The sequence below is a fragment of the Polypterus senegalus genome, chromosome 10 (assembly GCF_016835505.1).
Source record: "Polypterus senegalus isolate Bchr_013 chromosome 10, ASM1683550v1, whole genome shotgun sequence".
In the NCBI taxonomy this organism is placed as follows: Eukaryota; Metazoa; Chordata; class Cladistia; order Polypteriformes; family Polypteridae; genus Polypterus; species Polypterus senegalus.
Genome location: NC_053163.1, coordinates 91,950,678 through 92,022,766, shown reverse-complemented (window position 1 = coordinate 92,022,766; position 72,089 = coordinate 91,950,678). Strand labels below are relative to the sequence as shown.

The following is a 72,089-nucleotide window of genomic DNA, read 5'->3' as shown; positions in this document are numbered from 1 at the left end:
ACCATTTCAGCCTCTGTTTCTCTCTCTCCTTCCCTTTTTATTTCTGGAACAGCAACATCTATTGTCACAGCCACAGAGCCTGGCATTATCACTAGAGCTCTATAGTGTGTTCACTAACCATTTAGTTTGCCATTTTCCTTGAGCTATGTCAAACTTTCTCCCTACATTTCAGACCTCACTTACACATACTAAACACGATCAGATCTCTCATTTCCTGTCCAGCATACCGCCTCCTCTTCAGTCACCTGTCCATCCTATTGTTTAATGCTGCTGTCCAGCCTGTCAGTCACTTCTGCGTCATCTGTTGTTTGCATAAAGCACACTCCTAGAAGCAGCGCTGAGTATGTACATTAACATAAAATTAATAAACACAAGTTAGCTATTTTTTTTCTGTTAACGTCACCAAATTTCAATCAAAATCAAAGACTTTTTGAGATTCTAAGCTATTGAAGTGTCCAGTTGGTCGTGGCAGATGAGTTGTTACCCCTAAATACTGATATATTAAAATGTCCTTTCTTAGTGGATACCTACTGACCTAGCTGTACCATCTTTCCAAATTTCAGCATTTTAACTAAATGGGAAATATTGTTTTTGTGATGACCGAGCAAGTCATTCAATCAAACGAGTTTATGTATATAGTTGTTTTGTAAGTAATGTAAAAGTTACTTTTAAAAGTAAATGTTCCCCACACTCCTCAGGAGACAGACTCCAACTTATCTATCTATCTTCATGCGTATTTTTGGATTCAGAGCAGCCAACAACAACAACATTTATATAGCACATTTTCATACTAATAATGTAGCTCACAGTGCTTTACGTGATGAAAGAGAAAAAAGACAAAGTAAGAATTAAAAAAAAGATAAAACTCATTAACATACAATAAAAGTAAGGTCCGATGGCCAGGGAGGACAGAAAAAAAAAAAACAACTCCAGACAGCTGGAGAAAAAATAAAATCTGCAGGGGTTCCAGACCATGAGACCACTCAGCCCCCTCTGGGCATTCTACCTAACAAACGATCCGTCCTCATTGTTTTAGGGTTCTCATGGAAGGACTTGATGATGATGGTCATGTGGACTTCTGGCCTTTAATCCATCAATGTAGGAACATCATGGTGCTTTGATTAGGTGGACAATAATGAGGACAATTAACTAGTTGTTGTGCAGTTCAATGAAATCGCAAAGTTTTGCCAAAGGAGAACTCAATAACTGGACTTGCACATCTAAATGGGGATATTTAAGAAACAAGGTTTCTGCCCTAACCCGGTTACTCGCCTTTTCCCAGTTTTGTGTGCACATGTAATTGAACTCATTAATGGGCTAGTTTTAACTTTGTTGTTGTACTCTCCAATTGCATATTTAGTTTTATATCAGTTAACTGGCAGGCTTTTCTCTTGATTATGTGTTATTGTGTTTCAATTTCATTCTTTTAACTTCTCATGTTTCTGCTGTGTTTCTAATCTGTTGTTAGTCTTAATGTTGTACAGCACTTTGGTCAACTTTTAGATGTTTTCAATGTGCTACATAAATAAAAAAAAACTTTTTGATATTAACTTAAACAGAAGCGTACATTAAATTTAAAATCAGTGTTTATTCAATTAAACTATGTAATATTTGCATATTTACATTTTTATATAGAGACATGGCTTCACTCGATCTATTGCAGAACAATCACAAAAACTGTCCGACATACAAGAAATTTCATGTTGGGTTTATACAAGGTTTGTATGCTAATTTGCAATTTATATAGGGATGTCAACAATTTGTTTGCTGAAACAAGAAAATATTATGGGACATAATTGCTTTGCTACTTTCTGAATTGTATAAAATGAAAGTATGCATACAATGTTAGATATCAGCATTTTGAGAATAGGATTTTTAATTAATTATACAATATTAATGCAAGGATCAGTTGAAAGTTTTTATTTATACGGAAACTGCTACTAAACTTAATAACAATGAGCTAAGTTTGCCACATATGTTCTAATATATTATTAAAAGGCTCAAATCAACACATATAAAAATAAATCTCACTTTATAATTCAAAGTTCCATTAAGATTTAAAATTTAAAAACATATGCTTATCTCCTTTTATAATTTTTGCTGTTACTTGATAATTTGACTGACACCTTTATCGAAAGCAACTTATAACATTTGAAATAAAATTGTTTACATTTCTTCAGTGTTTCCAATTGGACCAAAGGCAGGTGTAGCAATTGGCAGCAATAACAGTATTTGATCCCACAACCTTGGGGTCTGAAGTCTAAAGCCTTAACCACTATGCCTTCCTATTTATATGCAGGGTGGTCCAGATCTAATTATGCAGATCCAGATCGTCTGGATGACTTTCACTTATGCAGGGACGATTCCACTTTGGCGCGAAGATGATTCTTCATGTCATAAGTTCGCACACTTCTCGATGGTCCGGGATTTTTTGGGTGATTTTCTATGTAATAAACTTAATTATTAAGTTACAGTGATCCCTCGCTATATCACGCTTCAACTTTCGCGGCTTCACTCTATCGCGATTTTTTTTCTCATACACGCTTACGTCACTACGCATGTGCTTTCTGAGAACTTTTATCTAAGCCCTATGATGGCTCCTAAACGTGCTGCTTTTTCTAAGCCTTCTGACAATAAAACTAAGTGCCGGAGGAAGATGCTTACTATCCAGGAGAAGGTGAAAATCTTGGATATGATTAAAGATGGCAATACCCTACAAAAGCCTCATCGCGCATATGAAAAGACAGCGCCAGCAACTGCATATCAAGATGTTCTTCAGCCGCGCACCCAGACACCCACTGCCTACTCTTAGTACTTCTTCGCTGAAGACAACAACGCACCTGCTGAAGATACTGCACCACCTCTGAAGATTCTCCTACTGAGGTCGTGCCTTCATAGGTTAGTGGTTTTGTGTAATTAAATGTACAGTAAAATAATCTACTATATAAAAGCGTTTGGGATTGTTCTTCCGTCCCGTGAGTGCAAAGCGTAGCGGTATTCTGCTTATTACAGACTTACTACTTGCAGCTTGAGGTACGAAGCAACACGATGTGAGCAGAGTTCTGGTGCTCTCATCGTTCCCTTGCTTTTGTGCACGATGCGCTGGAAAAATAGACAAAATTATGTCTCTGGAAATAATTCATGTTGATGGAGTACAAATGCCTCACCGCGTAGTAAACATCAGGGGAGATGGTGCTTGCTTATTCTCATCTATAGCTTATTTAGTGCATGAAACTCAGTCTTTAGCGGTACAGATTCGGGCTGACATTGTACGACTTTGGACAGGCACTTGAGGGGATAAAAAAAAACTTTCGGGAGATGTTATGAATGGGCACTTTGATGTTCTCATTTCCTACACTTACACGCCTGATGTACACATGGAGCGCACAAAAATTGAGGATAAAAGTCGGTCGCCTTAAAAGGCGTGTGCGCCTAGTAATATGATATTTGTAACGTCTAATATGTCTTATTTTCTCTTATTTTGTCTAATATATTGGGTAATACGAGTGTAATGGTGACTAAAGGGTGTTATTTCATGTCTAGATGGCTCTAATAATGTTAAAAAACGTATTTAGAAGGTCGTAAACAGGTTTTCTATACTCTAACTGCGAAAATATTCCGATATATAAATAAAGAATCCTACTTTGCGAAAATTCATTTATCACGGTAGAGTCTGGAACAGATTAACCGTGATAACCGAGGGTTCACTGTATAGCGTAATAAAAATTGCATAATTAGATCTGGACCACCCTATACTGCATGACTTACTTACAGATATATTCTGCTGTATTTTTCAAGATCTAAGCCATGATATAAAAATCAATTCATTCATTTTCTAACCCCACTCACCCAGTTCAAAGTTGTTGGTCAAAATCGTGGCAGAATATAGCACAAGACAGTAACAGTTTAGTAAAGCACACATCCAAAATTATTAATTCTAGACCAATTTACAGCATTACCATAACTTGCATCATTTTGATATTTAATAGATTGCAGAGACAATCTGTCATCATATACTGTATAAAGTATCATCACAAATTTAGTTGACTGGCTAACAATGTGGTCAATTTTCTCAGGGGCTTGTCTTCAAAAGTTAAACCTGAAATCACAAAGCAATTGTAGACTCAAACCTTGTTCAGGTTTACTGTGTGACCTATCCATAGCAAAAACAACAATTCTGCTTTACCTTTTGTAGGTTTATGTATCCACATGTTTACATCCATGTAATTTTTCTTCTGTGTCGATTAGCCTAATCCTTTGGTTTGCATTTGTTTCTACTTCAGTAAAAGCCTTGTGACATACTCTAGTAAGGATTCTACACAAAAATAATTTAAGCCACACAAAATGCTTTTGCACTTTTTGCCAAAAATAAAATTAAATACAACACTAAATGAAAGCTGCTATACAAAATAACTAATAAACAACATTCCTTAAACTTTTAAAAGCAACTAGCAAGAAAACGAAGATGCTCAGCAACAGACCTAAATTTCAAATAAATGGTTATGCTGAAGGTCTTATTTTTTTACCTTTCTGTCTAGATATTCTATGCATGGCTATTACAAACAAATACATAAAATGTATATTTATGTAGTTTTTAAAAATGCAGGTTATGTCTAGTTTTTTTTTAACAACATATCTGATTATACAAGTTGTCGTTAAATGTGGTTTAGTAGCCTAGATCCAACATTATATACTTTATATTACTATAACCAGAAGGTAAGGAACTCACCGATGCACCTTCTTTTAACCTGTTTCACACAGCTTCAAACGATGTGTATGCCAGCCTATGACATTTGTTCTATTTTTGATTAAACGTAGTTTAGTCTGAAATTAATCGTATTATATAATTAGATTCTTTTAATTCCTCTTCTTTATGCCTGAGTCACCAAAGCCAAATCCCTGTGTTTGAGTTGCATCAGCAATCACAAAAACGGTTGGAAGGATTTGCAGCTGACGACCACTTTTTCAAATCATTTCGTGCTCGCCGCTGCCCAGATTTATGACAAACGTATACAGCAAATCTCTGCTCAGGAGAAAATTATGCGGCGCGCAGAGCCGGCTGTCAACTGCCACCTCAAAACATCATCATCACGTACAGTAAACGTAATCTTCCACAATAAAATGCAGTCAATTTCACTAACTCCATTTTCCATTTGTGGGTTTTATGAATCCGTTGACAATCACAGCAACAGCTAAAAAAGTTAAAAAGACGTTTTTATGGTCGACAAAAACTTTTGGGCCGCTTTCCGGCATTTCTAACAACAAATGCAACGCCTCCTATCCAACTATTCGCTGCCTCGACACATAAACATGTTGGTCTATTTTTAAAAAATATCTCGTTGTTTTACTGAAAATGTGTACATCAGTTTTATTGCGAACACACACGTAGCAACTTGTTTTCCCATTTTTTTCTTTAAAAATGCTAAAGTCTTACCCAACTGCGTCCGTGGGCACTTCATAGACGTTGCACCTTCCGCCATTTTCAGCTGACTGTGCGCCAGGGCGGAATCTCGGCAACGCGCTTTGCGCGAACCCGGCAGAGAAGTGCGCAATGGGGAAGGAGGCGGACGGAGGGCGGGGAGAGTGGCGCGCCACCTTTAGACAGAGGGGGAAGTGTGGTGTTAAAGTTGGCAAATTCTAATGCAACATTTCATATGATTTATTTATTATTACATCCACTATTTTGTATAATCTTCCGCCAAACCTGCACACACTGAATTTTTTTTTGTTGTTCTTACTTCTTATAGCTAGGCTTTCGTGTTCTTCACGCGAGACATGGAAATATAGGCGGTTTTGATAGGACACTTAATTACAGAATACCGACTATCTGCTCCACGGTAAAGTAAATACGTGTTCACTGTGAAAACGATAAAAGATGGATAGCTGAAACAACAGCCTTGCTACCAATCTAGGTTTTCTGCATATTCAAATATACGGGAGGTTTGTTTATATTTGCATAGCCAGCAGGTAAGACGTATGAAATAGATCCAAGTAAAAAATGCTGTAATTACAAAGCAGTTTGGTGATGTTTTGAGAGAATGAAAGGCCTAATTAACAATACATTTGTGTGACTAAAGAATGGCCGCGTCAACTCCAGGGTGCACCAGGGGTCATTTGAGAAAAGTGTATTTGCTGATTTTTACTGAACTATTTCTCCATTTATTATCAAACCAGCATCATCCTGCCACACTGAGGGAAAAGTCATGAATCAGTCTTGGATGGGATACCAGACCATTACAGTTGTTATTCGGTCATGCTGCTGACAATTACACTGACATAAATAGGTTTGGGCTATGAAAGTAAAACTACGGTTGTTAAAGAAATAGTCACACAGACACTGGGAAATCATTCTGGATTTACACAAATACTGTTCTGGCCATGGCTTCACTCCAAGACTAAAGACATGAGGCAGTAATCCTGGGCCACTCTATGATTCTTGTATGTAACTACCCAAACCTATCAGTAATAGAATTTTGTGTAAGCTATATGAGTTCTTATTGGGTAGTTTTCCCATTCCCTGTCCACATACCCCAAAGATTATGCCATGCCCTTGACTTGAGAGTTGGACATAATTTGCTTGAGTGTTCTTCAAAACACTCCTGCATGAAATATAAATGTTTTGAGCATGTGTTAACATGTAACTAGTTCCCAAATACTTGCTATTAATTTGAAATGTAATTGCCCTAGTTAGTTTGATATGAGTGGGTGGTCATTTTTTGTAGCAACCCCTATAGTGGTTTGCTCCTGTCGTGTGGTGTAGCCTAAGGTATGGACTTTTGCATCCTATGATCATGGCATTGAAAGACTTTGTGTGATGGATGGGTAGCTCTCTGTCAGTTTCATGGTGGTAATCAGAGCCTGAACTTGCTTTAGTTTGGCTGCAAGCAGAGTTATTTTGAAGTTTTCATTTTTCTTTTGGGGCCTATGTTGTCCTTCCATACGGTCCAACAGACAGTCAGTCAGTCATCCTCCAACCCACTATATCCTAACACAGGGTCACGGGGGTCTGCTGGAGCCAATCAAAGCCAACACAGGGCGCAAGGCAGGAACAAATCCCGGGAAGGGTGCCAGCCCACCACAGTCCAACAGACATGTTATTAAATTATGCCACATACTGGTATGAGTTCCTTCTTTTTGGTAGTTGCTGATGAGGTTTTGTCTCTCTGTGTCACTGTCTAAAAATAAGTAGGTATAGGAAATCAATAGATGATTACCATTAGTCTGGTGATAATGCCATTTGGAACTTAGTTTGATTTGCAGTATGTGTTCTTTGTGAAGTTTGCCTATTCTACCTACTGTTGCTTGTTCTCAACATAGTTGATTTGCAGCTCTTAATGAATGCTTGATTATATCCATCCATCCATCCTCTTCCCCTTATCCGAGGCCAGGTCGCAGGGGCAGCAGCTTGAGCAGGGATGCCCAGACTTCCCTCTCCCTGGCCACTTCTTCTATCTCTTCCAGGGGAATCCCGAGGCGTTCCCAGGCCAGCCGGGAGACATAGTCCCTCCAGCATGTCCTGGGTCTTCCCCGGGGCCTTCTCCCGGTTGGGGTTGGATGTGCCTGGAACACCTCGCCAGGGAGGCATCCAGGAGGCATCCTGATCAGATAGATGCCCGAGTCACCTCATCTGACTTCTCTCGATGTGGAGGAGCAGCGGCTCTACTCTGAGCCCCTCCCGGATGACTGAGCTTCTCACCCTATCTTTAAGGGAAAGCCCAGACACCCTGCGGGGGAAACTCATTTCAGCCACTTGTATTCGTGATCTCGTTCTTTCGGTCACTACCCATAGCTCATGACCATAGGTGATGGTAGGAACGTAGATTGACTGGTAAATTGAGAGCTTTACCTTACAGCTCAGCTCCTTTTTCACCATGACAGACCGATGCAGAGCCCGCATCACTGCGGACGCCGCAACAATCCGCCTGTCGATCTCATGCTCCATTCTTCCCTCACTCGTGAACAAGACCCCAAAATACTTGAACTCCTTGAATGGCAAGCGCCTGGTGGCCAGGCCTGCACCCATGGGGCTCAGCCAGGCACAGCCCGAAGAGACAACGTGGGTCCCCCTTCCCATGGGCTTACCACCTGTAGGAGGGGCCAAGGAGGTCAGGTGCAGTGTGAGTTGGGTGGTTGCCGAAGGCGGGGACCCTGGCAGTCCGATCTTCAGCTACAGAAGCTGGCTCTTGGGACATGGAATGTCACCTCTCTGAAGGGGAAGGAGCCTGAGCTAGTGCGCAAGGTCGAGAGGTTCCGGCTAGATATAGTCGGGCTCACCTCTACGCACAGCTTGGACTCTGGAACCAATCTCCTTGAGATGGGCTGGACTCTCTGCTTCATTATATTAAAGTGTATATTGTAATAACATGGAATCCTTTCCCAGGAGGACCCCTGGCTTACATCCATTACTGCAAGATCCTACATAGGACTTTCTGATAAGAAAATGGTTGACACAATTCTATAATCAAAGTGACAGCACTACACAATGACAAAATATCAAAGAAACAAAGTGTATCCATCTATAGATATAGAGTTGTAGATCCAGTTCATTTGCATGGTTAAGAGAGAAGACATTTCTGCTAGGAAAAAGATTGCGTGGGGAAAGGAAAAAAATTATAGGATAGCATTTAAGTAAAACTCAAATATCAACCTTTAGCTATAGAAAAGCAGCAGTTCACATTGATAATTATTTAGCCATACTCATGTATTTATCTGCTTTGGAAGGCACTTGCTGTTGTTGTAGATATGACTGAAAAGGGTGTAGGCAATGCTTAACCTGCCCATTATTTGCTCACTCAGTTTGCATGTTGTACTTGTGTAAAGGAGGAAGACAGTCAGATGAATGAAAGAGATGGCCTTTTATTCTTTTATAATTAGATGCCTGTTTGTGTCAGCTGCAGATGAAGAGACTGTGTTTCTACAGCGACAGTGGAGAGCTAGAGTGGGACTCCTGAGAAAACACTGAGGCCTTGTGAGCATTCCCTCAGTGTTTTTATTAAGGCTGTAGATGTTTTTTTAACCCTAATCTTGTCTAGAGCTGTAAAAGAGTGTGATGTACTAGAATTACTGAGGCAAATATGAATTCCCAAACCTTCTTAGATGAACCTTCTCTTTTTCTTGCAGAGTATAGGATCCACATGCTGCTAGTAGCGAAGTCTTTGGCCAATAAATCACAAGTTTCCCAGTTCAATTCCCTGCACCAATTCACTGTCTGGTCATCTGCCTGTCTCTAGAGCTCCCTGTTATCAAAATATGTAAAGAGCAGGTTTATAATTGACTTTGCTAGAACATTTAACATTTATATAAATACAATGTTATCACTAACCTATGATTTTATCATTATTAATATTGACAATATATATGAAGAAAACTATATACTAAGAATTCTTCTTTTTTTGCCTGCTCGCATTAGGGGTTGCCACAGCAGATCATCTTGTTTCATATCTTCCTGTCCTCTACATCTTGCTCTGTCACACCCATCACCTGCATGTCCTCTCTCACCACATCCATAAACTTCCTCTTAGGCCTTTCTCTTTTCCTCTTGCCTGGCAGCTGTAGTATAATAATAATAATAATAATAATAATTAATTCTTTATATTGCACTTTTCTACAAAAATGTTACAAAAGTGCTTCAAGGCAAGGCAAGGGGATAAAAACGTGGAATTGCAGAAGTGCGGGATAGTACCACCATTAGGTAAAAGTAACATTACATACAGTTTTAAGATTCTTTTAAAAACTGCTATTGTTATCATCGTAGTCCTAAGAGTAACCAGCTAGGCGCTATTCAACAATCTAAACTGCCCAGTAGAAGTGTACCTAAAAATCATAACCCTAAGATAGGGTGGAGCCAAGCCAGGAAAAACATTTAAAACCACTGAAGGAATTTTAAAATCGACCCTAGGTGAAACAGACTAACAGGGAAGTTTTTTTAGAAGGGGAGAAATGTGGTCTCTAATTCTACTGAGGGTAAGGATTCTAGCATTGGCATTCTGGACCCCTGAGTGGTATAATAGTGAACTTGGGAAAACTGACATAAAGGGCATTATAATAATCTAGCCAACTAGACACAAGGAACACAAAGGCATAAACGAGTGGCATGCTGTCAGCCATAGTAGTAAAACTGCATACTTTATAGAAATGTTGTGTTAATGGAATACAAATACATTGCTAATATGATGGTTAAAGCCAAAGTTCCATTCAAAGATGACTTATAGATTCTTGGTTGTGGTTTTTACATCCAGAGAGAATGTATCAAAATAAGCATTTATGTTTTGCCTCTGGGCCTTATTGCCAGCTATAACAAACTCATTCTTATTAGTGTTTCAATGTCAAATGATTTTGGACACCTAGCCTTTAATGGCAAGAATATAGTCAAACATAAAGTTAAGTAAGTGATTACCAGACATCATGAACCAACATACAGTAATTGAGGGTCATCAGTTTCAGAAAATTTTGAATTATATCAATTTATGAATAATGACAGCTAATAGTAGCATATATAGATTAAATAATGATCCTGTAGACACCGCCTAATGTTTAGTCATATCGCTGTCCAATGCAACAAAATATTCACAACTGCAAAATTATGTCCTGATTCTTAAAATGACAGGACTAGAGAGACCAACAAAGTGTGTCCATTCAAGTAAAATATTGTGACAATAGTTTCAAAAGCTGCTGTGAGGACTGCAATGACTACAGGTACTTATGCATTCTTTTCCAAACAAGACAAAACTTCTTCCTGGAGGGGTTGCCTGTCCAAATCAGTGTTTTTAAATACACATTGAGTAAAAGGAGGCAGTGTAGTCTAGTGGCTAAGTTGCTGAATTGTAAACAACAAGGTTTCTCGTTTAATGCTCACTTATTCACTGTGCATCACTCATATGATTAAAATCTATCAATTAATGACATTTAGCTTTTGTCATTTGCGTGGAACTTTTGGTTAAAACATTCTTTTAATCAGCAATGTAAGGGAGGCTTATGATTCAGCAGCAAGTATTTTTTCCAAAGTCATGCTTTTTGGTCTGATTAACGCTATTTTTAATAACAATTCAAGTTTTCAGTGGAGGCTGATATTCAAAACTGAAACTAAAGTTCAGATGAATTGTTGCTTATTGTATTTCTTGGAAATTAACAGGAAGAATGGCCACTCAATTAACCATAGCACAACTGATAATATTAGCTTTAAATATTAAATTGAAGGTGTCTGCAATAGAATGAAACTTGGCATACACATAGAGGAAAAGAGTGTGTTCAGAGTAATTTTTTGCTGAGACTATGCACAAAAACACCTTGCTGTCTTGCTAACAATGTTGCACAGCTTCTAGTTACCAGCTAAGAATTGGTGTATTATTAGTATCAGGGCAGGAAAAAAAGCACAATTCATTTGCGAATAGGAGGCCATTTGTTTGATTCCACTCTTTGTCCTGTGGATATTCCTGGAGTGGGGACTCTGAACTGGTTAGTTGCTTTAACATTTGCTGCATGCTATCAATAAAACATCTTCCTGCTGACCATATTATATTTGCCTGATAGCTTTATGTAAGATAGCCTACAAGATTAGGATATAGAGCAATAGTATATATACATTTGTTTGCATTTGGAGTATAGACAAGTTAAATTAATTGCTCTCAGGATTGTAGCACACAGGGAGTTGGGGTGGGTTTTGAACCAGCAACCTTGTGATTTTTAATTCCAGTTTTCAGGTAATACACTACATTGTTAATGTACATGAACTTTCCTTTACCTAAAGATGAGGGAACAAATCTGCCATAAATCCAATGAGCAAAAATATCCTTTGTTCTTACTGACCCCCCAAAAAATTTGGAGGTTAAGGCACAGGTCTGCATGCCACAGCTAAAGCTCCACAAACACCAGCTTTGTTTTTTGCTGTTGCTTCGTAAACTTGGTAAACTTGGTTGCTTTTTCTTATGATATAGTGCATATGCCATATGTATAGAAAGTAAATCAGCCAAAATTGGCATTGTCTCTGTTCTTGACATGTTTCTGTTACTAAACCTATTTCTCCTGAGTGCAGCATTAGCTGCTAAAATTTAATGACGCATAATTAAGTATAAGGGGTAATCCAAAGCGAGTGCTGAACTTGAAGGAGGATTATTCTCACTGGTGAGCCTCATAGATGTTTGGTTGAGCTGGCTTACAGCAATACGATAGGCGTGACATCATAAGGTATATTAATCTTTTTTTTAAATATAGCAAAATGCGAGCAGCAGTCAATGGCATTTTAAATCACATCACATTTCTGGACCAGCCTTTTACATTGGGTTTTAAGCCCAGCAGCAGCCTAGGGCAAGTACAAATCCTAGTTGTAACAACATCTCAATTAAGTAGCCACACATACACCCACCCATCCTTGTTTAGACTGGGCTACTTACAGTGGTCGATTAAAGGTACGTGCATGTGTTGGGAATTTAGAAGGATAGAGGAGTTAATCACAGAAAATCCATACAGACATGTATTTGTGGAGCTGCAGTGGCACCCAGGTCTCTGGAATTCAGAGTCAACATCACTTAACCACAGTACCACAATACCACACACTTTATAAAGTTACAGGATTATTTAACTACACTTATAATCTAAATTGTATTACGATTGTGCCACACAAAAATTATTTCTTTTGTTCTAGGTGAAAATATTCCTCTAATAAAAATTGAATAGTTAATATCACTGCAGTTTTTTCTACAAATTAACAAATCAGTGTTGTACTTTGTTATATAAAAAAGTCAGTCCTCAAAAAGTCAATGCAAATTCAGTATATGTTTTAACACCTCCACCTTTGGCAAAACAGTTTGTTGAAGCCATAGAAAATAGCCTCAAAGAAGACGACAGCATTGCCAAAAATAGCACTTTTTGATGACACAGTACTGTATATGTAACACCATCTCAAGGTTCACTTTGACAAGGTTTGCATTCTCTTAGCCTCTTGATGAAATGATTGATGAAGCAGCAAATCTTGATCTCCCAGTGTTTTCTTTGTCTTTTCTGCCTATAGAGTATTATATGTAAAATTGCACTGGCCTTGCTTTTTTCAGTGTACTGTTTCTGTGAATTACCTTTTCTATGCCAATCAGTAATTTCTGTGTTTTTCTGAGTGCAAGGCAACATGGTAAAGCAGTAGGCGTGTTGACTCACATCTTTTCTGAGGTGCCTTCTGTTTCAGGCTTATACACTCTTGCTTTTTTGTATTTTCTTTTTAATTTTCCTGATGCATGCTAGTGGAACTTGTATTTTTATTTGCTCTTAGCAAACAGTGATATATTGATAATGAGTATGAAAAATGTATTTCTGCATGTGCAGGGTACCAGAGATTAATTTAAGTTGCATTCAAGAGAAGAACCAGGAAATATGTCTTTATTAAAACCTTAGAAACTCATAAAAAAATTACTAAACCATTCATGTCAAGCTGAGACCCTGGTAATGTTTATAAACTTGCTAGCTAATTAGCCAGCCATATGAGCTTAATGGAGTAAGTGATCATTTTCTTTCATAAAAGCCTGCTCTTTATGCTGTTTGGAGACATTGCATGTATCAATTTAGATTAAGATCAATGTTTTTATGGTGATGCAGTGGCTAGTGCTGCTGCCTCATAGATTTGGAATCCTGTATTCCAATCCCAAGCCTGCTCACTTCTTGTGAGGGGTTTGCATGGTCGCTGCATGTGCATGGGTTTTGCGTCAGGTACTCTGATTTACCTCCCTCATCCAAAAATTGCATGCCATATTAATTTATTACTCTGAACTACCCTAGTAGATTTGTGTGTGGGTGTGTGTATGGGTAAGCCTTGCAAATGGATAAGCACCCTTACCAACTTTGGTTCCCACTCTGTGACCTTGACATGGATAGGTAGAGGAATAACAAAAAGATGGGGCACTGTTTCTTTTTCATTGGCAGATGTCCAACATAAAAGCAATTGACAACAGTATAAAGATTTTAAAAGTATATTTTTCCTTTTTTCCTTGCAACTAGATATTTTCTAGATTTGTGTTTCTCCATACTTGGAGATAGAAATACATATTATGTGAAAGAGACTGAATGAAAAATCGTCTTAAATAAAGGAAAATCCAGTAGCAATAAAAATGAGTGGCACTGCCAGTCCTGTAATTTTAAACTGAAGAGTTGTTATGGTGCATAAATCTGTTCATCGTTAATGGGGTATCTATGGATACTGCCTTGCTCTTGTGTTAATTTGTCTGCCTCACTCTTAAAATTCAGTTGCAGTTAACAGTAAGCGAGTGAGTACTTAATGCAGCCTAGATTCAAAAAACTGATCACTGATTCTCTCTCTCTTCATTTTATCTGTTTAAAAGAAATTGCTCTAAAGACTAGATTTTAAGACAAATTAAGTAATCCAGGATACTGAGAAATAGCCATCTTAATAGGCCAGCTACAACTGCCAGTATCATGTCATTACTGTAACTTCATAGTAATTTGACATAGTTGCTTTGTGGTTAACTTTCCCTAGAAGAAAGGTTACATAGAGGTTGCATTGATCTGGAATACCAGTACATCCCCTGTGAAAATGACTGCAATGCACCAGATCCAGTTGTCACCCTCAACACCCCCACCCCCTGTACTGTTTCTTTCTCATTCATTTTTCATGTGAAACAAGATAATAATTAGCAAAGCAGAGGGATCAGTTACCTCTGGCCTGAAATATTCAAGAGGCATGCATGTTACAGAAAATGTGTTTAACAGAAGGGCAGGTTGGAAATTGTTAGATAGACAGAGGGAGAGAGTGATTGTGAAAATCACAATAATTAAAAGAAGTATATAAATGTATAGATTAGGTTAAATGGCAACTGTAAATTGGTTCCAGTATGAATACATGTGTAGGTAGTCCCCTCAATGGACAGTTCTATGTCCAGGGCTATATTAAATTATTTACATTCATGAACTGTAGTAGATTAAAAAAAAAAAAAATTAAATAAGTTTATATGGGTTATGTCTTGTGAAAGTGTATTCTGTGAATGGAGCTATATCAAACAAAGTTTGGTTTAATTGGCTGAACCAAACACTTGAGAAACTCTCCTTTCAATCAACTGCTTTAATCAAATATGTACTTACAGTATCTATTTTCTAATGATCCTTTACTCTAACTCACCTTCTGACTAAACTCAGCAAACTGTAGATTTGAAAGAAAGGGTATAAGAATGAGTTCCATCATTAAACATCTAATGTGTTATAGTAAACAAAATAATCTGATTTTACATTTATTGACCCTAAAATACCAGACTGAAATAAACAGAAGGATAATGAATAATGCAAAAGCAGAGCAAGGATGTGAAAGTAAGTTGTTGTTTAACAAGTAGATTAGCGAGATGGGGAAACAACTGAAAATGTGTGAGTCAGAGATGAGACAGGCAAAAGTGTAGTGCAGACAAATATGAACACCATGATGAAACAGAATGAGAGCTAGAGAGGAAGGAAACAGTGAAGAGGGGAAATTAAATGCTTCAAGAGATGGAAACAATGATGAGAGAAAATACATGTTCCCAAATGAAATGTAAGGAAAAAGCAAAACAGCAAACCTATGCTGAACAGAGTATAAATGTATATATCCCAGACTCCACTGTATCTGTTCAAAATCACTTATTCAGGTCAGGGCCTTGAATTCAGTTGAATTGTGTCTGTGTCAATCAATCAATCAATCAACATTTATTTATATAGCACATATTCATACAAAAAAATGTAGCTCAAAGTGCTTTACAAAATGAATAGAAAAATAGAAGACACAATAAAAAATAAACTTAAGTCAACATTAATTAACATTGAATAAGTAAGGTCCGATGGCCAGGGTGGACAGAAAAAACAAAAAAAAACTCTGGAACTCTGGAGAAAAAAAATAAAATCTGTAGGGGTTCCAGACCACGAGACCACCCAGTCCCCTCCGGGCAATCTACCTAACATAAATCAAACAGTCCTCTTTGTATTTAGGGTTCTCATGGAAGGACCTGATGATGATGGTCACGTAGACTTCTGGCTTTCAGTCCATCAATGCTGGTGCATCATGATGCTTTGAGTAGGTGGTGGTGGCGCAGGCCGCCACCACAAAGAAACCGGAAAAAGAAACAGAACAGAGAGTTGGGGTCAGTACGGATTTTAGAGCCACTATGAATAGTTATTGTGATGAATTGAACATACAGAGTATCAGCATTAAGTTAAAGTGAAGTTATGAGAAGGCCATGTTAAAGTAATGTGTTTTCAGCAGTTTTTTAAAGTGCTCCCATGTATTTGCCTGGCGAATTCCTATTGGCAGGCTATTCCAGATTTTAGGTGCATAACAGCAGAAGGCCGCCTCACCACTTCTTTTAAGTTTAGCTTTTGGAATTATAAGGAGACACTCATTTGAAGATCTGAGGTTACGATTTGGAATATAACATGTTAGGCATTCCGATATATAAGATGGAGCGCGATTATTTAAGGCTTTATAAACCATAAGCAGTATTTTAAAGTCAACCCTGAATGACACAGGCAACCAGTGTAGTGACATCAAAACTGGAGAAATGTGTTCGGATTTTCTTTTCCCAGTTAGGATTCTAGCAGCTGCATTCTGCACTCGTTGCAAGTGATTTATGTCTTTTTTGGGTAGTCCTGAGAGGAGTGCGTTACAGTAATCTAGTCTACTGAAAACAAAAGCGTGAATTAATTTCTCAGCATCTTTCAATGATAAAAGAGGTCTAACTTTTGCTATGTTTCTTAAGTGAAAAAATGCTGTCCTAGTGGTCTGATGAATATGCAATTTAAAATTCAGATTACAGTCAACAGTTACCCCTAAGTTTTTTACTTCCGTCTTAACTTTTAATCCTAGTGCATCAAGTTTATTTCTGATAACCTCATTGTATCCATTATTGCCAATTACTAAGATTTCAGTTTTCTCTTTATTTAACTTGAGAAAGTTACTATTCATCCATTCTGAGATACAAGTCAGACATTGTGTTAGTGAATCAAGAGAGTCGGGATCATCAGGTGCTATTGATAAGTACAGCTGTGTGTCATCAGCATAGCTGTGGTAGCTCACGTTGTAAACTGAGATAATCTGACCTAACGGAAGCATGTAGATTGAGAAGTCTGTGTGAGACTTTTCTTCAGCTACTGCCTGCATATGAGTGAGTGTGGGTATGTTTTTGTGTGTGAGTGAATGTGTTCTGTAATGGTCCCCTAATTTAACATAACCACATTCTCCAACTTAATCCAATTCAATACTATGAGGAGAAGCAGCTGGTGCCTTTCCTTACAGTAAAGGGCTCAAGGCAGTGGCTAATTTTGGATAGGATGCCAGTGCATTGCAGAGCCCTTTTAAACAGCAAATTTAGAAAATTCAACATTTAAAATGAATGTCTTTAGGATATATAAGAAAAGCTTAAGTAGCCAGAGAAGAAAACAGTGGTAATATAGGGATAATATGGCAACTCCACACAGATGGTGACAGAATATAGAATTCAAAACAGGTTCCTGGACTTAAGAGGCAGATGTAGTAATCTACTGCTATTTTAGCAAATGAAAAATGAAGTATGTTAGAAAATATGTTTTTGATCAAATATATAAACAAGCTTTGACTGAATGTAATAAATGCATTGTATGTGTAAAGAAGGGTATCTTGAGTTCAGTGGCAGTTTACAAAATACAGAGCTTTAAGATGTTTAAAGAGTTTATCAGCCAATAAAAAAAAACCTCCAATAAAACACAGAAGACAAATATAGAAGAGATGAAAAAAAGTGATAGAATTTAGACAAAATGGTCAAATTTCCTGGGATTTTTAGGGTTCCCAAATGATGAGTGCAGGGCAGACAGCCTGTCTGACTGTGTATTCATCCATATTAAGGAGCCCCGTCCTCAAAGTCAGCAAAATGTATGAGGCCATTCTTGGCATGCCCTGAAGTGAAAGCAGCTAAAGCCTGTACAATTCTGCATTTATATCAGAAAGACAGAAGGCAGTTACCAACAGGAAGGATATGAGGCCTTCTAGGCATTATCTATTTAAAGAAACACATCACATTTGTGTGTGTGTGCACTGGTTGGCAGCTTCTGTTTGATTAATTTTAGCTAAATGCCCAAAAGGACAGTGGGAAAAAACTCAGTCTAGAATGTGGCTATGAGCTAAAAATGTGTTTGCACCAGTGAGGTAAACTATATTGATGAAACACTATTAACCATGTCTGTAGCAGACTAATAATTGACATCTGTCTGGATTTTGTCCCAGAGTTTCCTTGCACAATTCAAAGGGACACAGTTAGGCTGTAGGCTGAGTGGTTACACTAAATTGGATGGATGTGGGTGTCTGCATGCTCTGTGAGAGACTGATGTTATCATGTCTTCATTGGCATAGGTGTCAAGACTAATTTCATCTTTTTGTATAAACATCAAAGATTGAGTATATATTCTGTGAGTTAGGTAGTGCCACAGAGTCAATAGAGGCTCTGATTGGGGCTCTTAAGAGACTGACTGAGCGAGGAGTCTGAGTGTCTGGGCTTGTGAATGTCCTGGAAAAAAACCAAGATCCAGACCTTTAATGACCTCTAGCAGTGTGTCAGTTTGTGGAGAGAATGTCGACCTCATTGAGATGCTAACTTATCTTGGCAGTGACATTTACATCTCTGGTAACTCTTCCTATGAAGTTAATAGATGGATTGGGAGGGCTTGGGGTGTCATGAGGTTGTTAGAATGTGTGAGTGAGACTCCCAATATCTCTGCAAAAGGACGAAGGTCCAAGTCTTTAGAGTCCTGGTGCTTCCTGTTTTGCTATATGGCTGCGAGACATGGACGCTATCTAGTGACCTGAGACAAAGACCGTCCTTCGATAATGTGTCTCTACAGAGAATCCTTGGGTACTGCCGGTTTGACTTTGTGGTGAACAAGCAGTTGCTCACAGAGTCCTGAATGAGGCATCTTACCTGCATTGTGAGGGAGTGTCAGTTATAGCAGTACGGCCACGTGATGTGATTCCCCGAGGGTGATCTGGCACACAGAGTCCTTATTGTTGACGACCTGAGCAGCTGAACCAGGCCAAGGGGACACCCACATGACACCTGGCTGAGGCAAATAGATGGTCATTTCCGGAGGGTGGGACTGGTCCATGTGTCTGCCTGGGGTTTGGCAACTGGGATCCCGAGCTGTTTTCGGTGTGTGGTGGTTGCAACGCTGTACCAGTGCATGCTCCCCAACCTGACCTGAGCTAGAGATTGCTTTTGAAGGGCAAAAACAGAGTAGTAAGGATATAAGACAAGAAATGTTGGCCTACAAACCAAAATAACAAGTCCGATAGCATTTGATAACTGCAAAATGAAAGTGAAGCTTAATCACATACAACACCTCAGAAAAAATACAAAACCTTTAAATAAATTATAGAGACTCAGAACTTCATAATATTAGATTCTTTAAGTTGAATGCAATGGCCGGAACAGTCAGACAGTGATCAGTGGCTAAGTGCCAAAATAAGGCAAAACTTTATTTGTACTGATTTGTTTTTTATTGGGGGACAGACAGCCCTTATGGGTGAGACTGGGAACTGAACAATATAGTCTTGGTTCTAATGCAAAGTTATTTTTGAACCAGATTTGAATAAATTTGAACAATACTTGAAGAACGTAAGGATGTAATACACAAGAAATAAACAATGTACCATTTGGTCAAAAAATAGGAACAAAAGGAACAAATGAAATCATTCTAAAAACATGGGCAAAAAAACAAAAACATTTTAAAACTGAGGATAGAAAAAAATTTATCTGTTTTGACTGAAGATAACTAAAATGCAAGTTCTTCTAGGCACTTTGTGAATAAAGGTCTCAGGGAAATGGATGACCTTTATTTAATTCCTTTATAAAGTTCCTCCTTTATTTTTATAAAGTTCAGATGCTGTTTAATACATGTGATCATCTTTTATTCCATGATCATCATGAGGTTATGCATCAAAACAGTGTGCATCACTTGCCTGCACAGTATGCTAATGCCAAAATGGCGGAGTAATGAACACAAACACACAAAATGAAAAAGAAAAAAACAAAACTAAAAAAAAACCCAAAATAATTCCTAAAATATAAACACATTTTAATAAAAATATTAGTAACCTGAAAATAAATTGATTAAATATTGTTTTTCTAGGTTGAAAAGGTTGATAGTAACAGCCAGAGAAAGAGGAAGGGGTGAAGAGAAGATATGAGATACTTAAAGAAATGCAAACATTTAGCCCAAATGAAGTGTATTAAAAACCAAAAAAGCCCAAAAATCACAAGAAGCTGACAAAGAAATGGCAAGAGTTCATTTCTGTAAGTGCAATAGCTGAAATGCCAACATCATATTTAATTAAATCAGCCAATAAGTGAAGGCCAAATAATTATTGTTGTCAGGCAATGATAAACAAAAGGCATGATCAGCATAATGAGCAAAGAGAAAAAATAAAAACAAAACAAAAACAAATATATGTGTATGGCCAACTATTAGAACAGTAGGTGGAAAAGTATGAATTGTCACGATTCAGAAAATATTCTGAAACTCTAACTTCAGTGAAAACCAACATCAAATTATCTAGCCCTAGGAAAAATATGTTGTTCAAAAGCTAAGATGAAGGTTTACACCATAGTTCCTTACCCAAAGCAATTGAAGCATACAGTAGCTTTATTTGTTGTTTGCTTTTTTTTCAAATGTTGGGACACTATGTGTAACATGCCACCATCTTCAGGGTGATGCCATGGGTAATGCCCAAGTAATGTCACAGGTAACAAGCACAGGACTGGGAACGAGCATTATTATTAACAACAGGGCAATGCCTGACAAAAGGTGATCCAAAATAGCAATGCCCACAAATAAAATAAAGCAAATAGTGACAATCTATGTATAGGGATATTTTACTTTTAATCTTTTAAACTGATATAGGTTATATACAAACACTATTGTAAAGACTGCATCAGTGCCTTGTCATTGTTTTCCCTTTATTTTTTGTGTTTTTTTTTCCCTGTTGTGCTTTTTTTCAATTTGTTTTGTGTTTTGTTTTAACCTCCAACTTCTGGAAAAGGACCTTCTGTAAGTGTAGCTAGGAGTCAGTCATCTATTTGATTTTCATATTATTTAATATTGATTGTTTGAGATACTCAGACTAAAGAAAAGCATGCCATTTCATCTACCAATTACTTTAAAAATCCGATCAGCCACCTTCTGTGAATATTTTACATGTTACATTGTGTCCATGTAGATTTTTCTGATGAGGTTCAAACTTCCTTTGTTAATGCAGTTTATTGGGGGACATTAAGATGCTGGACAATACATAAGAATAAATATCTATTTGCTAACTGTAGGACTCTAAACTAAGCAGTTTAAGGTTGTAATCCCACTTATGGGTCACAAGGAATTTACCTTAACTAGGGCTTCACATTCAGTCCAGGCTGCCCAATTTTGAGTTGTCGGCTAACTTAATGTTGACATACTTGGGATGAAGACTCAAGAGCTGTAAAGCAACAACATTAACCTTTGTGTCTGAACACATGACCTGTGAACATTTTGTTGTTCTGCAAATTACAGCAGATTTTGATATTTTTACTATGAAGTCACCTCTGTCTATTATAATAAAAAAATCCTGGGACAAGACGAGCCTTTTTAGCCTGGGATGAGACGTGACTTTTTCAGGGAGATACTTTCACATCCGGCGAGACGAGACTTTGTGCCAAGAGATTTAACCACGCCCAGGGCTAGAAATAAAAAACAAAGAGTAGATGACAAAGTAGAACGTCATGAACAATTCAAAAACGTTGGTGCGATACACATGCAGAGGAGGTTAGAGATAATGACAGTACTAAAATTTGATGGTAAAGATCGCATTAGCGCAAACAAATCAGAAATTATTACTCAGTGAAATAAAGGAACAGTGAAAAGAGATCAAATATATTGTTCAGATTTAAACTTTAAGTTGGAGACTTGTAGATCATCTAATTCGTGTTGTCATCAGGGAAAAGTAGTGTTTCTTCCCAATGAAGAGGCGTATCCGCGAGAATTAAAAGATTTGTTATTTGGTGAAAGTGAAATCCACATACGCGAGCAGCAGAGACGCAGAGAGCGGCAGAGGCTGTGTGGGTTGTCAAGTGAAGCGAGCAGGGAGCGAAGCCCCCTAGCATTTCTATATATATAAAATCCAACTTCTGTCAGTCCACTTTTCATGAGAGAACTACGTAACGGATTTAGATCAGGTTTTTTCTATAATTTGCTTGAACATTCTGGTTGATTTTGCGACTTCTGTCATCACGCTAAGTATCATAGTTTCCTTATGGTACCGATTTATTTGTGCGAATCCAAGAGAGATGAAGCGGGCCGAGGGGAGGGGTGTGGGGCCCACCTCACTCATGCACCAGCCTCAGAGTGTACCTTACATCTGCTTCCCTAGTGAACGAGAGAACTACTTAACGGATTTAGATCAGGTTTTTTTTCCACAATTTGCTTGAACTTTCCTGTTGATTTTTCTCATTGCTCTACGAATCATAGTTTGCTTGCAGGAGTGATATGTTCACGCTCATCCGAGACAGAGGCTGGAGGCCGAGGGGAATGGGAAGCGTGAAGTCAGGAGTGGGGAGTCAGTCTACCTCTGCATTTTGGAGTGTACCTTGCTTCTGCTTAGCTAGTGATATCTTTTTGTTTATTGATTTTTAAAATGTATCCTGTTTCACTATTATGCAGGCAGAGCTGTGGGGGGCGGCTAATATAAAATAAAACTAAATTAATTCAGATTTAGTTTAAATTAATTTAGATTCAGATTTTTGCATGCACCCTGTACTCTTTTTTGAGGGGATCCTGCATTTCACAATTTGAAAGTAAAAAACTAATGTCAAAGAAGCTTAACATTTTTTTGAGAATCCAGTATTACACACATATATCTATATTTTAGCCAAGGTGCTTTATGCTGTCTGACACCTACTTATTACAGCTGGGCTCCCCTGTTGCCAGTTTTTTCAGCACTCAACAGTTTTCTCGGGCCTCAGATGGTTGCCATGACTCCACTCACATAAGAGAATGCAGGGCCACACAAGCTAATTTATTTACTGACACTCAGCAAACCAAACACGTGGGTGTGGCTCACTGTACACTTAAAACAATAATAACGGCAATATAATAGGATTAAACATAAAATAAACAAAGGTGACATCAGGCTACTGTAATGGTCTTGTCTGTACTAACTCATCAACTTTCTTGGTTTCAAATTTAACAAAAATGTATACATTAAATCTTTTTTATATTTTTTGGTCGGGGTTTATTCTAGAACCTGTAACACTATGAAGCAATGTCTTCTGGCACCAGTTGACACTGCAACTTCAAAAACATTGGGGCTGATTTATGCCTCTTGCACAGTTAATGGTCATGAAACATTATATTTTCAATTTCTAGTCAACTTTTGCAATGAAACCTGTATTTCCAGCTTATTTTACCCAACAATTGGTTCTTGTAAACACATTTTGTGGCATTCTATTTTATTTAATTACCAAAATGATAAACTTTGCGTGGCTTCATTTTAAGACTTTTGGAAAACTGTTGAAATAACATGAACCTGTATCAAAAACTGCCTTACACTGTTCCATTCAGTCTTGTTAATCAGCACTGACCATCAAACCAACATCCATAGTGCAGGAATGTGACCCGTAGTCTAATACTGCATACCTATGTCCAAGAACAAAACCCTAACGTTTTGATCTCAGCTTGAAGTGGGTATCAGAATTAGTGAAGAAAACCATTTAGCTGGTGTTGTAATTATGTGAAATGGAGCCCTCTTCATAACAAGTATTTCTGTTTTTTCAGACAGCGAATGTGCCATCCTCAGACTTCAGAGCATTTGTACTTGTAGTGTGGTCAGTGTATGAGTGCTTTTTTAAATTCCAACTTTATTTATAGTAAAAAAAAAAAACATATTTCAATAATATAATATAAAATGTACATTAAACCTAAAGCAACTGTTAATATTTACACTCTATACAAGTAGTTGATTTACCTTTGTATTTGTTAATACTTATACTATATAAAATAACTAAATTTCCCTTTATGTTTATTATTATGAGAATAGTTATCTGGACCAATACAATAAGTATCATTTGTCTCGTAATTAAATACATAGCACATGCAGTGTTTCTCTTGCATAACACATTTCATGCCTTACAGCTTTAAAATAATTAATTTAATTCTGCTGGAGAAAAGGTCCAGTACTGAGATTTAACAAGAAATATATATTGACCAGTGTCAGTGTCCACTATGAAAGCAACAGATTGATTCTTGAGACATATCCAAGCCTTGTAGGCCATCCACGGATACTAGGCAGCTTTCTATGGAGACTTAATTTTTGTAGGCCAAAGCCAGCCAAAGTGCACCTTTGTCTTGGGTGTTTTGAGCCTGAACGGTCATGCCAGAGCCAAATAAATAAATCAGCCTTTATACTCCTTAAAGCAGATGTCTCAGACTGAGAATCTGGCAGGAGTGGCTACAGTCCATCTCTTAATCTGAGACAAAGGGATCCTTTTAATGGAAACTGCAGTCCTATTACAGACACTGCATAGAAGATATTTCCCTATTTTGTACATTGAAGTCTGTGGGTTTGAGAAATGCTTACAGTGCCTTATTTATTTATCCACAATACCAAACATATATTAGTAGTACTTTGGAATATATTCAGTCTTTTCAGATATATACTGTAAAAAAGTAAGCTACCACTTAATTTCAGGTTAAATGTTTTTTGTAAGAAATCAACCAGAGTTTGGTAGATAAGTGTGTTTTAACTTGTCTTTCACTTCATTTTAAATCTTATTTTTCACTTGGTTCTGTTTTTTCTAAAATGACTTAAATGATAATTGTAGAATTTAAAAAAAATCTGTCTCCAGGGCCACTGCTATTGTCCAGAAGCTACTAGATATACATTAGAAGTCTGACTGAACAGGGAACACCATTCAGTGTGTCAGGCTTGTTTGATAAACAAAATTGTCTTGGAAAGGATCGATCCAGTGAGACACAATAAGTCATCCAGCCTACATAAAAAATGTGAGATCACATGACACAATTTTAATAAATTTTTTTGAAATGGAAAATCGATGACAGTTTCAGCATTCTATGCACCAGAAATGGAAATCTTAGAATTGTACCTATTGTCTGTTGTGTGTTTTGTAAAGATAAATATAATAATGAGTTACACTATAGTCTTTAATTATTTTATATAAGCTGTGCAAATCTCACTCTGACTCGGCACACCACTCTTTAATCTCCTTGTATAAACTGTTACAATCTCACACTGACTCGAGCTACAAGACTTGTAAACCACAGAGTTGCAAACAAAGACACAGATAGATGCGGTAGGCATATTCCTTTTACAGCTCTTAACGTGGTTGAAGCCACACCCATGCAAATGAGTCAAGGGCACTATTCCTCAATCCCTGTGTACATTGTCACAACTTCTCAAATCCTTATTTTTTATCTGCAGGACTGCTACTGAGTGTCCATTTACACTGCTCTGTTATTCACTTCCTTTACTCAATTTCCCTTGCTTTCTACTTCCAGCTGATACTTCCTGTCATAAGCCTGCCTTGTTTGTGGTTGGTAGTATCTTTTAAGGTTTCCTCTGCTCTTTTCATTTCTTGTGTACTACTTTATGTCTGTGATCCCACACCATGTTAATTTACAACCCTACTCTGGTACACATTGGAACAAAAATCTTTTTACTAGTTAAGACACTCATGTACTACAGCACCTGCATTTAACAAAATACTTGCACATATTTACAATTTATCATTGGCAAGTGAGCTTGGATTAATTTCCACCTCTAACTCATTTTGTGAATGATCACATCCCTTTGCCCAACTACTTAATTATAATCATTTTTCTTAATGCAGATTCTGTTAAGATAACAACAGTGCTTACGTAGACAAAGACAGGTGCAATGCAAAAATAAAAATTAAACCAATTCATCATCATAATTTGTTCTCCTTGCTATATGAAGTTCAAATTCTCTTATTTTTCCTCATTTACTGCTTCATACATTTCATTTAGCTACAACCTCAGTGTTTCCTTGAATTTTATCATGCACTATTTTTAGGTTATTGGTGGGGTGATGACAACTGCAAGCATTTAACATAAATATTTATTTTGCTTTTAAATATCTTTAATAAAAGAATGGAATTCATACTTAAAAATTGGATTAATGTAGGGAGTACAAAATAGTATGATTGCTTATAAGCTAAAAACAAATCTCAGTTCTTATCATAATAAGCCAGCTGCTATTAGTCTCAGAGAGAGGTAATGTGCCTGATAAGAGCTTCTCTGGATTGACCTGTTGCAGCTCACAGGCATTCCCACCGGTGGCACAGACTAACAGGTGCTGTCTCCTGTTGCTGTATTGGATAGGTGTTAATATCTCTGTAAAAATATGAAGTTAAAATATCCTTAGTAAGGTCTGCTATGATCCTGCAGTAAGGCTCTTGTGTAGTTTGGACACAATATCCGACCGGTGGATGCATGCTGCTGCAAGAGCAAGCCCCGGCAGATCGGTGTAGGTTGAGGTACGCAGGTATTCAAAGAGGTCTTCAAATGTGTTCAGGTTGCTCAGGATATCTTTCTGGATGCACAGGGCCCGACCAAGCCGCTTCAGTGTTCCTCGGCCCCCAGAGTTGACCAATAATGAGATATCTTGCAAGGTGTCATAGTCTAGGCTTTCAAGATTTTTTCCTAACAATCAGGAAAAAAATGGTGATCAGTTAATTTGTAGGAGAGTACATCTGACAAGATTGCTGTTTGGTCAATGGCTAACAAAGTGAACAGTGACAAGTCCTAATATGTCCAACTTTCCTAGAATAACTACTAATTAAAAATATACTAATTGAAAAATATGTAAATAGTATTTTACTTTATGGTTAAGTAGTTGCCCTCTCTCAATTAGCCCCATTGTAAATAATTGGGAGTGTATGTGCATGTGTCTTGCAATAGACTGGCATCCTGTCCAGGGTTATTTAATGCCTTGTGCCCAGTGCTGCAAGGATAAGCTTTGATCTCTACTACTCTGAATTGGTTTAAGTGGGTTTCAGAATTTATTTCTTTTTTGTATATGTATGTATGTATGTAGATTATCATAAACAAAAACAACAGAATACTAATCAAGTGCAGGAGACAAGGCACAAATCACTTCAGATACTGAAAGACTCTTTAAGGCATTAAACAACACACTTCTATCTTTTCAGTCATTACAGACAGAATTAATTTCATATAATATTCTGTTTCATATTTTAAACCTAGATATTTGTTTATTTAATTGTAATCTTAATATATTTCATTTGTATTTTTAACACTGATCAAAAACACAAAAACCTTGTCTAATGGTAAACTGAAAGCAAACATTTATTGATTCCACTGAATTACAGTAATAAAGAAAATAACTTCACCAGTTTCACAAGTATCCCCTTTTCCTTTGAAACACTTTCAGTACATAAACTTTGGGCCAACTAGGTGTTGTTGGAGCTCATGCAGTCTAAATTGGGTGACAGAGCAGTTAACCAGTTGTTTAATTTTCTCCATTTGCCTGTGTGCATTTTTGTAACCTGAGTACTCTACTTCTCCATCTCAAATATTAGAGTATTAGGTTAGCTGGTGACTATGACTTGGTCTGATGTAAGTATATGTAGGTTTGTGTGATTGTGCTCTTTGGACTGGCATGTCATAGAGATTGGTTCCTGTCTTACACCCCGAACTGTTGGGGCAGGTCCTGACCTTCTGCAACCCTGTATCAAATGAAGTGCGTTTGAAAATGAATGGATAGATGGAAAATTTGAAGTTGGAGCTCAATAAAAATGTTCAATATATCCATTTCAAGGAAGATAAATGGAAACAGTATGCAGTAGCATGATTGTAAATCTTAGTATACAGTGTCACAGATATAATAATTACCATGTCACTGTTTTTATTCTTTAAAATGGTTATGCTAATATATGAAAGATGTTCCTACATTATGATGGAACGATCCTTACGGATGACACTGCAGTTTTGACTTGCTGGGTTGGCTACTTTAAGCAGGTGTTTAAAGCTGATCCTCCAGCTAGGTCATTGGGCATCTCTGGGTTCTCAGTTCTTGAGGCTGTTCCTCCAATTAGCTGTGAAACACCCAATTTCACTGAGTTTGCTTAGGTGGTGAACCAGCTGTGGGTAGGGAAGGCTGCAAGGATCTGTGGTATCTAGGGTAAGCTTCTCCAGACTGGTGACTTGGCTGTTCACCTAGCATTGCAAGCAGTCTTTGCTTCCATTTGGGAAACATGAGTCATCCCAACTGACTGGAAAATGGGACTTATTGTCCCTGTCTGAAAGGAAAGGGTGATCACCAACAACTACAGGGGGATAACACTGCTCTTGGTGCCTGGTAAGTTCCTAAGTAGACAGATTGGGAGAGTATGGGGGGTCATGAAGTCGCTGGAAAGGGGTGTTTGGTGCTCCTAAAATATTTGCAAAAGGACGATTGTCCAAGTCTTTAGAGTCCTAGTGCTTGCTGTTTTGCTATATGGTTGCAAGACATGGATGCTATCCAGTTACCTGAGACAAAGTCTGGACTCCTTCGAATCGCTGTCCCTTTGGAGAATCCTTGGGAACCACTGGTTTGACTTTGTGTCAAACGAGTGGTTGCTCACGGAGTCCTGAATGAGGCACAATACCTGTACTGTCAGTGAGCATCAGTTGCGGCAATATGGCCATGTGGTGTAATTCCCCAGAGGTGATCCAGCTTGCTGGGTCCTCATTGTTGAGGACATAAGTGGCTGAACAAAGCCAAGGGGATGCATGCATAACACCTGGCTGTGGCAGATAGAAGGTCATTTCTGGAGGGTGGGACTGGACCGTGTGTCTGCTTGGGGGGGTTGACAACCATCATCATTCATTATGTAGTGGGTGTGGCAAAGCACTGTACCAATGCATGCTCCCCAACCTGACCGAACCTATATTAACATTGATTTCTTTTGTATCCATAGAGAGTATAAATATTTTAACTTATACTGAGAATATAAGACACTATAAGAACTACAGAACAAAGCCATTTTGAAATGTTAACATCCAGATAACATTTAAAATACAAGGTTAGAATTTGTCTGAATTTCTGGTTACAAAAGGATAGAGTATGCAGAAGAGATGTACATGGAATTATATCATTTAATTAGCAAATGTAAATAATATTTGAAGAAGATTAAAAGGAGGAATGCACTACACTGTGCTGATTGTTCTATTTACTTGTCACAATGGTTTAGCATCTTCATCCTGTCTTGTTGGAATTTATTGTGCCAGCAAATGGACCTCTTCTCCAAATCAACCCACCTGGGCACAGATTGAATGACAAAACATTTTGCCTGAGGTGGGAAACTTGCCTGTGTTTCTCTTATACAATGGACTCTCTTATAATAATATTTACAAAAAAGAAACCAGCATTAACTGCTAAGCTAAGAGCTACTGCATTTTCTCTAATGTTTGAGTGTTTTGTCCTCTGCTGCTATCTTAAGGTATGTGTTGGTATTTTCAGACTTGCTTTAGGCCACAAGATAACAAAAACAAAAAAAAAAAAAAATGAAGGGAGCATTTGCTTGCTGCAAAATACACTTAGAAGAGACCAGTCCTCTAAAAATGAACTGTATGGACAAGAAGATCCCTAGTCATGGAGGCCCTAAAATATGATGATGCCATTGCAAAAGAATATGCAGTCTTCCAAAAACTGGCAATGGAGAAATTGCATAAAATAACAATTGTCAATATGCCTAACATATCTTGCCTTCAAGGGAGAAGAGAACAATGAAACTCATTGTTGAAAAAATCTAAAATATCAACTACTGTATATTTTGCAAGCAGACATATAAGAGGCTCTGAAACAAATAAAAAAAAAAATTTCTGAGGTCTGATGAGACCAAAATTCACCGTTCAGCATCAGTTTATAGATCTATGCTTGGCAAACATAACTCGACTACTGTATATCCCTATTGTGAATCCTGATAGAGACAGGATCGGAGATAAGGTAGATGAAGCAGAGTTGACAACAATCCCTGGAGGAAAATGAATTTCAGCAATTTAATGAAGAAAATTTAACATAAATTTCCATTTTTTTGCAAAGACTTATTGGGGCAATTTCTGCCAGATATTAACAGAAAAAAGATTATTTACTTTATTAATCAGTCTTTCTTTATATTTATTTAAAAAGATCTAACAAATTTTGTCTTCACTTTGGCCTTGTAGACAAATAGCAAAAAATAACAATAAAATGAGAAATGTATCGAACAGTATTCATCATAACTGTATATACAGTATGTGAATACACCAACACATGGGAGTATTACTTCTATTTGTGCATTTGCTTTTCCTTGTCTATAAATACAGAAGGCTGCAATTGTGCCTCCACCTATTCAAAGCAGGATCTGTACCTCATTATTAGTTTGAGAGGAAGGCTTCAGTTATTTCAAATAAGTAAAGCACAAGTCTTTATTGTTATTTGGATAAGACGGAAAGAGGGTGAGGAGAGTTTGTCTTGTTGCCAGGGTAAGTAGGCAGGGCCCTGTTATGGTGATTAATGCGCCAATACCCTGAGGCACAAGACTAAGCAACATAATCAAGTGCCTAGAGAGGAAGTCTGTGGGATTCAGCAGGGAATCTCAAGCAGGGTGTTGCAGTATTTCTGGGGACTCATTTAAAAGTTCAGTCTACCCAGATACTGCCTTGGAGCCACACAGGGCTCAGCACAACTGAAAATTGTCTTCCTAATTAAACTAGTATATGAAACTTCCTAGAACAGGGTATCCTCCAAGAATTTGTATCTAATATAAGACGAACCCTCCCAAGAACTGTAGACAACTGCTAATAGGAATTGATGGAATTTCGTTTTCTTTTCAAAAGAAAGGCCAAGATACTTCCTCAGAGATCTGTAGTTTTAAATCTGTGAATGGGAGTGGTAAAATGAATCTAAGAGTCAGGAAGTAATTAAAGTGACAGCTTACTGGTAGACAGTACTGATAAAGAAAAAGGAGTAACTGGAGATAAGCAGAGATTATATGTGGTATTGAGAACTGGGAAAAGGGGGAAGTCGCCTGACTAACGTTATAAGGCAAGGTACCATGTACAGAGGTCAAAGTTCTTGTAAAAAATAAAAACTATTACTTTGGGCATATTTGACTCTTTACATCTTCTTAGCTGGAAAGATGCCTAGAGGACTCTTTCCTGTCAACTATACTGTATGTACAGTTTGTATAAAAAGCAGGCAGAGTCGGAAGAAAAATGGAAAAAGGTGTTGGTAATAAATCATTAAGTGGTGAGAAAAGTGCTATATAAATGTAAAGAATTATTATTTATGTGATTTGGTGCACACTGTAATGGATATTTGTTCATATATTTGTTATAGAAACCACTAGGAAATCTAGTAGGTTAAAAAAAGTATTTTTTGTTTCCTAAATGCAGTTCCCTGAAATTAAGGTAATCAGTAGACAACACCACATTTTTAAGCCTATGCTCAATGCAGCTATCAAGTAAATAAAAACATCTTCATATCTTAAAATCAACTTTTTTATCATTGGCATGTCTTAGCTCAATATGCAGCACATAAAATCATAAAATAATATTTACACATTATTTGTTGACAAAAAACATGTCATACTAGGTAATCCTGCCACCTCATTGATTCTAGGTACAAATCTTGTACATGGTCATTGTCCATATGGATTTTCTCCCACTGGCTACACGGTTTTCCTCCCACTACCCCAAAAACACACTGGTTATGTTGACTGGTAAATCTTCAGTTTTGGCCGTGAATGTGCAAGTGGTTCCTTCCAATGGATTGGTACCCTATTTGGAATTGTTTGTCAGTTTCTACTCAGGGCTGTTGGAATAGGCACCAGCTGTTCATGACCCTCAGTTTAAGGGCAGAGTGGTGGCTCTGAGGCTAAGGATGTGCGCTGATATCCCAATGATTGCCGGTTCGAATCCCCGTCGCTTCCAAAAGAGATCCTACTCTGCTGGGCCCTTCAGCAAAGCCCTTAACCTGCAATTGCTCCAGTGGCGCTGTACAATGGCTGACCCTGCGCTCTGACCCCAAGGGGTATGCGAAAACTAACAAATTCCTAATACGAGAAATTGTATAAGGCGAAATAAAGAACAAAAAAAAATTGTATAAAGTGCATTTGAGAATATTACATTAGTTCTCAGCAATGATGTTTTTAAGTCTGACATCAGTAACACATATTTTGGAATCTCAATTCCAATAAGTTGCATCTGAAAATCTCCATACTCTACTGTTCTTAGTAACTTACATATGTACTGTAGCATTTATCTCATGAACTTTCATAAGGGTACTTCTTGCTTTATTCAAATTGTAAATCTACGAAAACATAAGTTAATACTTGATAAATAGCTGTATGCTTGCTAAAATATTAAAATAATTAGCTTATTATACACCATCTACTAATCTAGCAATATTTTGAACCCATTTGGTCAATAAAGAACTGGAATTTACTGTACAGTATGTTAGTTGCATCAGATTTGAACCTTCCCACAGGGTGCCTCCAGTCGACTGCTGGTTACACTCATGCACACACTCAAACCAAGTCATTTAGAGTTTCTAACTGAACTGAACATCCACATTCAAGAGGTATTAAAAAAAAAAACTCCAAAAAGTATGTTAACAGCTCACAGACAATGAACTGAGTACAGGTGCTGGAACCATGTGGAAATGGCAGTAATAGCTGCATTACAATTCCACCCATATATCTTTAACTACTTTAGCAAATTCTTAATAATATTTAATTGAGATATTTATAAGAATTGCCTTGCTATAAATTAAGGATAATGTATATTGCATTTAGAAAATAACATTTTTGACAAAAGATGTTCCATTTCAAACATGAATTCATAGGCATTACTATTTTAATGAAGAACATACTATATGTATATTTATTATTAATTGGATAATTACTGAGTCATAATTAGCTAATAGGCTTTCAAAACTGACTTCATTTATCCTGTTTTGTTACATATGAATATCTGAAAACCCCAAAATGGAACTCAAAGATTGATTGAGAGGAAGGTTCTTAAAAGAGAGGCAGTAACAGAACAGAAACAGTACAGACAAGCAATTGTCATCAGAGAATGTCAGTCTTGTAATACAAACCATTGAGAACTGTTTAAGAATTCAACATAAGAGAGAGAGGTTTTTCCATACTTAACAAAACACATTCCCGACTCAGTACTTTCTATACTTGCCTTTTGCTAATCCATTGATCTCCTCCAGTTTCTGCTTCATCTGCAATGAAGAACAATAAGTGAGAGAAAAGTGAAGAAGACAAGGTCACTTTAGTTAGAGTATAGTATGCATGCATTGGGGGTACTGCAGTATTCCAATATATAGTGGATTCAGCAAAGATTGAAAAACAGGGTTAAATTCCTTTCTTCTGCAAAGTCAATTATTTATTTTGTTACAAATAACAGGAAAAGAGCCATTCGTTTGAATTCATTCTCACTCACTGTCTACATGGCTGCATTGTCATATGTAGAGGCCCTGAGCTATGGTACACTTGCCTCATCACCATCCATCCATCTATTTTCTGAACCCAATGTATGCTAGGAAGATAGGAGTTGCCAGAAGGAAGCAACAGTGGATGGACGCAGGGCACAGATATGAATGTACCCACATGGGGACCAGTTAGTTTTAGCAAAAAGACCCTGTTATAAAAACAGCACAGATAATTTATGGTATATAGTAATTCTTGCCTTAGTGTGATCACAGAGCTTGTAGGGAAAGTGAACCAATATCTTTTTAAAATAAATTAAATTAAGATTATGTAAATTATGTGTTGAATTTGGAAATCATGTAAAACTAAATTAAAAAGTAATTACAGTAATGATGTTTAAGGCCTACTCTTAATATTACATGAACACAACATACTAATATATGGTTGTACAAATTATGCTACCAATAAATACATGATTAATACTAGAAAATATATAATTCCACCAGCTGTCATTCTTTCTTTTAGATGTGAAATGATTCTGCATGACTCTATTACACCCATGTTATCATGGTCATATTTTATTACCAAAAGATAAGGTTTCTATAACACATTTGATAAATTTATTTGAAATATTTAGTAAAGATCATGAGCCGTCAATAGGAAAAGCTGAATACATTTGGAATTTATAGTGTTATGAACATTATATTCAATTTCAGAGTTGCTGTACTGTTTGGTGACTCTGACATGATTAGGAAGAGGCACAAGTGCTCCAGAGAACAGGGTGAGACCCCAGGAAATGACAAAAACATGGTGCCCTTTATAGGCCAGCATTTTTGCTACTAAATTTTTTTGTGTCAGTTTCATGGATATTTAGCCCTGCAAGAGCTAAAGAGTGCAGAAAGTGCAGAACTGAGGGATCAAATTGGGGGATTTTTGTAAATAAATGGAACGCCTATAGAGTAGTTACTGTATAGATTGATACAATACTGCCCCAATATAGTTTAAGTATACCATTGGGAGACTCAGTAGGCGAAATTCCTTGGATACTGCTTCACTACAGGTATTTATTCTTCCAGCAAAACCAGTGAAGGGCTGTATGGGAGGCAAAAGATTCCTGCTTAATACTGCTTTGGTGGCATACTTGGGCTGATCACTGTGAAACAGATCTGCACACCTCCAAAGTGGAAGGCCGTCTCATTGAATTAGACTAGGTAGCTCCATTGGAGTGAGTGGAGAGCAGGTGGAAATCCTATTGAATACCTCTCTGACGTGATGATCTAGGGTTGTGACAGTTCATTTTTGGTAAATGGCTACTGTAATAGTAGATAAACTAGAAAGGGCTCCATTACTTCTGGGGTTGGAAAAGTTCATTTTTGATAAATGGCTACTGTAATAGTACTGTAGATTAACCAGGAAGGACTCGGTTATCGGATACTGGCTTGGGGTTGATCGTTTACTACAAAAATGGAGCAAGATCACTTTGGTGAGGTTATCTTAGTACAGTGGATACTGACCTGTGATTGGTTGTTTACTACAAATAAGGAGTGAGATCACTTTGGTGGATTATCCCTAGGAGGCTCCAGGTGGAGTGCCAAATAATCTTAGCAGAAGGCTGCTTTGGTTAAAATGCTAAGGAAGCATTCAATTAGGGAGCACTGAATTAATAGGCCACCAAAATTGGTACCAACAGCAATTTACTTTTGGTCCACCAAACCCATGGTTTGGGTTCAATCAGGAAATTTAGGGCTTCCCAGAAAGTCCTACTTGGGAATGATAGTGCCCAATATGTAAATTGCTTTAGTTATGATGTAAGATGACATGTTTGAGGAAAAATATTGTATGTGATTAAAACATATTAAAAGAATGGTCCATGTATTTGAAAATTCAATATTATGTCTAAGAAATGATGGGGGAGTGGGATTTATTTCCTTTAAAAATATTAGTAATAAACTGGTCATCTTATTAGTCATTATATTAATGGGGCCGGTCTCAGGGTTTTTCACTGACTGATTTACTTTTGCTCTACAGTCCCTACAAAATATATATATACTGTACAAATATAGCAAAATTGACACAGGTGTCAGTAAGAGAGAAAAAGCTGATTTTGTCATTATAGAAAATTAATTTTAGTTTTTCAAGTTATTTTCATAGCAGCAAAGGGTATGTGAGACAACTGAATGTTTATTCAGAGAGGTTGGGAGCATGCGCTGATTACAGATAGCTTTTATTTTATATTGTGATTAATTACTCGTTATGATGGACAGATTTTCAGTTAAGTGGAATTTACAATAATAACCAAACTGGATATAACTATAAAGGGAAAATTTAATTAAAGGATTTATTGCCCAAAATACAAGCACAGATTAGATAAAATGACCATCTGTTTTACTGCAAGCATTATAGTTGATAAGGCGTACCCCCAATGAAACATGTCTAACACCTCCTGAGACATTATTTTTGGGATCCATATGTAACTTTTACAGATTACAGATTATGTATTGCAATACTGACTAACATTGGGCAAAACTCTCAAATTCTTTACACCTGCAGGTAAAAGTTATTTTTCCTAGCACATTGTTGATAACAGCACTTGAATTTGAACCTGGAGACTGAGCTGTAATAAAGGTCTGTAAATGAAGAAATTATGTGATTCCAAGGGGAAACAAGCCATACCAGAGAGAGAATCCAGCCATAGACCAGGCCATCAGCCAGCTGACTACTGGATACTATACTCAAGTTCCATTTAAAGGGATCATGGATTCCTACAGCCAACAACTTAACTGTGCTGGTGACCGTTGACTTCTAAAGATCACTGTGGGTCCCAAATCGTAGATAACATCTGTCTGCATTGGATCAGGTGTTTCAGATATTAATATCCTTTTGATTTGTAGTACTGGACCCCAAGACCAGATTATCATATTAAATACTGTGTCTTGGGGTGTTGGACCCCAGGACTGACTAGCATACTAAATTGTCACCATAGAATTTTGTCACACTTTTACTTTGCAAGACTCACATTCAACCTTAACTATGTTTGCTTCTTCTTTGCAGTTCTATTGTTGGGACTGTTCTTTCTTTTTCCTCCTTGAAATGAACACTGTAATCTTGTTTTCATCCACTTGCTTGATAGTGTGTTATGACCAGGTACTTGAATTCTTCTTGCCTTAGGAATTGAATCACACCCTAATATCTATTTTTTCTGAAGCAACCTTTCTTTCAAAGAGAATTTGAACCATGGAGCTATGGATGGCATAGGAGGAAAAGCTAATCATCTGCAACCACAACAAGGTAAATTAACTCTTTTATATAGGCAACATTTTTTTTTTAATATTTGTCAGTATTGTTCCTTAATGGAAATACTGCATGATTATTATGAATTTAAATTGTTTGGTGTTTAACCTGTATAGGAATTGGGATAATGTAATTGAATAGTTTAGAAAATCTGAGTGCATAACATGGTCAGTAGCTAAACTAAAAGCATTGTGTTAAGAGTAAATATTTTTAGATAAATATTTTTATAAACCCATTGAATACTTGGTGTGAGACAACAAGTTGTCTTTAAGGATTAATGTTTATATGTAATCAGTCTAACACATGACTATTACTGTATTAGTGATTATCATCATATTAGCACTTGCAGCATTATCAATTAAAGTCAGTCCAATTTAAACTTTTCTTTTCGGATACTGATTTTAATAACAGAATTAATAATATAGAGTTTAACATAAAGGGAAATTTGTTAACTGAGAAGAATGATTGTAAATGTAAGTGATGGTATATAACAATTGTTTTAAGAATAGGGACTCTCAGGACTTAAATGTATAAAATCCATTAGTATAAGGTGAAAATATACAGTAGTACCATTTGTTTGATAACTACTGTTTTTTCATGGTGGATGTAAATTTTATTTGTGTAATGATAATTGATATAGAAGGAAGGAACACATGGCAATTTTAATGTATTATGAATTTTGGATTAGGATTAGATACAGTATTAGGATATAAATTGTATGATTTTGGGAATTAGGATTAAACATGCCAAATTAGACAAAGGGTATAATACAAACATAATAAAGTTTGTAGAAAAAGGTATAAGCAAAAAAAAAATGTTTGTGGGACAGTGTTTAGCAGTGCTATTAGGAACTGGGATACTTAGGGCCATATAGACAGAAATAGTTGGTGGCAGAACAGGATAAATAATATTATGGCTTCTTGGCCCTATTAGTATAAGGATTTGGACAAAGAATGCATAAATTTGGTTGCTTTACCCCGTCCACCCCCAAAAAACACCATCATGATGAAGGAGCATCTTACGCACAAGCAGCCATTTTATGATAGACTTGTGGTCTATCCTGAAGAAAACCATAAAATGATGACTTAATGAAGAGGTGCTAAAATCAATAGAAGAGTCTGCAGAACTCCCCAATTAATGAAGCAACATTCAGGTAAATGGGAGAGTCGGCAGGAGTCAGAAAATACTGGTGCCACTAATTCATTGGATGGAATAATAAAGTTATGCATATTAAGAGTCAGATGGCGTAATGTATTAGATGAGGTAACGGTAATAGAAAAGTATAAAGGAAAATAAATTGTTTAATTAATTGCTAACTCCGTGGATGAGATTTTTATGCATGATCTGTGTGAGTAAAGAAACTGCATTCTGCATTCTCATTTGGGGTCCGTGACTCTCTTCTTTGAAGATAGAGTAAAGTTTTTTCGACTACATGCTCTCACAGTTAATTTCACTAAACTGAAATTTCTTCAACAAATTACCCAAAAAGTAACTTGTTGTCTTTTCTTCCATTGTTTTTATTGATACAATTTTGCAGCAGTTTTAAATCATATTTCAATCATTTATATCATCTTTATAAAATTACTGTTTATAAGCTGCAGCATCCAACTTTGACTTACCTCTTCTTTTGATAGCTGTATGTCCTTTGAAAGCTCCTCCATTTCATCTTCCTCTTCACTGTGTGATTTAACGTTGGTAGTGACATTTATTACAATTGCATGATGCTGAGGTTCTTTTTCAAGATTCGGTGAGCTTTGTAGTCTAATAGTATGGAAAATACACATAAAAACATTACCCATGGAATCTAGCAAATAAGAATGTTTTTCTGCTAAATTTACACAGAAGCCTCTCACCCAGATCCTGGAAAATGTTACCCAGTGCTGAGTGTTGGGAAGGTACAAAGGTATGAAAAATCTTAATAAGTATTAAAGTGTGATTAAGTTCTGCTGTCCTGAATTTTTGGAGCTTCTCCAGGAATTATATCATTCTGTTCATAGCTTTTTTCATTACGTACTGTACACAGGCTCAATTAACATCCATGACCTCCTTCTACTTTATGCTTTCTTTGGCATCTTTAGGTGTAAGGGCTGTTTATCTAGTTACACTCCACCACCTCCATCCCTTTGTATTTTACATATCCCTTTGTTTTTTTCTCCTATGTCTTTAACACAGTGCTTCATCTGAATTTCTCAATTCAGTCAATTCAAAACCCATCTTTCTCTCTTTCAGTTAAATTCTGAACTCCATTTAAAAAGCCAACCTAAGCCTTTTACTTAATGCTATTAACTGTTAATTCATCACAGGATGAACATGCAAGCTGCACACAGAATTTAACAAACAATGACAGGTGCATTTACTATAATATTGTTTGTAATTTTTATTTTCAGTTTTCTTTATTTACATTTTAAATTCTACATAAACTTAGTTCCAGAAACAATCTGGGGTTACGTTCTGAAGTTTCAGCCCGAGAAACAGTGATCAACGAACCCTGATACAGTAGATTCACTTCTATCTAATTGACTAAAAAGCTGAATTCAGATTTTTGGTGAACTTTGTGAAATGCATTGAAGTCAATGAGGAAACAAAAACTGAACAAGTATTAACACTAGAATCCCTGAAGTCTGTGAAAATATTCGTAATGTCAGACCACCTTAATTTTACTCGCACCTCCTCATCACTGTGTTAATTACGCACTGATTCTGCCTTTATTTTTGCAAATCTGTCAATCGGCCGCAGGCAGGCAGCCTGCTATCCCATCCACCAAAAAGACAGCTGAAGTCAGACACAAAATAAACAAAGCTAAAGATTGTTTATATGGGAGTGGGGTGCCTGGAATTGTATAGGAAAATAATATATCATTATTTCAAATATATACATTTCATATGTGTTCCATGTCTACAACAATCTGTGTAAATCTAGGATGACATTTCTTGCGAAACAAAAAATGTTGCACACATAAATAAAACATTTTTTTCATACGTAATACTAATACTGATAAAGTGTTGACGTGAAGTGTATAATGTGTGAAGACTGAAGTTCAAATATCAAATACACACCTTCAACAAAGGGTGTAACAAAACAAGTGTGCTTTTTCTTTGGTTTTATTCTTGAATAATTGTTCAATTGTACTGTATATGCTTCTGTCAGAGTGTGAAAACTGAAAAGTAAAGATATTTGCATGCATGTTGTGTTTACATCTTTCACAGGGTAAGAACTGCTGCTTCATAATCAAGACGTTGCTGGTTTGATCCCGGGTCCTCCCTGCATTTAGTTCTTTGAGTGATGGGCTGCTGTTATTGTTACTATTATATTATAAACACATACATTTGATTTGAGTCTCTAATAACTCTACAAAACAAGTGAGCTTTTATTCAAGAATAAAACAGAGTAAAAACCAAATTAAAAAAAAAATATTCAGTTTCATTCTTGAATAAAAGCACTCTTGTTACATTTGCATTTCTTGAGCTTCTATCACTATGGCTAATGCTCGCAAAGCCTGTGATGCAAGAGTTCAGTGTTATATGCTTGGGAAGCTGTCCCTGTCACTACTCAATCTGCACTACTTAGCAAGTAGCACAACATGGTTATTCCAGCAGTGCAGACACAAATTAAAATTAATCTATGCAGAACAAGTATTTTCATAATACATCGCGGGGGTTGCGTTCCAGAACCCCCCGCGATAGGTGAAAATCCGCGAAGTAGAAACCATATGTTTGTATAGTTATTTTTATATATTTTAAGCCCTTATAAACTCTCCCACATTGTTAACATTATTAGAGCCCTCTAGATATGAAATAACACCCTTTAGTCGAAAGTTTAAACTTTGCTCCATGACAAGACAGAGATGACAGTTCTTTCTCACAATTAAAAGAATGCAAACATATCTTTTCTTCAAACGAGCGCAGTCAGGAGCAGAGAATGTCAAAGAGATAGAGAGAGCGACAGAAAAACAAACAATCAAAAAATCAATACGTGCTGTTGGGCTTTTAAGTATGAGCACCGCGACAAAGCAGCCACAAAGAAGGGAGCAATGTGAAGGTAGTCTTTCAGCATTTTTTAGAGTAGCCTCCGTATCTTCTAAACAAACAGCCTCTGTGCAAACATCCCCTCTGCTCACATCTCCTCCGTCAGGAGCAGAGAACGTCAGAGAGAGAGAGCGCGCGAGATTAAAGCAAACAATCAAAAAATCAATACGTGCTTTTGGGCCACCGCGATAAAGCGGAATTTCTTAGAGGAGCGTCCATATCCTCTAGGCAAACAGCCCCTCTGCTCACACCCCCTCCGTCAGGCGCAGAGAATGTCAGAGAAAGACAGAGAAAAGCAAACAATCCACTCAGGAAGCACATCGTATATCATTGAGGAGTTTTAGTTAATATGTAATACATGCTCTGACTGGGTAGCTTCTAAGCCATCTGCCAATAGTGCCCCTTGTATGAAATCAACTGGGCAAACAAACTGAGGAAGCATGTACCATAAATTAAAAGGCCCATTGTCCGCAGAAATCCGCGAACCAGCGAAAAATCCGTGATATATATTTAAATATGCTTACATTTAAAATCCGCGATGGAGTGAAGCCGCGAAAGTCGAAGCGCGATATAGCGAGAGATCACTGTATTCTCATTATGGTCAGCTAATATACACTTCAAATGAAAATACCATGAGTATTTTATATTTTTTTTAACTCTTGCGACATGCAGTTAGGACTAGAGTATTGATCAGGTAGTGACATCATGCCTGCACAAAGCAGATCAAGAAGCACCATGACGTATAAGGTGGAGTATGCATACTGCGCGCATGTGTGAAAGTTCTGCGCATGTACAGCACAAATTAGGCAGGTAATGCAAATCAGGTTTTGACATTCCCATCCAACATGGCTGCTACAGCTTTGTCACATCACACTGGCCTTGCAAAACATCAAGGAGCACTGGGGGGAAAAAAATCTACGCTAGTTGTACAGCAAATTTTCAGGTACAAATCTGATGAACAACATCACAGTATGCTGTGAAAAATGCTTTGGCAAAGTTTGCCACTCAACACTACCAAGAAAAAATATCCCATCTTAGTGATGTGCTCATTAAGTGCTCCTGACTTAAATCTTTTTGATGATAATAAGACATGGCTACAGATCCTGGGCATTGAATAAGATCCACTCATTCAGTTTTGTGTACCATATGTCATAACATTTATGATAACCATAAGATATTAACTGCAAAAATGAGATCATCTACCACAAAGCAACAGAATGTTGAGATCAGAATGTATCTCAGTGCATTATTTTATGTATTCCTAACCACAAAGTGTGGGAGGAGTGGGAGAATTATGCTTGAAGTTTGCCTCACTTTTGTAAGTGAAAAGAAGTATGTGTGTGTGTGTGCTGGAAAGAAGATTAACATGGCATTTTACTGGTTATTCTCAGTAATACTTACTTGAATAAGGTCTGTGACTCTTTAAATTTTTGCTCTTTGAACGAGTCTTTCGTAGCCATCAGCTTCTGTTTGGGGTCTTGTGTGAGTTTTTCAGGACAATCTTTAGGAGAATCCTTCAGAGCAGAAGGGATTTTAGGATTTGAAACTGTACAGAAAAAATACAAAGTAATTTACTAAAGACAGTACGATATTTATTATGGCATCATTACTCTAACATGCATGGTGAAAATCTTGCAAGTGCTAATCAACATGCAACATGTCACAATTAGATATAACCTCAATGCTAGTTATAAAACTTAAAGTGTTCAATAAATTATACTTCTGAGTATTATGACAGAAAAATGTATTATTTCAAACACATAAATTTCCATAGATAAAGGTTTAATTTTAGCAATAACATAGTGCAGGTCAATGCAAAGTCATTATCTGTGCAGAGAACAATCTACCAGCTTCCTACACTGTACAATGCCAACAGGTGTACCAAGTTTTGTTTGGACTGGGTCATTCCTTTTTGAGCTATCATGCCCATAAGCTCACATTCTGTACCATAGGGAAGGTGGCAGGAGCCGACCCTGGATGGGATGCTAGCTTACTGAAGAGCACTACAGTTCATTCAATTTACTTTGATACCTGCTTTCCTAGTTTGGAGTCATGGAAATCTGTGTACAATTCCAGCAGCAACCAGCACAGTGAATTACGACAAGTCCACTGCAGTGTGCACACTTACTGACTTACTATGGGTGGAAACTGGAGTCCATAAACGAAAACAACACAAGCTTGTAGAGAACATACAAACCCTCTACAAAAGCCACCATATTGTGAATTTAAACCTGCTTTTTGTCATACTGGTGTACATGAAGGTTTGCTCTTTCAAGGAACAAATAATTTGTTAACTTGATGTATACATGTGAGTAAGCCTACTAGTGAACCAACCTGCAGTTGTGCTCCCAATCTTCAGAATAGAATCTAACTTTCTGTGTCCTTGACCTGGAAACAATGAGTTTGAAAACCGGATGGGCAGTTAAAGAAAAAAATGGTTCATTTTAACTGCTAAATGGGCCTCTTTCTATAGTGGCAGTGTCATGGTGCTGTGGAAACTGCCCTCACAACACACTTATTTGTAGCATGGCTCAGTAAGGGTTAGTAAAAAAACAATGGATGAGAGAATTGGTCTATTTCAGGGCCTAGCCTGTGTATGCTCTTTGTGTGAAAGTGAGCTTTCTCTGAGTACTCAGATTTCCACCTACTTTGTCCAAGACCAGATGGGCACAAGTGCAATTGTGCATTGTTGAAGATTGTTTTATATGCAGGGGTGGGCAAAAGTAGGTTTACAGTTGTGTTTTTGTATTCAGTGTGACAGTATCATATATTGTACATTGTACTCATAACTCGTATTTACTTTTCTGTCTATAGATGTAACACTAGTAAGTAATGCTAACCTTCTTATTTGAATACTGAATTCTACTCCAGGGTCGGCCTGCCTTACATATGATGTGGTGAGGATGGTCTCTAGCACACTGTGACTATGAAAGCAAGTTTAGAAAAAGGACATACGGTTCTAAATGAGTTTGATAATTTTGTGAAATATTAAGATGTACAGTGACCCTGGAGGTTTTAGTTTACATAGTGATTATTAGCATGATACTCCGTGGCTTTGCCAACTGTAAAACAAGATTTATTCTCAATACATAAAATAGTCACATGACCTCCTATTATCTTCCAGATTACTTGCTTTTTTTAAAAATAAAGCTGATTGTGTCTTTGTAAACATAACAGGCTCCAATAAAGGGGGATGATACACTCTATTCCCTAACTTCTCTATTTATTTAATTTGATTTTATTGTATTTAGTGTGTCACATGTGTGCACATGAAAGGCAGCTTAAGGGCTTTGATGACGGTAATTACCCGCTGAACCAGGGGATGGCGCTATGTTCTAATCCCTTCTCTTCTCCTCTCTCTGGAGAACGAAAGATTGACAGCCACTCTATTGCTAACGTCACTTCTGTTGCCTGTTCGCCTGGACACCCCCCTTTTTGCCACATGACCATATAAACTGGGAAATGGCCATCTTGTTTACACTGCTGTTTTCAACTAGCACCTGGGAAAACGTCTCCATAATTACTGCACTTTGAAGGTTTTGTTGAACAAAAATAAGTTATACAGGGTCACCAAGGTGTTGCCCCAACCCAACTCTTTGGGTGTCTCCTTTTCACAAGTCATACTGCTAAATTGTTATCTAGGAAATGCCAACTAACTTCTTCTCATTTTCTGATCCTACAGAACTCTTTGGATAATGTACTCCCCTTCATGTCTAATTCTGTAAGCTGCTCTTTATCTGTAGGTGTGTTTCACTGAGATCTGAAGATTCAGTCAGGGATCTCGATATGGCAGCATGTCTTCACCTAAACAACTACCTCCAGAATAACTTTTATCCATTTTTACTCCCGTTTAACACAATTCACAGTTGCAGAGGTTGGGGCCAAACCCAACAACATCAGGCACAAGACAGGAATCAACTCTGAATGCTATGCCAGTCTATCACATGGCACACTCATACACATGCATGGGCTCACTCACACAGGGGATGCAGATAATGGAGACAAGTCAACCCAGGATACCGTTGTACCTTGAAACTGTACCCACTGAGCCACCTTTTCCCACATAACTTCACTTGTTATAGTCTGGATATATTGCTACCTTGCAGTTATATTGTAACTTTAATTATTTTAAGACAGATGATTGTGCCTTTTGTAATGAGATCACCACACTTAAAATTGCAAATTACTTACCCTGTGTGATGTAGCATTTTGATCTTGCTGTGCTTTTTGATAATGTAAAACTTGATTTTCTTATTGGTAATACGAATGTCATTTTAACCACTTAAAGGTACTGCTTGCAGTGCTTCTAGACTGATAATAAGTATAATTCCACTCTTGGATCTTACAGATTGTGAGTAGGATCTCTGATTTGTTATTTACTTTTTGCCTTTGAGTTACTTTAGCAGGCAGTTTTTTTTGGGTTAAACATTTGCAATATTTGTCTTTTTGAACAAAATAATGGAGAGTTATATACTTTTCCATTACTGCTTTGTATTTCTAAATCTCTATGTGCCCTGTGCATTTTGCAGCAAAGTGGGCTGTAGAAGGATAACCTGCATTTCACTGCTAAACCTCTCACAGACATATTTACATGTTATATCTACCATGGCATTTCAATTGAAAAAGAGAAGGTCTTTCCATATATAAATGCATTGCTGCTCTCTATCTGAAATGAAACTAAGGGAGGACTGTTATTTTAATACTTTAAATAGCTAGTATATGGCCTAATGCTGGTGGCTCAGTTATCCAGGCCCCTCAAACTTGATCTGGGGATGATCTGTCTCCACTTCATTCTGTAATACCCATATTAATGTTCTTGGAAAAGTTTCATTTTTCAAATTATTTTTACTTCTTTGTTTCCAAAAAGATGCTGAATGATTTATCAATGTCTTTATTTCTTCTCAGCTTGATTACTGTAATGTTTAATCTCCTAGCCTTTTGGTGCCACTTTTGTTCAAAATTCAGAATGTGCTAAACTAGCCTACTGGCACGCAAATTCATGTGAGGTTACACATTACCTATACGACAGCATAGTGCTAATGCCACTGCAGTGCTCAGTGGTACCACATGTCAGTATACCTTTGCTTTTTTACATTGCTGTTTTAGGTAGCTCACCATCCTTGCAAGGACTGCTCACTGTTGCTGTACTAACTGGATTTTGTTTGCAGCTGTCACAGGCTTACCATTTTGTTTTTGTGCCTCTGGCTCTGAAACTTCTCATTTCTATCATGAACTGCCATGTCATTTTGTTTGGTACTCATGCTCAAGCTGATACAACTTATCAGGACCGTGACATAGTTCTCTCTTTGAAGTTGCTGTCCCCACTTCCAATTCCTTGCAACAGTGCACAAACTCTTTGAAGCGGTGAGATGGTCTTTGATTCTGCTGCAGTCATGCGACCAGTGGCAAAGATATATCAGTACGAGTCTTGAGCACTTTGTTGTTGGTTGGCACAGCAGAGATGTAGAGTATTGTGTTATCAGATGGTCCAGCTGGGAGACTGACGTTGCACTCTCATGCCGTGTAGCGGAGATGTTTAACATTGTATTTCTTTTTACTGTAGTGAAATGTTCATCAAATTGAGGCAGGCAAACCACTTTAACTGAAGCTGCAGATGTATCTCTTGGCTCCCTTCCTACACTTAACTGACCCTAAAAATGGTGTTCCAAGTCCATATCTCAACTTTAACACTCTCCCTTAATGGTTGCTGTATAATGCCTCATATGTCTTGTCTTTTAACTGCATAGTTTTAGCACCAACTCTGGCATACACTGCTCACATGGGGTCACTGGCAACTCGATTTGCTACACTGTTCCCCATCTCCAAAAGCCTGAGGCTCTGCCATTAGCTAAGTATTCAGACAAATGGACCTTGACAGATGGGTAAGTGGTAGTGGAACTTCAGAGGTAACAACCTCTCGGCCGTCTTCCTTCCTGAGCTGATATTGCAAACAGCATTCCAGGTTCCAGATCTCCACATCAACGTGGTCTAGCATGTCCATTTTAGGTCTCCACTGCAGTTTTTGGAGTCAGATTGAAGGTGTTATCCTCATCCCACTTCTAACAACAATGTAGCACTGCACCTGCACCCACTGGCACCACATGTCAAATGGATTCTTTGCACTTTATATCTTTCATTTAAGTAACTTATTCTTAAAAGGCTGCTTGCTGTTGCTGTGCCAACTAGAATTGTTTTGGGACTGTGGCAGGCTTGCATTTGTATTGGTTTTCCTGCAGCTGGCTCTGAAGCTGCTCATTTGAATGATTGAAATACCAGCTCATTCTGTTGGTAACTCACCCAATAGCAGATGCAACTTGTCAGCATTACTACAATTATATTACCGACTGATAAATCTTTTACGGATTGGTACCACTGCAGACCTTCTGCAGCCTTACCAACTTTCTAGGAATATTTGCTCCACTGGCTCCAATATGAGTGTTAGTTGAGACATTTGATGACCTAGCCTTTTTTGTCATTGTTCCTTCAATAAGAAACAAGTAACATTTGCACATTAGGATTTCAAATTCCTATTTCTCTCTTAAATCTGCCCTAAAAAGGATTAGTTGCTTGCTTATAACTTATTACCATCGGCTTTATGGATTGTAACCTATTTGCCATATTTAGTTGTACTGTTTAATGTTTGGGTTTTATCATCTTCGGTTACTTTATTCATTCTATCTTGTCTTGCATGTATCTTGTATTTTACTGGATGTATTTGGTGTCTTGTCTTTTTTGTTCATTGTCTTACTTTCTCAGAGTAACTATCAATTATTTATTGTATAATTACCATTACATAGTATGTTAAATGTTTATTTGATGCAGCACTCTGAGTTCAAATTAAGCATTCTGTTGCTCTCAGTGTGAATTTTGTGAGAATTCTGCCCTTACTCTGGTTTTCCTCCCTTTAAACTCCCACATTCAATTGACTTGTATGTTTGGCTAAATCATAAGAGTAAACTGTCCCTGTGTACATGAGTGAACACCAATAAAGGGGTGCCCTGTTCGGTGATGAGTCCTGTCTTGTGACCAATACTGCTGGGATAGGCACCAGCCACCCCTCTCACAACAATGAATTGAATTAAGCAGGTTTGATAATGTTATTACTGTTATTATTAATGTTATAATGTCACTACTGTTGTCATGGCTAGGAAGAATGCATTGCTTTTCACATAGCATCATCATTTATTCTTAAAGAAAAATAAATGAGTATCCTAAAATGGAAGACTGCAAACACACACTTATATTGCTATTTACAATGTCATATAAGAATAAACGTCAACATCATTTTGCATTAAGAGTAGAAAACTCACACTGATGATTATAATGCATATAGAAATGTATAAATGGGAAATGTAATATGCAAAACAATCATTTTTTATTCATGCGTTAGCCGTTCATTTAATTTTGGTTGTAACAAAATCTGTGACTCTTAGAGCTCCCATAACTAAACCCTTGCAGTAGAGTACACAACTGACCAAACAGCAGTTTTCAGCACTGATGATTTCTTTGTCCAAATACTGAACCCTTACATTAACTTTAAGTCAGCTGCTTAGCTCCAGGATCTGCATTATGTGCACCAAGTGGAGATTACACTCAAGAAGTGCAACATGCCGCTCCTCAAGCCAATTCTATCAAGCTTAACTTTTCATTCAGTTCATTGAAATAATCCTAATCCTAAAACGATTCTTAAAGGAAAATGCTCATTTTACTTCACTTTATGTTTGTTATTAGCAGAGTGCATGCTCACTAGTCACACAGATGTTTACATAGAATAATAATAAAGAAGCAATTTGGCCTTTTTATTTATGTCTTTAACTGCGTGAAGTCCCTGCAGTGGAGGAAGTTTATACTCACTGATCCTTCTCATGATGAAGGTAATGGCTGAGATCAGCAGCAACACTATGAATGTAAAGAACACTGAGCCAACAGCAATCATGAAGATGGGTGGAGCTGGTATTCGACTGGATTCTAAAGAAAATGTTACAGTGTTAAAAGCTATTTTTTCAGAGCTCTGGAACACATATTGCAAATAACAGTTTCCAAATTTCCCTTGTATCATGAAAACAAGGAAATTACCTACTGTAGCAGGTTAAGAGTGGATATATGTATGATGGACATGCATACATCCATTTATTTTCTTTACCCACTTTCTGCATCAAAAACACTGTCTTAGATGGGGCACTCACACACACACCCAGAGCCATCAGTTGCCATCTTGTACACATATATAAGAAATCTGAGGAAAACCAAACAACCTGCAGAAACTGGATATTTGGACAAAGTACAAACTACACGGAGACAGTAAAAGAGGCATAATATGAACTGTAGTGGATATATTGTCTATTTTAAAAAGAAGATTTTGATTTTCTTTTCTGAATATGTGGTGTCATGTGAAGAAATGTAAGAGTTATTTTTATGTATTCATAATACTAATGGGTGTCATAGTGGGTTGCTTTATCAGCTCAGAGGTCTAATATCATAGGTTTGAACCCCGTGCTGTCCATGTGGAGTTTGCAGGTTTCCCTATTCCCGTATTCCTCCAGGTATTCCAGTTTTTTGCAGCATCCCCAAAGACATGCTGGTTAGGTTGATTGGTGACTGTTTCCAGCATTGTGCCCCCTACTGGCCAAATAGGCTCCAGCACCCTGTGACCCAAAAATGGATTAAGAGTGTTAGAAAGTGTTATGTTATGAAGCTTGTAAAAATTGTTTTTAAATACCTATTTAAGAATGTCAGTATTGCCTGAAAGCACATTTACAATGGTTATCAATTGTGTTCTTTTTCACTTTTGATGCCATTAAGGATGCAAATCTTTACATATTCTTACATTATCAGGAAGAAGGTGCAAGCCAGGAGCTAACATGTGAGGGGTTCTTGTTTATTGAACATGCCAACACTTACTTAATGAGGTCCCAGACTGGTATACCAATTAAATTAACTCTGAGATATGGTAGGAATGTCCACATGACCACACTGGCATGAGGAGAGAGTGCAGCATTCATAAAGGCAGTGCTTAAATTGGAATGTCAACACAGAACTGTGGAGCTGAGAGGGAGGCAGCAGTGCTAAATGATGCTGCATCAATCATTATAAACATATATTTTTTAATTTTAGGGAATGTTTTTCATGTTGATCCAATATTGTTTATACTGTACATAAACCTTCCTCTTTAAGAAAAAAAAACAGATGAGGGTGAGGGTGAATGAATAAAAATAGTTAAACATACTTGGAACATGTATGCAATGTAGAAGACATTACTAAAAACATTACTGGGAGCAGTAGGTAGAAAACAGAAAATAAGAAGGGAACATTAGAATTTGGTCATGTAGTTTTAATCCTTAGATAAGACAGCATGTTAAAGTAATGCATTATTTTTTTGAGACATCAAACAATTAGAATTTGTGTTAAATCAAATGGATAAAAATAAAATGAATTTATTTTGAATTCAACTGTAGGTTAAATAAAAAATAAAATGGAGAATTTGGACTGCAGCAACTGGAGCAAACTGAACCCAGAGACATCAGAAACATCTTCAAGTGTCTCAATAAACTGACAAGCCAGAATGAAAAGAAGGTGGAGAGTCAACTGATTTGAAGGGCCTGATTGAAAAACTCTGGAATGCGGACAGGAGTTTAGGTGTCACCTAACCTGATGCTACATCTCAGGGGCCTGAAAAAGAAAAACAGGACGTGCAAATTTCATTTCACAAAAATTAGAGTAAAAAACAAAGAGGGAAGGTGCCAAAAATGTATATATTATTGAAATGAATTAAATGTTTAACAAAAGGTGTACTATCGGAGTATGCAACAAGGTAGGCCAGTCCTACAGTAATACACCTATATTTGGACAAAACAAAATTCTACTGATCATAAACTGGACAAAGGAGTTAGAAAATGGATAGATGGATGAATCAAAGAAACAAAGTTTAAAAGATGTTTTATATAAAACAAGACACACATGATGAAAGGATAAAATGTAGGGTAACAGTTTATAAAAGACAGAGGTGACTGAAGTTTTGCATTGAAGTTACCAGATGAAAGGTTTCCTTCGATCTGCGCTGTTGTGGTTGATGTTCTGGGATCTAGGCAAAAATATAAATATATCAGAGGAATAGTGCAATTGGAATATGTGCTCATAAACACAAAGGACATTAAATAAGAGCTCTTTACTGCTGGTAAATCTGCATTGTAGATTAGATTGCCATTTAATACTACACAGAGCTCTACAATGGTGTCTCCTGAGATGGAATTAGGAAGCTGAATAAATCTATTATCTTGTTTGCTAAGGGGATATTGTAAAAGAATATGAGAGTGAAGGCTCTTTGGGTGCAGCTCAGACACCACTGGACCAGTGGTCCATCCACAGCCACAGGGCACATGTGGAGAATCAAGGAAGGGAACCCTGACTTTGAGCTTCCTGAATGAACCCCAGAGACCAATGCTCATGCTCATATATATATGTATATGTATACTATTTACAGTGTATATTTTATAGTTTTGCGGTGGGCTGGCATCCTGCCTGGGGTTAGTTTCCTGCCTTGTGCCTGTGTTGGCTGGGATTGGCTCCAGCAGACCCCCGTGACCCTGTAGTTAGGATACAGCGGGTTGGATAATGGATGAATGGATGGATTTTATAGTTATATATATAAAAAAAGGAAAATAATATTGTATGTGTATGTTTGCATGTGTGTGTATATATATATATATATATATATATACATATATATATATATATACATATACACACGCAAACATACACATACAATATTATTTTCCTTTTTTTAAATGGGGGACAAAATAGGGTAGAAACAGAAAATCAATCATCATAAAATTAAACACATGTTAAAAAGAAACAATATCTGTAATTTTACATACATCAGAAAACAATTTTAAACTCCAAAGCAAACATGTTTATGTGGACAGATATTTTATATGTCTGTACTGTATGTTTATACTGGAGGTAGTTTGTGTTTTATTTTAAATTATATTGTATTTTTAGATCCTATACAGCACTCCAAGCCTATGTAAGATAAATTGTGCTGCACTTCGTATTGAATCAAACTGAATAAGCGCTCTTTGCCACTTTCATATTTGTGCGTAAGTGGCCACTAAGAGGCGCTGTCACACTTTCAATCACATAATGCATTGAAGGGGAATTCAAATATGTGATAGAAATATGTTGGCTTTGAAGTAACACAAATGTTGTTCCTCCAGGCTACTTACTAAGCACATTTTCAAAGATCATTGTCAATGAATTAGATAACAGATGACCAAAATTAACATTAAACACTGCAGTATTGATTTTCTGAATTTTAATTTTTTTCTGCTGCTCACAGTTTTGTTCAAGTATCCTTCTAACAGTTAATTTTACTTATTCCCTAAAGAATATATTATGGGTACGGAAATATCTTTTCAAATGTTCTCCTCAAAGACAACTGTTTTATGGATTTATAGGGATGTTAATTGCCTAATAAATTCCCTAGTACATCCGAATCTGTCATGTAATAAATATCCACACACTTAAGCATTGCCTTCACTGTCCTCATGTATAATCGATTAACTGGGCATTAGTTCTAATTGAGTGATTTAATGATACAATTACAGCCAATACACTATAACTGAAAACTGGGTCTCTGTTATTCTTTTGAGATAAAGGACTGAAATTTTATGCAGAAAACTTTACCAATGTTTAATGAAACTGAGTAAATTCAGAGATTATAATGGATGTTATAGTGCATCTTTGCATTGTGGAATAAATTTTAAAACCCACAGGAGTGCAGGAAGAACCGAAGATTGCACCGAGCTGGGAATTGTGCTGTCTGCTGGCATTATCATTGATCTGGGTCGTAGAGCCATCTAGATAACAAAGGGTGAAAAAGCTGGTGTCTTTGCTTCTGGGCACCCAAAATTTCCATGACCTATCAACTCAGCAGGCCCTAATAAAACAAGGTTTGTCTGTACATGTAGACTTTGGCAAAAGGACAGGCTTGCTGGAAGCAACTGAACAGCCTTACATTATTTAGAAAAAGGTTAGATCATAGCCTTTACAGTGCATTTTGCATATGAGATAGGATGTTAAAAGCCGAAGCTCATTATTTGCCTTGGGATTCATCATGAGTTAAAATGACAGTCCACTTGGAATTACCTGATGGAATTCTACCACCTTGACACTCGTAGCTACTGTCAGTTTGGCAGGGGAAGCAAACCTTCTCAGTATCCCCATCTGAACGTTTCACTTCGTAAAAACTGTTTGAAACACCACAGAATTTTAGTAAAAGACAAGTGAGCATTTATGTTTTAACATGAGGAATAAAACTGTAGTCACTTTGCCTCCCTACACTATATGCTCTGCAGGACCTTCAAGCTTGCACTGATCTGCCCAGCTGTGAAGCAGAAAAATAAATAATATTACCCTACTAACCTAATAATGGCTGTACTTAGATTATTTTCTCATCCCTTACACCTTGTGTCTTTAATCGGTATAGCATGTGTCAATGAAATGCCAATAAAGGTTAGAATAACAAAAAAGATCAATTTGTAAGTGCAACCTGTCCCGCCATGTGATGACTGCTGTGGTCAAAAATCAATTATTCAATGAATTATTTTGTGCTTTATATTTGTAGTTAGGATATAGCGGGTTGGATAATGGATGGATATTTGTAATTAATTTAGACCACTTCTCAGTAATCTGCTTTCACTTTCATGTTAATCAGTGTTTTTCTGTTAGTTAGCTGCAAAAAGCCAAATTATATCCACTGTGATTCAATACTGAATAACATTAAAATGTGAAAACTTTCAAGAGGCGAATACTCGTTATATTCACTGTATGTAAAATGCTAGATACACAAAACTGATTTATTATGTATTGACTCAAGCTGTTTCTGAAACCATAGTGAAACTGATGGAAGCACGGATGAGAGATGCAGTCCTAAAACAAGCTGGTAGTGTGACCTACAACCCAAGGTGCTACATGCCCTGTAAAAAATATGGAAGCTAATTCAATTCCCTTCCAAGTCAATGCCTGACCCACAAGAAGTTGTCTCCTGCCAGTTCTCCAGTTGTAGAAATATGAAAACATTTGTAATTTACGAGTTAAATACACTCAAACTTTGAAGAAAAGCATCAGCTGAATAAATACATGCGAATCAGATTGGATATCTTTCTAATTAGCCTAAAGCACAGCTCATGACTTTTACAGTCAGTAGATATCACTTTGGTCCTTAACAAAGAAGGAAAACTACAGAATTAAATTGTAAGTAAATGGCGATGCTTACCCTTTTTTGCATCTGCCACATTTGGAGTTGGAAATAGCCTTACAAGGTGCAATTTCCTCCCGATTCTCTACTGAACACTGTGTACAGCGACGACATGGATCCAAGCCATGTTCCGTGCTAAACCAGCCTTCTTTACACTCCACGCAGTAGGCCTCTGCTGCAAAGCCAGAGCCACACTCCTGCATGGGATAAAAACAAAAAACACACATGCTCAAAAAAGAATAAGCTCTGGCCTTTGTTTGTCAAAGCTGGTATGCAGTAGGCTGCAAATTGGGTGTGACCGAGTTCTAACTGACGGAAACTGATGCTTATCCTGCTAATTTCTATAAGGTCCTATTAGGCTGTGAGATTTCCAGATACTGTGTCTACACCGTGGAAAGTTTGGTTTTTGTGTTTAGGACAACAGCAAAAAGGCATTGTCTCTTTTGCTTGCTACTGAGATAATGTGCTCAGCAATTAAAGATGCTTCATGTTGCATTTAGTGAAAAACCTTTTACATATGGCTACAAAATCAAAACCACAGCAGATACTAGTGGGGACATCAGAGATAAGGGGATATGCAGAGCACATGGTCTGGAAAGTAGAGTTTAATTTTTCATAAGCCCTTTCAACAGACTAACTTTGTCAATGGATAACTGAAGTAAACAGAATGAACACTGTAGTGAGCATTTAATTTTATGTGTCTGCTCATAGATTCAGTGTTTTCCCAACTTACTTTCAGGATAAGATCCCAACAACGACGACGTGGGGTGCTATTCAAGACAGAAGATATACACTACAGACTAAAGCTGATGGCAGAGAGTGTGTCCAGATCTTCTTCTGATTAATCTATGCATTAGAAAAACTTTACATGCCATTTGTGTGGTAAATAACGTGGCATTATTATACATTCCTCTGAAGCCCTTGATTACACAATGATGCACTCAGTATTCCACAACCTAATGGCACCTTTCTGTATGAATAATTAAATGCAGCAGCACAGTCAGTGGTCTGGCAATGTAAGTGATTAGGAAAGAGGTCAGTACTGCCAGATGGAGTACTGCTCCACATGGGGTAAAGTCATCAGTGGAATCCCTCAGGGGTCTGTGCATTACTTTCTCTGATTTATATTAAAGACATTTACTCTGGTATAGTTAGTCAACTTGGCAAATTCGCAGATGACACTAAAATTGGAGGGATGGTAGACACAGAGGAAGCAGCAAATAGAATTCCAAAAAAGTGCTACACATTTGCAAAAGGAACATCAATTACAAATACAAGATGGTAGACACTGTCATCAGGCCCGCACCTGGGGCGGGTACAACCATGACACTTGTCAGGGGCCCGAGCTAGATAGGGGCCCGCCCTTTAAGTGGCGTTTTAAAATATACACACATATTTGAAATACAAAAGGGGCCCGAACTCTGTCAGCTGCCTGGGGCCCAGAATTTCCTAGGTGCGGGCCTGCTGTCATACAGGAAGCAACCTCAGAAAAGGATTTAAGGGTATCTGCTGATGCAACATTTTCATCAACTAAGCAATGCACAGAAGCAACTAAAAAGGCAAAAAATTTTAGCTTATATCATTAAAACTGTTGAATTTAAATCAAGGGATGCTAAGCTCAAACTATATAATACACTAGTAAGACCACATCCAGAGTATTGTGTGCAGTTGTGGTCACCACAGTACAAAAAAGACATAGCAGTGCCAAGAAATAAAGACATGTCCTACTCTGACAGACTCAGAGAATTAAACCTGTCTAGTCTCAGCCTAATCCAGGTATTTAAAATTCTCAAAGGCATTGATAAACTAGATCTAGCAACATTCTTTCGGCTTTAGGGTGAATCATGAACTTGAGGACATAAATGGAAATTAAGGAGATGTGTATTTAAAACTGAAGTCTGGAAGCACTTCTTTACGCAAAGAGTTGTGGGACCCCTGGAGCAAACTACCGAGACATAGAATTGAAACAGAAACCTTGACTACTGATTTAAGAAAAATAAGGATGAGATATTGGGACAGCTTAGCTATTAACTAAACAAACTGAATGGTCTCCTCTCCTCTCGTTTGTCAAATTTCTTATGCCCTTATGATTAGGCAAGCTCTGTGCCCATAGGACATATGCATACCAATGACATAAGAGATCTTCCAGCAGCCACTGACCACAACACATGTATTCATTCTATGCATCTGGATGTGCACAGCATTGCTGTGGGTACATAGGGCATTTGCAAGCATTCCTCTGCTATATATCTGAGGTCCATTTACTGGTGAACTCTGGCGACCATGTAGAAGAGCAAGTATCACAGTAAATGAAGGAGGTCAGAATACTGGCTTATACAGTAAGTTATAAACATGCAGGTACCCATTTGAAATGGCTGCCATACCAAGGTGGCAATGGCCACTGCCTTTGGGTCTTAAGATGACTAAAACTTAGTAAGAGGGTCCAGGAATGTTATGGAATCTGTGTCTAATAGGTCTCAGAAAGAATGGCTGCTTCACCCTTTATTTTGGGACTGTTGATGTGTTGATAGCATGTGACAGGATCCTAAAAAGAACACAAAAATTGGCCGCGGAGAGGCGAGGGAACACAAATTGCAAAGAAGTAGCAGAACATAAGGAGCTGTTTACTTTTATCAGTGCCTTTGATATATAAACATAGGTAGTAGATATTTATTAAGCTGGCAAGAATTGGTTTTAAATTTTTTATTTCTGCGATACTTCCTTGTGTTGCTTTGGGCGTGAATCTCCATATATGGCGAGTCACGCACTGAGCATTAAAATATCCAGTTGTGCAGATGCGTTTGAGCACATTTTCATGATGCATCATTTCTGTAACCAACTAACCAGTGACAATTACGATTACCTGAATGCCACAATAAAAGCATATTTTGGATTATACTGTTTTTTTCAGTGTTATTTGTTTAAATGTGTCTAAACCTGAATATTGGCAAAGTGAAAAGCATGCAGGGGAGGCTACTAACATGCATAACATCAGTAGTGTGAGAAACAGATATGATATCATTGGGTAAATGATGTGTTAGTAGGCAGACTTTCCCCTTCAGCTCCGCACCTCACTGAGTTCCTGCCCTTTTGGACACCTTTTACATTCTTTACAGGCTCCATCCGCAGCTTGATACTGAGTTTCACTACATCCAGAGCACCCAGAGCAGATAAGACCCAGAACCTAGACACAAGGATAGAAAGATAAAGTGACTGTGAGTAAAAGGAACATGTAGAAGAGAGGAAAGGACAGAGAACTGCTAGAAGCAAAAGTAATTACAGTGGATCATCACAAACAGCTTTCACCAGCAATAATAACCATGAAGAAATGCGAGAGACCCATGCAAAGTGTCACCACATGTTTTGCACAATTCCAAAAGCATGATGAGCTTTGACAGCCGGAGAAAATGGAATAAAGTATGTAACTTCCCACAGAATTTCAGAAAAAAATCTTATTTCCCATTGAAAGCATTAAAGAAACATTTAAATATATTCTACAATGCCCAAACAGAAAAGATGTTAAATGCTGAATTTATATACCTTTCTCTGTGAAATAACAATACCAGCAATCAAACAAATGTATAATATGCTTCTCTAGATTAACAGTTACTGCGAGTGCTGAACATTCACTGGAGATCTGAGGAAACATCACGACACAGGTGGATATCATAAGTGGTGTTTGGATTTTTCCTTATGCGTATTTGTTTTCCTCTTGCTGCCTTGCCATTGTTCTTTTTAGATTTTCTTTTGTGTTTCTTCTTTTCTGCCAGTCCCTTGCTCTTTGTTGTCATGGGGGCTTCTACTTAATTTACAAACCTTTAATCTTTTACTTTGTATTTTTGTCTTTAAACTTATGTCTTTTGGGTATTGTTGGTTTACACTAGAGCTTTGTTTTTAAGGATTTTGATTTTTAGTTTACACACTTTGACTTTTGGTTAATTATGTGACACGTTTGTTATCTGGGTTTGTTGCAAAATTTTTGGGCTCTTTATTTTTATGAGCTCTACTACCCATTTTAGACTGGGGAATCTCTTTATTCACACATTTTGCATTTGTTTTTGTTTTGTAAAAGTTAGTTTATTTTCAGGTGTTTTTGTGCCAGCATTTTTTCTTCTACCACCATTTTGGGGTCCGACTGTCAATAGTTGCTGCGTATTACCATGTGGAGACAGCTGGAAGTGCACAAAGTACAACATCACCATCGCAACAATATAAAGGTCAGAGATGTACATTTCTTGGTTGTCCAAGACAGTGCATACAATTTATTAAAACTCTATTTGAATTGTGGCTCTAGATATTTTTGCTCTTGTCTTCTAACTATGATATTGCTTAGCATTTGCACATCGCTGTCATTTGGATCTCTCAGGTTTTTTTTACTCAGTTTTTCTTGTTGTTGACCACATTCATTCTTTTCTTTTGTTTTACAATTTCCTGCCATATTTTACTTTTAAGTAGAATAACTTTTTGTGAATTAAATTTAGTACTTTTTCCTCTTTTTGCTTATTTTTGTTTTTAAACTTATATTTTTGTGGTTTTGATTTCTTAATTCTTGATTTAATTTATTAAATTAAGTTAAATATTTTTGAGTAGGTTAGAAGTTTTGAGGTTTTAGATCTTCTCAGTTTGGAAAATACGGCACGTCTTAACATTTTAAATAGTGACACATTCAATGAGTGATGCTTTGCTATCTGACTTCCTCCCCAGAAAATACTGAGTGGCTCATCTGCAAGTAGTAATAGATCTTTCTTCCTCAAGGATTAATAGACTTTCTCTTAATGGTGCAGGACAGCTTGGAATTTAAGGAAGGACTCCTCTTTGTGGACTGCATAGCCTGGCATACTGACTACAGAACAGCCAGCAGTGGCATGTCACTTCCATCTCCACACTGCTGTGCCTTGCTAATTGTTATGTGAAAATGCATACACAATCTAGAGGAGAACTTAAAATTATTACAATATTTACTTTTTTTTTACTTCAGCTGGGGAAAGAATAGGTACAGTTTATGTGTTCAACTCAATTATTTTGTTTCCTCAATGCCTGTTAACTTGATGTACCTGCTCATCATTCTCGAATGGCCGTGCACAATACACAAATACAGTTGTAGACAGCGGTCTTACTGACCACAAATGTCTCTCTCACAAGTGGTTAGTTTGTATAAATCTATGGCAGTGTGCTTCCAGGACTTAAACTTGCGTTATTGGTGGCTACCTGATTTGTTTAAATTTCTCTTTTATGTATTTTTTGTTCATTGTTAATGTTATCATTTGTTATTATTGCTATTTATCTATATTACTTGCCTAATTAAATATCTTATGTTAATTTAGTTTCTATGTGTGCAATTATGTTCTCCTATGTTTTTAAGTATTTGGTAGGTGGTTCCCCCGTGGGGTTGGCAACCCTTACCTCACCACTAATGGACTGCCTCCAGCCAATAAAGAAAGGTTGAGTATTGTAGTCCCTTGAGGTTCATCTAAATGCACTCAAGTGCAGGTGGTTTTGTCTTTCCTTTAAATATTGCTCATTATGTTCTCTGGATTTACTGGTTTTACTAACATTTATTAGATTACAATTGGATTGAGTTTAAGGAACTCATTTGCCTCCTTTTCGCTCTTTTGTGTTTTTTATCACATTTTCTATTTTGTGTAAATAAAACCTCTCTTTTATAAAAATTCATTTTTGCCATGCTCTTTACAAACCATGGTTTGACAGTTCTCCTCTCTTTTGTTGGGCATTTTGATTAGGTATTGTGACTATTCCGATATTCTGGAATATTCTGAAGCTAAAGTGTCATTTGTTTAGGTGCAGACCGAAGCCAGCCATTTTTTGTAGTCGCTCGGGCTGCTGAAAACAAGCTTTTTCTGGGCAGGCTTAGTTGGGTGTTGGCCTGTTTTTGGCTCCATTTTAGAGGCCTTACACCTTGCTATTGTTGTATTCTGGGAATCACAACATTGAATGAGTTTACATGTACACACATAACCAGGAGAAGGTGAGTAACCTGGTTAAGGCAGAAACCTGATTTCTTAAAAACACGCATTTACATGTGTAGGTGATATTCTGGAGTGCTCCTTTGACAAAGCACTCCAATGTCATTTAAATGTGCAAAAAAGAGTTAAACGTTATTATTGGCCACCATGACTCTGAAAACAAGCATGAAGCCTGTAATAATTTACTTGTGTTTAATAAATATTTAGTTCTTTATGAACTCTGAAGTAAATAACATTCATCCACTTTTTATATCTTTAAACTGAGCCCCCAATGATTCGATGTATGAACATTGGCAGTTGCGTCACCCAGTCACACTGTTTCAACATATCTATAGCAAATAGCTGGGCTAAAACTAAACTGACACTTTATTAATATGGTTCTGTTAACAGATTGCATGTAGAACACTCTCCTGCTTGGCTGTGCAATTGAGCTCCGCAAAGAAGCAGGGCATCTGTACTTGTGCTTCTTGCTTTATACCCAGTGCTACTGGGATAATAATGATGTAGATATTTTTACTTAAATAAAATAAATATTGTGTTAGGTTACTTGTTAGTTTAAAAAATAACCACACTAAATTAGGCATGTTGCTCTCGAAATCGTGCTACTGCGCTTAGCACTGCATGATCAGCTCCTCAACATAAGTTTATCGATTTCTGAAATATTCTGACAGATTGTTTAAACCAGGAGAAGGAACGATTTCCCTCAGGAAATTGATCTTGTGGACGCTTCCATCTGTGACTGTTTAAAGTGTGTTTAAAGCTAATTAGTCAAACAGAGTGCAATGGACATCCTAAATTTTCCACTACCAGTACCAGTGCTATAAAATACATTCAAATTTGAAGAAGGTGTGTGGTCGAGTGTTGTCATGTTTGAAACGTCAACTGCACTTATATACATCTACTTTCAAGAATGGGTTGTGGGACAGAGGACCCTTGGTGATGGACAGTGATAAGCAGCTTTGCAAGGAATTTAGAGAAATCTGGCAAAATCACAATCATTTTCAGGAACTTTGAACTCCATGAAACACACTGACGTTAAAAGAGAAGATGGAACAGAACTAGCTTTGAGTGAATTATAATGGTGCAATAGTCTTATAAGCATCCCAGAGGGCTAGGGAAGTGTCTGCCACATATGCTGGACTAATTACTGTGGACAAAAGTGTTATGTGAGGTGTGAGGGTCAAGTGGAAATCACTGCGCCACTGTGCATCAAACAACATAAGACGCAGACAAAGGATAACCTTAAACAATGAACATCAAATGGCCACAAACTAACAATAAGTAAAAAAAAAAAATATATCATTGCATTACAGAGATCCAGTCTCGGAGCTCACATTGGCTGTGCCTCAGAATCGTGGTGTGCGATTGGCTAATTCCATTATTTGAAGTTATGCTCAGGGCGCAGCTCTAATGTCTTTGTTGTGTCCAATCTATATGTGCAGATACTTTGCACTTTTTATTCTTCCACCAAGAAGTTAGAATCCCCTTCTAAATAGTAATGAATCTTTTTTTTATTGTTATTATTCCAACAGGGTCTCGAGGCTGGAGTGTTCCTTTAAGGCTTGTTTTAACTGGTAAGGGCAGCACATGGCTAATTATGCATCTAAATTAGCCATGCAGTCCTGCAGTCACAAGGATCCGTGTTATATACAGTATATTCAGTGGCAGTACTCATAACATTCTCATTACGGCAAGCTAATGTACTCCTCAAATGAGTTTTGGAGGTATGCTCTGTAACCCTAATGGGGTATAAGATGGAGCACCATTTGTCATGGAACAAAAAATGTAGAAAAACTCCAGTACCTCTGAGTTGTACAGTATTTGCTTATTACATTGGTCATTTTAATACTATAAGAATTAATTAACTTTTTAATACTATATTAGATTTTGTTAATATAGTTTTGTTTTGTAAATAAATACAACTATTCACTAAACTAACCTACTTTATATCATTTTTAAAGTTATCCACCTTTTCTCTTATCCGTCATGGCCTCGGTCTTGCCCCCTGATGGATAATTGAGGTTTTACTGTATTTATAACACCATTTTGTTGCTATATGGACTGAGGTCCTAAAAGTGACTGCCCCAATTTCCTATGAAGTGCCAATATCAGATGTTACATAAGTGCTAGAGGTCTCCTCCATGAGGAATAACTCTTACCATTAAGCTGAACAGAGACACTCACTCTTCTTTTCAGACAATTGCACTAGCAAGAGAAAGGTATACACGTGACAGATGAGGTGAGAAATGAATAAACACTCCGTAAAACCTACCAGCAATTTCAAAAGAATGGATGGATAGCCCATTATGCCAGATCCCCCTGTTTTTTGCAGCTAGTGCTGGAATAAAATCAGAAAAATACCAAAATCAATATTCCATCCAATTAAACACATTTTCCACCAGTTTTCTTTTGCAATACAGTACTTTCCTGTTACCTGTCTGAGACACTTTTTCTAATATGATGTAAAGTGGGATATTTCTGTATGTGTGAAATAAATCTTACTGTCTCACTCGATATGTTATCTAAGCCAAAAGTTTTTCTGTGTGTTTGGGGTATGGGGGTTGTTGTTTGTTTTTATTACAGTATTATTTTTTTTTAACTTCTGTAAAACTTTAATTTCCCCCTGGGGACAAATAATCAAACTATTTCTCTACATCTGTCTATCTGTGATACAGTAATGGTATATGTATTTTATACTGCTACCCCTAAACTGTCAGGGCCAAAACATTTTTGTTTAATTGTTGAATTTCTCTGCTTTCCTCTCATTGCATTTCCCACTGACTTCTGTGTCTCACAGAGACAGAAAACCTGCATTCTTGCACTATTAATAGGAGTTTGGTTAGGATAAACCTGTTAAATAGTGATGTGCAATGAATGAGCAAACTAGTTCTTTTGTACTTGTCTTGGGTTCTGAACAAATATACTGGTACAATAACATTGAAGAATAAGTCCTTTCAAGGTATGTGCAATGCATGCTACATTTTATATTGCATTCTGTGAAAGTAGGGAGCCATCATCTTAACTTCACTTAAATGCCTGCTGTCTTTGGGAAACAATCTATCAAAAACTGTTTCAGCAAAACAGTCATGATGACAACTAGCCAATGACTGACTTGGTAGATGACACCAAGCACCTCCCATTGATCAGTTCACTCTGACCATCTCAGATTGAATGAACCAGCATGACCCTACTGATCTGGAGAACCACTGCAAGTTCAATCACGAACTGCAGACAAGAGACTCGCAGTACATTGAATCTCAGTTCAGTTCACTGATGATATGTGTTGCATCAGAAAAGACTGATATAAAACAAAGAAACTGCAGGAAATTACAGTGTGTGATACAGAGAAAGATCAAAACTGACATTTACTAAAGTAAAATGACATCTGTTGTTAATCCTGTTTGCATTTGTACAAAAGACACAAAAATTGACAGAGGGCCATCTACTAGAAATTGTTAATAATTTTATGGAGCTACATTTATAAATGTATTATTATAATATGAACAACACAACTTTGCTAGCCTATGGTTTAACTGCAGCATACACTAACAGCATATTACAGGCACATAGAACTTTGTCATACACAACATATCTCATTCTGTTTATATATTATATATTATACGCTAGTTAAATCCAAAACTGAAATCAATTTTATTTAGTCATAAAAGATGGAATCACTCACATGTGTTTCTTTTGACATCCAGGCCATAAAATGTTTGTTTGATTATTATTATTATGTGTGAATTATTTATTTTGTTGCTTGATTTTTATATTGTTTATATTGTTTGGTGCTTAAAGTTGTTACACTATTCTAGATTTTAAACTAAGATATAGCTTGGTGCTGTATTGGAAATGAATGAATCAGTGATTCAAAGATTCTAATCATTCTTGTGAACTGAACTAAATAAATCACAAATCACGAAAAGTTTTGCATGTCACTACTGTTTACTTCTCTAGTGTCATGAGAGTTTCCTGCCTTGGAAAGCTCTTGTGGAGGACTGCTGGCTTCCCATGCCGGTCCTCACCCCCGGGCCGCCAGGAGGAGCTCTCCCGACAGCAGGATCGTGCCCCGAGGTCCAGCAGGGCCTTATGGACTTTATAGTATTTATACACAGCCCTGTTGGATACCTTGGGGACCACCAGGAGTCGCTGTGGGGGCTTATGGGCTCTGTGATGCCTTATGACCCCGGAGAAGGAATGTCGTGCTCCTGGGTTAAAGTAATGGATTGATTGCCCTGACCCGGACGGAGTAAGGAACTGTGGACTGCTGGGACAGGAACACCTCCGGGTCAGGGGCTATAAAAGGATGAAGGCTCAGTCCAGATGCTTTGCTGTGCTGGGAGGGAGAGGAGCAAAGTGTCTGGGCGAGGAGGAGTGATTAGTGTACTGTGTTGGAATTAGTGATTTTCTATGAGTAGTGTGGAGGGTGCTTGGTGCACTGAGAAGAATAATAAAAGTCTTGGACTTTTACCTGGTGTCTGGAGTTGTACCTGAGGGTTCAAGGGAGCACTAGTGCCCCCTACTGCCACACTCTCTTTGTAGAATTCATTATCTGCTGCATTGTTTTCTTGATTTCTAGACCTTGGTCTTTGGATGGAAATATGACTTACCGGATTATGTTTTGATTGATGTTAGTCCAAAAATTATTCAATCTGTGTTTCTTCAGCTTTTAAAAAAATTATTCCAATACACTTTTACCTTATAACATCTAGCATCTTGACACTGTGTGAAATTAATTTCAGGTTATTATAGCACCAAAGGGGCAGCTGGATGTAAAAATTACATTTTGAAAAGGTTTATTAAGAGAACAAAACACAAAACGGTAAAACAAAATTCAGCCAGCAGTACAATCAATACAATAATATTGTGTTCTAAAAATTTTTTTACGTAAGTCAAGTTGAACAGCTGATCCTTTTCACTAACGAATATAAAGAACTAAAGGACAAGAGTCCTGTCTGAAGTAGTTGTTCATATCTATTATTACTGAATGAATTAATTCTTGCCAAATTCTGAAAAGCTTAAAGTTTAATTAAAGTAACTTGCCCATCTTCCCTTGTCTTCCATTAAGATTTATACTAGTTACTTTTAAGAAGATACATAAAGTGTTTCAAGGAATTTATCCCCAGACGATCTGATGGGATGGTGGGAAAGGGATCTTTTAATTAAAATTGCAGATAAGGAATTAAATTCTGTCACACATTAAAATTTTTCTTCAGTTTGTGCTGTATTGCACCTTAAAACTGTAAGTTGCTGACATACTGTATATCTTGTTTAAAAATCGAATGAAATGTAGCCAATGTGATACAATATACCGCTATATAATTTTTTTCTGGTTTTGGGGGTTTTGTTGTAAATAGAATTGTGTTTTTTTACTTCATCTTGCTTTACTTTGGATTTGGCCATCTTGAGTCTAGATGCATTGTTGGGTCACTAGGGAGACTTTCCCAGAAGGTGTACATTATGACATCATCAGCATGACCCTTTAAGTACTGGCACAGTGGATCCAATCCTATTCGAGTCTACAAATAAATCATAACAAACTTCTGTGAGCTTGCATGCTTTTTGTTGGTTAAGATTCTCTATTTAAAGATCTTTGCTAAATATTTTACGAATTTGATTTTTTACTTTCCTTTTTTTAGGTTTTGCTGAAAGATAGAACGGATTCACTGGTTTTGGAAATTGGCATTGGTCCTGACATTCCTTTCATCTCCTGGGGCCTCATGTATAAACGGTGTGTATGTGCAAAAAATTTTGCGTATGTCCATTTTCACCCTCACTTCAAGGTGTATAAAAACTAAACTTTCCGTGAAGCCACACACATTTTCACAACAGCCTCAGACCTTATGTACGCACGTTTCTGCTCGTTTTTGCAAACTGGCAGCACCCAGTGTCAAAAGCAGTGCTACTCTTTCTATGCTCTACTTTTCTTTTTTAGATTCACATCTATGATGCAGGTTTTATCAAATACACCAAAATTTATTGCATATCGTTTACACATTTAATTCACTTGATTGTAAACATTCTGTAACTATATTTTGGTGCATGGAATGGCCAAACTATTCGAACTATCATGGCTGCCCTAACTTGTACCTGCACAGATGCGCTATGATGAACCTGACCCTGACCCACCAAGTGATCAGCCAGACCGGACAGTGTTAAACTTCATTTGAATGTAATTAGCAGAATGTAAAAACAGGTAATCAGATGCAACATTTTTTTTAACCAATTCATTTCATTTGTAGTCAATTAGTACAGACCTTATATTCCTTAGTTCATTGGCCACATCTCATACAGCACCAACTATTGCATTTTGTAACTCCCGACATAACAAATGGAGACATTTTTCCTTGTCTCCACTTCGCATTTGCTGAAATTCTTCTTTTTTCATGTGCCTTATCCATTGTTTTTTAACCAAACTCTGAATGGAAGATGATATTTATATTGATTTGCATACTAAAAATACGTGAAATTCTGAAAGGAGTCAGGGTGGAGCTGTACGTGCATGTATGTACATTAAATTTCATGTTTGCTGGAATTTATGAAGTGGAAGTACGTGGAACTTGGTGTACACACTGATTTACGCATCTAGATTTTTTTCTATGTATGCACATTTCCATTTTTTGTCCATATGTCAATTTTGCGCATGGTATTATATATGAGGCCCCTGGTCACGGAATTATGATTAGTCTGTCAGATGTAGTAGAACAACACAATGTCATCAAGTACCCACCTTGTTACTTCAAACGGTTTAGAAATGTTCTACACTCAGTCCATTTTGGTTTAATATTTTTGCATATCTGTATGACAGCATTTGATCTAAAATCACTTCCTGTTACAAAACAGGTGTATTTGGAGAAACATCACCTGAGATAACATTGTACAAATCTATTGTTGTAAAGGACAGCCGGGTTCCATGCCCGGCAGGGACTCCCCTGCTGCTTATGTTCTGGGGGAGCCACCATGGGCATTCCAGTACCTCCCCCGGGACGCTTGGTGGCAGCCTCCCTGGCCAACGGTGATTCCCCAACCGCCCGCAAGGCTCCATGGGAGATGGAGTCCTCCACAGCTTGGTTGGGGCCCGGGGTGGCCGCTAGGGGGGGCTATCTGCTTCCCACAGCCCGGCTGGACGAGTCTTCAGCCCCACCCGGAAGTGCAATTAGGACCAGGTGGTTAATCACCTGGAACGCATCCGGGTGGGCTATAAAAGGGCCCAGCCACCACCACTCGACGAGCCAGAGTTGGGAGGAAGAAGACGAAGCTTGTCTGGGAGGAGTGGTGGAGCGACGTGAAGAATTGTGTTTTGTGCTTTGTGACTGTGTTTGGGCTGTGTGGCACGGGGAAGACGTGTCCCACAGCTGAAGAAAATAAAAGTCTTTGTACTTTTTATACAGGCCTCCGTATCTTTCTGTGTCGGGTCAGGCGCCTATATAGCGCCTTTGTTACAGTATCCTTTACAACTCTGCTTACTAATGAATTCTCATTTTGCTTAAAAGAAAAAATCTCTCCTACCATACCTCAATGGAAAATAATATCTTATATTATCTTAATCTGGGAATATTTAATTTTCTCTGCAAGTAAATGCTTCGAAATGTATTCATTTCGGCAGGCAAACACATTATGTTTGGCATTCCAAAAGTACTGGGTCCTCATGTATAAACGGTGCGTACGCACAAAAATGTTGCGTATGCCCGTTCCCACGCTCACGTCGAGATGACTTGGCGTAAAGCCGCTCACATTTTCATGGCAGTCTAACACCATGCGTATGCTTTTTTCTGCTCTGTTTTGCAGATTGGGAGCACCCAGCATCAAAGCAGTGCTACTGTTTTTGTGTCATTTACCTTTCTTTTACATACTCCCATCCATGACGCGGGCTTTATCAAATAGACTGAAATGAATTGCATATTGCAGAAACAAGATTTTTTTTTCTAGAATGTTCTGGTATGGCTGTAGCAAGCATTCGGTCTTATACTGAGGGCACTCAACTCAGGGAGAAAAGGAGGGTCTGAAAAGGGCATTTATACTGCACTCAGATTTAAAAATTTGCTGAACAGTGGGAAACAAATTATAAAATATTGCTCTTGGGAGCAGGACATGATAACTTTTTTGGTACATACAAGGTGAATAAAAGTTATGAAGCTTAGGATAGAAGAAGGTAAAATATAAAATAAAGATAAAAAAGCTGAAATAAGAATGACCAGAAGAATCTGTGGTTCTTCTCTGAGTGAAACAAAGACAAGTGCATAGTTGTGAGAAAGTACGTTTGTAAAACCAATAATACGGAAGAGAGCAGGTTGGCTTGGAACATATAGAACACAACTAGATAAAGAAGTGCAATGTAATGAAAGCAGAGGAAATGAGGCACAGGACAACATGGCTGGATGTAGTGGTAATTGATGCAGTAACATGTTTAGAATGAATTTCAAGTCTGTAAAAAGTGAAAGAATTAATTTGGGACAACAGTGTCTTACAGAAAATGGTTTCAGTTGTATTGGGAGGAAGAAAGAGAGTGATGCATGATTATTAACATGGAGTGTGTTTCCTTTAGAATGGAAGAGAAGCAGTCAGAAGATCAACAACCCCACTTCCAGTACAACTGCTGCAAACCTCATCAGTTCCAGTGACCAAGATACTCAAATCTCTCAACCACAAGCCACCATTCTTTGTTGGACCTGCTTTGGAAATGGAGAGTGCTCTGTCTCTAAAGTAATATTTCTGGTAACTTAGAGGCACTAATGACTTTTTGATTCAGGACATGAAATGGGCTGTCCAAACGGAGAGCCAACTGTTTTTCCCTTGTGTCTGGTGTTACTCTTTACTGGGTAAAGCGAGATGTTAACCAATATTGGTGGTCACAATAGTTTAATACCAGATTTCTTCATAATTCAAACTTGAGGAGTCAACTTAAGTATTTAAACGTTGTTGACATGTAAACTAAATGTCCTTGCGATGGCAAGAAAATGGCGCTTGGGTAACATATTGACATTGGAAGAATAACAACACTCTCTGAAGCTTCTTGACCAGGGTAAAAGTACACCAGTCACGCCGTCTCCTTTTATTACAAAAAAATAAAAATAAAAAATAAAATAAGATCCTTTACATACACATGCGCACCACCGTGCACCAAAATCATGTGAGCAGTTAATAAGGGGAACACCTCTTTCAATTGAGAGCATTTTACTACTATATGCCAACAAACGTGTACAGAAATCTCAAGAGCTATACATTCTGTGATGGTGGCATTTGGAATACCTAAACTACTATACATCACCAATAACAAGCAGTACAATAAACTTTGGTTGATTTAATTATTTTTAGCAAGCATACACTAAAAACATGCAAAGAAATTAATCAACTCAAAATGAATTTAGGAGTGCTATTTAGTCACACCAAGTCTGCTATAGTTGAGGAGGGGTGGTAAAGTCATCTGAATAATCCATGATTGCTTGACTTAAAATGATGGTTTTCTATTACAACTCATCAAAACACATTGTAAATAAAATTGCGCTACACTTGCTCAGTTTAGTATTCAGCAGGACTCTTCTGCAGAAGCTTTGCAAGATACAATGATATGAATGCAACTGTAGTTTTATTACTGTTGATCCGGAAAATCAGGAATTCACACCTGGCAATAAGTTACTAAAGTTGGTGATGGATCATATTCCAAAATCTTACAGTGGGGCATTTCATTAGACAGAGAGATGGGAACTATTAGTTATCGTGGGATAAGAAAATATGAGACGCAGGAGGAAGCCCAGGTTCACAAAGGACAACACATTGGACACAGAGAGGTTTCAATTTTCACACAAATTGATGGGGAATCAAATGTAGGCTGCCAAAGCCCACGGGCAACAGCGTCACTCTTAGTCACCCATATGAGGATGTTCTGTGTTTTGCAGAATTGCACTGAACCGTTGCAGTCCATTACTAAGTAGGAAACAATTAAAAAAATTATTTTTATTTGCATTCATCCCCTATAATCACTGATGCCGAAAAGTGAGAGCAATATAGTACATCATTATTTCAAAACATTACTTAATATATTTGCATAATTTTAACCCAAGGCAATGTACTGCTTTATTATTTTTTCGTTTTTTTGTAAATATATTTAATTGCCTTGTTTGCTTGTTTAATAGAATGATAGGGCTGTAAGCTGCGTAGTACATTTTTAGAAATCATATGAAGGTAAAGGTAGGATACAATTAACTAAACTATTTCATGAAAGTATCAGCATCAAGTGTACGAATAAGGTTATAAAACAGCCAGGATACACAAATAAGCAAAAGATAAACAATCAAAGGAAGCAATAAGAAGATTCAAACAGGTTTGTTGGGTCGTTGTTATTTCGAGTACGGAGTACAGTGAGCCTACTTGTGCTAATCGACTCCTCGCCCCTATCCAGCACACCAGCCGTACCTCGAAACTACTGAAATAACTACCCTAACTTTAAACTGTTACTCGGCGAATTAAATTATTAGAAAAGCTCACATGACGAATATATAACCTTAGCTTTATGTGTTGGAAATTTTAAAAAGTGCATTTACAATAAAAAGAAGTCTATTTCAACAGAAATACACCTGCTTAAATTTGTTGAGTTAAAATGACACTAACAAAGCACTTGATATCCACAAAATCATTTATGCCATGCAATACAGTTTCATTAAATGTTGTAGACATGCTTTGATAATTCACGTTATTGCACCGCAAACGCACCATACCGACTTACCTTCAAAGTCTTTTCGTCTCCCTACTTTTTGAAGAGGCTTCTCCCCAGTCCCGACGCTACCTCTCAGCTCAAATCACATTCCAGGGCGCAGAAATTGGAATTATAAAGGGGAGGAGATTAAGCATTCGGACAATTATTGATTGGCCGAAGACAGTTTTAGATCCGCCCCTTGTGGTATCCGCCCCCCAGCACCGAGACATGGTCAAGTTCGCAACAACGGACCTTTTTCACAGTAAAGACTTCCTCCTCTTTTCCCCATTAACCGACGAACAATGGCTTCTGCTTTTGTGATATAATGTTTATACAGACCAGTACTGTGGAGTGGTCGAGGCAGGTTAAATACACAATAAAACTGTTTTTTTTTTTTACTTTTCCAGAGTTGAAATGAGTCACACACTAGTCAGTCTCTGCATTAAAAAAACCTTCGTGTGCAACTGATCCCTCTTGGGCAGTCTCACTTTTTACACACACAGTGTATGAAGGTGTGCTCATAGCCTTGCTAAATTGTGGTTGCACATTGGGTTATTGCCCTTGAATAAACAAATAACACAGAGAAATCAGCTCCTGCCTTTGATATGCCCCTTTTGCTACACACACGCACACACAGAAACATATATAAATATATATAAACTTTAAATGAATTTAAGAGCAGCATCACAAAGCCAAACGTAAAACTGTATTGTTTTGAAACAGTGAGGCATGACCTCTGTCATCTTCCAAGTTCATTAAGGGTTTTGCATGTATAGTACAATATGCAAATCCTCTTGTAGTTGTATTAGTATTGTGACAAATTGAGAGTGAAATTCTTACTAGCATGTCCAAGCATGAAACATGTCACGCTATGTTGTACAAGAATATATTAAATGCAGTTGGCAAAATAACATAATTTTTCTGTTTTGAAAAAAAAAAAAGATAAAACAACTTACATATAATCTACATTTAGACTGGAGCTGCTGCCAAGGTAACAAGTACATGGGTATAGAGTAGTGATCTGTTAAACACATTGTAGTGCTACTTATTTAACACCTTTGAGAGTCTGGGGAACTGTGTGCTAGCACTCTTAAGTACTCCAAACCATGCAGCCATGCCATGTACTGTATAATTAATGTACTGTATATTATTATCATGTGAAAGACTTTCACCCAGTTCAAGACTGGAGACTATCTGGTGCCCAGTGTTACCAGTGGAGGCTGCAGCTCACTACAACCTTAAAATTGGATTATGTTGGTCTGGAAAATAGATGAATGTAATGTGCATTTTGGTTTAGAAAAATACCACAGTTTTTTGAACTGACAAAAAGTAAGAAAACAAAGCATCAAAGATTTTAAAGTCTAATAAAAC

General features: G+C 37.3%; 2 protein-coding genes across 10 annotated transcripts in view; both read right to left on the bottom strand.

Moving 5' to 3' along the window:
* map7d3 (MAP7 domain containing 3) overlaps positions 1–5,533 on the bottom strand; it is a 155,817-nt gene extending 150,284 nt beyond the window's left edge. For all 8 annotated transcript variants that reach the window (XM_039766188.1, XM_039766189.1, XM_039766192.1 and 5 more), the window contains exon 1: positions 5,435–5,533. In XM_039766188.1, the coding sequence (XP_039622122.1) occupies positions 5,435–5,480 (46 nt within the window). In that variant the 5' untranslated portion in view covers positions 5,481–5,533. The remainder of the gene's footprint in view (positions 1–5,434) is intronic.
* Positions 5,534–26,090: 20,557 nt separating this feature from the next.
* On the bottom strand, positions 26,091–70,831 carry LOC120537320 (tumor necrosis factor receptor superfamily member EDAR-like). Of its 2 annotated transcripts, XM_039766186.1 has the most exons (11): positions 70,749–70,831; positions 62,298–62,363; positions 57,112–57,225; positions 54,060–54,238; positions 52,931–53,031; positions 50,817–50,867; positions 48,641–48,754; positions 42,188–42,332; positions 38,381–38,522; positions 33,223–33,262; positions 26,091–26,688 (listed from the first exon to the last, which is right to left on the bottom strand). In XM_039766186.1, the coding sequence occupies exons 2-11, from the start codon at positions 62,328–62,330 to the stop codon at positions 26,420–26,422; spliced, it is 1,188 nt and encodes a 395-aa protein (XP_039622120.1). In that variant the 5' UTR covers positions 62,331–62,363; positions 70,749–70,831; the 3' UTR covers positions 26,091–26,419. The 2 variants fall into 2 exon arrangements, with proteins under 2 accessions (XP_039622120.1, XP_039622121.1); XM_039766187.1 differs by lacking the exon at positions 57,112–57,225.
* Positions 70,832–72,089: the final 1,258 nt, after the last annotated feature.

What these genes read in the sequence shown, in the direction of transcription:
- LOC120537320 (XM_039766186.1), bottom strand. Translation starts at nt 62,330, where the DNA reads ATGGGCTATCCATCCATTCTTTTGAAATTGCTG. An exon ending in CCATTCTTTTGAAATTGCTG is followed by an intron (nt 57,226 to 62,297) that starts GTAGGTTTTACG and finishes CCTTGTGTCTAG; the next exon opens with GTTCTGGGTCTTATCTGCTC. An exon ending in GATCAATGGATTAGCAAAAG is followed by an intron (nt 26,689 to 33,222) that starts GCAAGTATAGAA and finishes CCTGATTGTTAG; the next exon opens with GAAAAAATCTTGAAAGCCTA.